This window comes from Saimiri boliviensis, chromosome 10 (genome assembly GCF_048565385.1).
Source record: "Saimiri boliviensis isolate mSaiBol1 chromosome 10, mSaiBol1.pri, whole genome shotgun sequence".
In the NCBI taxonomy this organism is placed as follows: Eukaryota; Metazoa; Chordata; class Mammalia; order Primates; family Cebidae; genus Saimiri; species Saimiri boliviensis.
The window spans coordinates 118,114,168-118,186,256 of record NC_133458.1 but is presented as its reverse complement, the minus strand read 5'-3'; the positions used below and the strand labels follow the sequence as shown (position 1 = coordinate 118,186,256).

Genomic DNA, 72,089 nt, shown 5'->3' with positions numbered 1-72,089 from the left:
TCTAGGAAAGCCCTAATGCAATAAGCTTTATTTATTTTCAAATTATTGATCTGATAGAGCAATGTTGGCCCACACCTAATGCTATTATGAAAATGGACTTTTGTCTTATTTGTTGTTCCCTTGGTAATCATCCTATCTGTGGATCTTAATAATCCTGCTTTAACTGTCAATAATGGTAGTGAGTCTTCTTCCCTCTTGTCATTCTAATAGTCCTAAATTCAGGATCTTTCCTTCAGATCTGATCTTCCTTTTGCATTTCTCATTCATGTTGTAAAAGAAAAATTATTCGTTAACACTTATTAAAGATGGTAAGGAAGGCTCTACTAAGAAAGGGTATTATCGTGATGAGCGTGGGAACCACATCAACAGGGGAAGAGAGATTGGGTCTGACTTCAGCTCCAAGGAAAAGTGGGTATGTATAGCCAAGGAGCAGAGTGGGAGTCAATGGATAGAAAATTACTAGGAAGAAATATCAAAGGTAAGGAGGATTCTTGCTAGATGGACTCAACAGAATTCTTGCTGAAGGCAACTCAAGGTGATACGAAATGGAGAGTGGCTGGATACTAAGGGTGGGATATTTTCACTGAACAGACTTAGCCAGATTCTTGCTCGAAGTGGATTTTCTAAGAACAGAGAGGGAAGCTCGAGGTTGGGCCCAGTTGAGCAGAGGGCTTAGAGGAGTCTGATTAAAATTTGGTCAAAGAAGAGAAAGTCTCTTTCAATATGAAAGGTATCATTCATTTACCCAGACCTGAAACTTAGGCGTTTTCTGTCATTCTCCCTTCCTTCACCCTCACACAGAGTAAGTCCTCAAGTCTCCTTGATGCTAAACCCCAAAAACCTCACGAGTCTGTCTCTTTTGCTCCTTACCCAAGGTCTCTGCCTTAGTTTAGGCCCTTGGCCTGGCTCCGCTGGATTGCTCCAACAGGACCCTCTCTCATTATCTCTTGTTTCACGTCTCAACCACATTTACTATAATGGTCACGGTGATGCCACAGTGGTTTTTCATTTATCTGTCAAGTCACTTATCTGTCATAAGTCTTCCCACCTTAAACTTTGAGAAGCTTCAAACTTTTTTTTATAAAGCCCAAATTTATTATCATGCTTCTGGGACTCCCTGTGCTGTAGCCAAGCTTGCCTTTCCAAGCTTGCTATGTCCTCACATGGTTCCTCACATCAGGTAGAGCATCACATCCACAGGTCCCTCCATACATCAGGCTCTCCCATCCCCATGACTACACATACTGCCTGCTGCACCTTGAATTCCCTTCCCCCAGACTCCCTTTATCTCCATCTGCCTCCCTCTGTGCTCCATGCTCAGCTCCACCTTATTGTGTTCTAGTCTTACCTCTGGTCCTTTATGGAAAATGGCGGGAGTAATTAATTACGCCTGCGCATCTGTTGCAAGAACTCATACGCCAGGATTTCAGGATGCTCCTTTTCTATCTCCAGACTGATTATGAGTCTCCTCTTTAACCAACTCCCCTGTCACCTTAGCTGTGCCTCTATTGCAGTGACTGTCATCTGGCAAGCTATGACATAGTGCCAGACAGGGAAATCATGAAAAGAGAAAACTAAATGATACTTCTCTTTGTATCCCCATTAGGTTGCAAACTAGAAAGTTTCACAAGGCAGTAGGTTAATCATAGTGCTCATCTCAGTTGTTACTTCTCAATCTCAGGCTATGTATGCTCTAGAATAATGCCTTTCCTGTTCAATAAATATTTGCCAGGGAATAAATGAATGAAAAAATAAGCTGAGCAATTTCTGAACATTTTTCCCTTTAGAAAACAGAAAAAAGGTTGAAACATGAACTCATCCCTGAACCAATCCCAGCTGACTGTTTTCTACTAGCGACATTAGTTTTGCCACTGAAATAGTGTAAATGTAAAATGAAAGTTTAATAAAGTCACCTCTGAAAAAATACATAATATATAACATATATAACATTACAGAGTATATTGTATACATGTGTATTATAAAAACCTTTTTATCTTATAAATGTGTATATACATATATTATATATACACGTATATTCATGTATATATGTGTGTGTGTATATCTAAACACACACACACACACACACACACACAAACACACACACGATAAAAAAGGAGTTTAACAGGCCAGTAATATGGAGATTTCTTTCCATTGAAGCCTGAAATTATTTTGTATCAACAACTACAAATGAGATGTGTTACTTTTATTGGGGATTGTTTACGTGAGAATACACTGGATGCTTTAATCTTTTGCTTTTCCTTACGTTTCATGGAAATTTTTAAATAGTTGTGATTACAGATTTAATGGATAAAGACATAGCCTCTGGATAAGGATTTTTAAAATGGTAGTATTTTTGGACCACAGGGATCCTCAAAGATGTTTATAATAGAAATTATTTGCATAAAGATGCTAGAAAAGTCATTGAAAATATAAGCTATTTAAATACATAAAATAGAGAAAAATAAGATACGGAAAAGCTGTATTTTTTCTTTCAGTCATGCTGGAGGAAGCACCTTCCTCTCATCTGAGATATCCTCTTCACCTGCACTTCCATCTTCTATTTCTTCAGCTTCTACTCTCCTGACTGTTAAAAATCAGCATTTAAATACAGTATTACAGTCAAACTTCTTCCACCTTGTTTAAAAAAGAAAACAAGCCCAGCACTCACATTTCTTGGGCAACTGTCTCTTCTCTGTTTCCATTTGTTCACCCTCATGCTTCTGGAAAGAGTTGCTGATTCTGTCTCCATCTCCTGTCTTTATAGCCTCTCAAGGGACTTTCCCAGACCACTCTGCAGAAGACACTCTCATGATCACTACGGGCATCTTTGTTGCTCAGTCCACGTGAGTGACATTTTATTTGGCCAGACCTCGTTTTATTTGGCCACTGCGTCACCTTTGGCAATATTGAGTATTGCTGCTTCAACAATGCCTCATTCTTTGATTTCTATGACATCATTTCTTGGTTCTTCTCCTGCCTTTTTGGCTATTCCTTCTCATTTTTCTTCATTAGCTTTACTTCCAAGACCTGTCTCTAAAAGTTGATGTTCCTAGCATATCCTCCTGGACCCTCACTTTCTCGAACTATACAATTTCCTTGGCTATCTCCTATGCTTCTATTCCTCTAATGTGCTGATTATCAGCAAATCTATATCTCCAGCCCATATATTTCCCGAGTACCTTTCACATCCAGTGGTCTCCAATGTATTATTTATACCTTCCCTGGGTGTGCAAAATAAATCTATAAGGTTATATAAAGAAAAAGATATTAATATTTTTGGTTTCTTATCTGAAATATGGAAGACTCTGATAAGTTATTAATGTTTATCATATGCATCATCAGTAATGTCTTCAATGGCCCATCCGTCCTCCTGTTTCTGGTTTGCACAGGGAACACTTTGTCTCTGGCTCTTCAACCACCACACATATGCAAAGGTATCGGGAAGCTCAAGGTTTATTGAGTGTCTCTTACAAGAAGCTGTTCACACAGGAACATCCCAGCTATTGGTCAGCCTTTACCATTAAACCCCCTCTCCCACCTCATCCCTCGGCTCCAGCAAAACCAGGTGGCACGAGTCTAAATCCAGTTATTCTTCTTGAACAATGCTGATAAACTGGTATGTGCATGCCAAAACAACTCACAAAACAATGGTTACAGAATATGACTGATTGGTTATCTCACGATGAAGTTTGTTTTTATTTTGTTAAAAAAATGTTTTAAAATTGCGGACATGTGGTTGTCTAAATTTTGCTATCTAAGAGGTATATTTGAAAACATAATCATCATTATTTATTCCCTGAAGACGAGAGTGATGATTTGAAACAGTGAGAAAATTACTGCCTTTTGAAATAAGTCATCATGAGGAGGTGGAACTACATGAAAACTAATATTTGAAGTGTTTCCATAATTAACATGGTTTACTAGTGAAAATGGACATTAATTATGAAACCCTCTCACAATTACACATTTAAAATACCTTAGCATCACAAATTCTCTGTTGTGTTTAAAAATTTTCCAAAGGATTACATTTTTAAGTCATTTGTCAAATGCAAACTCTTCTGATTTATGTGGTAAAAGCAGCAATTGAGACTTTACTAGGATGTTGAAAAGTTACAAAGTAATTGTAACAAAAGTCTTTTCATAATTTCTGCAAGATACTGAAAGATAAGTATCCATCTTTAGTTTTAAATGGCATTTCTTGTGAGAAAGTATTTTCAGCATTGAAATAGATTCAAAACTTAGAAGTAGGCATTTGAGTCACTCTATCACACAATATTAAATCAAGATTTCAAAAAACAATGAAAACATATTCAATTACATATCTCATTAAGTATTAATAACATTAATATTTGTTTAAGCATTTAACTATTAATAACATTAATATTTGGAAAAAGATTAACATTTCCAAATATTATTAAGTACTAGTTCAGAACTTCACTGCTTAATAAATAAGTACTTAACTAGTACTTAATAAATAAGATAAAACAAGTAAAGAATAGCATATATTTAATCAGGCCATAATCTGAGTTAATGTTATGGTTGCTTTTTAAGTTTTGTTTCTTTCTTTTCTTTTCTTTTCCTTTTTTTTTTTTTTAGAGACAGGGTCTCACTATGTTTACCAGGCTGGTCTCGAACTCCTGGCTCCTGGGCTTAAGTGATCCACCCACCTCGGGTTCCCCAAAATGCTGGGATTACAAGCATGAGCTACTGCTACTACACTCAATGCAGTTTGGTTTTGTTTAAGCATTATAACATGCAGAATTGATGAATAATAGGAAAAATATTTAATCTATTAAGACATAAAGATATCTAATTTGATGTGCAGGTTTAAATAATTTTACCGTTGCAAATGTGTTATCAAATACTTCCTAATTCTCTTGTGGATTCCTATACTTTCTTCTGCTTTTTCTTCAGTCTTCCAGCAGACCACCCATCTCACTTGGATTCCCCCGGTTTTTCTCTTTTTCCATCGTCTCCTGTCTCCTTCAACCCACTCTCCAGTTACAGCCAGAGCAGGGTTTCTAAAATGTAAAAATGAGCAGTGACTTTGCTCAGTAGAAGGCTGCAGTGGTTTCGCTTGCCCTCGGACTGCATGCCCAGTTCTTCATGCCCTTCCCAGGCTCCTCCCGATTTGCCTCCTGCTCACCTTGTACCCTGCTGCAGCGACATCGAGCTCCTTACAGCTTCCTAAAGTGGGCTGGTCCCTCTCACGACAGGGTCATTGCACAGGCTCCCTCTGTGGGGGGACACAACTGAAGTCATGTAAACACCACTTTCTTCAGGAAGCCTCTTCTGATTCTTGATTCTCCACGCAGTTGTCAGTGCCTACCCCAGGACTTACCCTGCCATGCTGATTTAATTTTCCTGGATATTTAATCACAGGTAAAGTCACTGAGGCCACACAGCCCTGGGGAGAAAATGCTGTTGAGCAGGCAGGATTGTGATGATATTTTCTGGATGACACACAATTCTCAAACTGCCTACATTCACACTTCTTTTCATCCTGAGAAAGTTAAACTACTATGCTTTTAAGCCTTTCTTATTTGGGTTTCATGTAATATGCAGCAAAATGGAATTACTACAGATACAATTGGTTCTGATTTGTAAGGACACACTTACAGAGAAACGTGTGTGAGGATATACTGAACAGCAAAATACTGATTTTTTTCTTATTTCTGTTTTTCTCTAATGAACACAAATTTCTCTCTATAATAAATTAGAAAGAATGAATGAGAATATGTTGAGGAACAAGTAAATTTCCAAATCCCAGTGGCATAGCACACTGAAGGTTGATTTGTCCCTCACACAAATCTAAATAAACTTGTTTTATTTAGAAACCCTTAGTTTCTAGCAGGGGCTATCTAGATATTGGTCTGCCACCACATCAACTAGGGATGACCTCCAGCCTATGACTTAAAGACCCAGGCTCCTTCTGTCCTGTGCTCATTAAGGGGAGAAAAGAAAAGAGAATGCAGAGGTGACAGACCAACATTTAGTAATCCCTGCTAGAAACTAAAGGCGCCATGTCTAGAGTCGCATACCATTGGCTAGAATATATCACACGATCTTGTCTGCCAGGAACTAGCATTGCAGACTTCCCAGCATGACCCAGAAGAAAATGAGAGCAGATGTGGGGAAGCACACATTGTCTCTACAAAAATGAAAATGGAAGTTGAAAAATGCAATTACACCTGGGAGAGATGGCACTTCTCAGTCACTGTCTTCCCTGAATGTAATGGCAAAGGATAGAAGGGAGGGAAGAGGTGTGCATAGATGGAGGCTCATGTGGACTCTTTTCAATTTGTGTCAGGTGAGGAAGGGTTAATGTGGGTGCTCATATGTGTCGGTGAGTAAAGAAGAGATTATAGTTTCAGGCTTCGCACGAAATGTGAAAGTCACTTGTTTCTTTTTTGCCTTTTAATGCTAAATCTGAGAAAAAACAATGTTCCTCTTTAATTTTCAAATGTCTTCAACGTTGAAGTCTGTTAATCAGGCTATTTTCTTATCAGCTCTGGATCTCAATTTCTACATCTGTAAGAAGAGAAGTCCCTTCCAGTTCTAAAAGTAGTGACTGTGCGTGGCTTCAGCAATGATAATTACACATTCCAAAATGCATCCTTGATTAATTTCTTAATTCATCTCTACCAGAGATATGAGTACCCGATGCTTAGATAAAGAACTTTGATTCCGTGACTAACAAGAAGGTATTCACCGAGCCCAAGGAGCAATCTAGTCTAATTGCCTCTAAGTGTTGTTCAGTAGGGGTAACTTTGGCTATTTTAATGAAATGTGCATTTTTAGAAATGATGAACAACAAAACGAATATGTGTTCAGCAATTCCTGCCTACAGGAGTTCACACTCTTATTTAAGGAAGGCAAGGCACATGCAGTTGAAACAACTAGAGAAAAAATAAAAAAACTAGTGTTGTATACCAATATAGAGAATAAATAAATAAATAAACTAGTGTTGTATACCAACACGATTAAGTGCTAAAGTGTGCAGTTCAATTAGATAATATAAGAATTAGAAAATAAGATGATAAAGTATTCCCCTAGACAAAATGGGCTCCCTGTGGCTAACTGAGGAACTCAAAACAGAACTAGGTGTTCATAGCTGAGTGACAGAATGATCACATGTTCTGCGCTCTCAGAAGGATGTTGTAAAAGTATGAAAGGACCTCCCTTTGTACAATCAAGCTAAACCAGCTCCTGTTCTGTTGTTGAGCTACAAGATAAACCGCTGATAAAAGCACAGCACCTCTTCACACCCCCCTAATGCCACAAGCCCCAGGCCTCACTGGCCATTTGAAAGAAACATCTGATAGGAACTTCTGCTCTGGGGCTTGGAAAGCAACCAGAGATCACCTGCCCTAGCCAATTAAGGCTCAGCTGTATAGACCAATCAGCTCTCAGCTCTGTCTGTTAGTCAAAACCAAACAAGATTCAACCCTTTGTTTGCATAAATGGACCTGTTTGGGAACCTGAGCAGGGAGTTTTTCTGTAAAACCCCAGGCATGCCATCCCTTCATTATCTGGAATGGACCTTCATTTTACACAGAAGCCTGCATGAATCCCTGATTTGCAAACAGTTCACTGGAATAAAGTCTCTTTCCTCCAGATTCTTTTTTAGAGAAGTTTTGTTCACAAAGGGGACAAAAAGATTAAGCTAAGATGAATCAGAAAAAAAAAAAAAAAAAAAGAATCACTATAATAATAAGGCTTACTATTTCCAAGATTCTTATGTGTCCTGATCTAAGTATGTCTGTTCTTAAAGCATAGACACTGAAAATAATGGGAGCTGGAATTATGGGGTTTGATCCTTTTTAAATACCAGTATTGCCGGGCACGGTGGCTCAAGCCTGTAATCCCAGCACTTTGGGAGGCCCAGGCGGGTGGATCACGAGGTCAAGAGATCGAGACCATCCTGGTCAACATGGTGAAACCCCGTCTCTACTAAAAATACAAAAAAATTAGCTGGACATGGTGGCACGTGCCTGTAATCCCAGCTACTCAGGAGGCTGAGGCAGGAGAATTGCCTGAACCCAGGAGGCGGAGGTTGTGGTGAGCCGAGATCGTGCCATTGCACTCCAGCCTGGGTAACAAGAGTGAAACTCTGTCTCAAAAAAAAAAAACAAAACAAAAAAAAAAAAACAACAAAACAAAACAAAACAGTATTACGAAGTTTTCTAGTGAAGTTAAATGGATGTCTGCATGTAATTCTTTTACAGAACCCCAGTTGAGAAGAGCTGCAATAATTAAGAGTATTTTGAAAATATAGCAGAGTAAGAAAAAAAAATTGCAACCCTTGGATAATTAAAAAAAAAAAAAAAACAAGCTCATTAGAATATCATATTAAAGATTTATATATTAAAGATTAAGAATTTAGAAATTATATCGGCGTATGGGACACTGCCTACTGCTTCTTATCATTTTTCCACTATAGAATTGTCACCATTACTCACTGTGAAGAACAGTATGTTTAATATTCACGGGAACATAGCATAGATATTCTTCTATGTAATATTAAATTCACAACAAATAGAATATTTCCTGAGTCACGTGGGAAAAAATGCACTAATTTTTTATAAAATTTCGGAGCCTCCCCAGATAGATTCTGTCACCAGGACAGCTTTTCAAGTTCCCAGATGTATGTGCCTCCCTTCCTTGGCAGAATGTCTGGTGGACTCAGCAGCTCCCTTCTCAGCCCTTATCACAGCTGAGGCTCCCTAGGGAGTCAAGGTCCGCCTCTTCCACCCACTGTGGGCCTGGCTGCCACATTCACCCTACGGCTTCTCCTGGTAGCTTTGATGCTGCCTCTGCAGTGATCCTGGCTTCCTCTGGCCCCTGGATGTACTTGCTGGCACTGCCATCATCATCACCTGCACCTCTGCCCCAAGACAAGGTTAAGGACCCGTTTCCCCAAGTTGTGGACGTGTATCCTAGGTCTAGATGCCATTCTAGAATCAGGAATATAATCAAATCAAAGATCTTTACTTGAAGAAAGCATAATGTTGATGGCCATGAACCAGCAGTTTTTATTCCTTTCCCTCATCTTCCTACTCCTTTTAGGTCTATACTGCCAGCCACATTTCCCCGTTCTGGATGGCAGACCCTAGAAATAACTTTCAAGACGGAACTGTAATCCAGGTCTTTGGTTGCAATCCAGGTCTTCTGGGAGTTCCATTTTGGGATCCAGGCTTATGTCAAATCCTACATTCGCTTCTGAGGAAAGTTAAAATTTTGATATACAAGAGAATTTTTTTTAAATGCTATGCCATCAGAGATAAAAATGCTAGTGGAAAGTCATTCAGGAGAGAAGAAAAATTGATTATGCTAATGAAAATAATATCAAATTTGGCTGAAAATGCAAAATACAGTTTGAATTATCAGGGGCCATGGTAGAGAGTGGGGCAGAATTAATGAGGGAAGGTGGGGGGATCCCTGCTTTGTGCAGAGTCTAGTCTTGAGGGGCTATTTTTGCTGTTCATGGTTGATATGCGATGACACCTCCATACTCGGGTTTGAATCCTAGGAGTTTCTGGGAATCTCTCCCCACTTCTAGAGACAGGGACTCTCTATGTAGGAGCTTTTGGGGTTCTGCTGAGTAGGGAGAGGCTGAGTAGCAAGAACTATCATGATTGATTACTAATGTCTGCTACAAAAGTGAGAGGGTGGGGGACAGCTCATATGGCCCTTGTTTATCACCTTGCCCCATAACATGCCTTCTGGCTGGATTGTCAGGCTGCTCGGAAGTCCTTTCCACTCGGAACTGCGACCTAAGCCTGGACGCCTAGGCTGCAGGACCACCTGGGTAGGTGTGAATTCCAGAGGTTCATGCGTTTCCAAACAGGGGTGTCATTTTAGAACTGGGGCACAAGATGAAGGGCAACAGGAAAGAAAACGCCGAGCCCGGGGAGAACTCAGAGCTCTTTGCATCTTTAGTGCTCTAAATGGTCTAGGGCAGGGGCGCTGCAGAGCTCTGGCAGCGGAACCTGACCTCGTAGACGTTTATGTGATTTTCTAGTGCGCTGCTCCTCCACCGCCACCGCAAAGTGCACACTGCCACCTTATGGACATCTTGAGAAGTTACACTTAAACTTTATTGGTTACATTACATAAAATTCAAATGCAGTAGACAAATAACGTTATGGTTAGTTTTTATAAATATTTGCAATGAAAACTCACATGAGGACTTCAGACAGAATATATTCAAATGAAGAGTTGATTTCGATTTCACTGAAGAAATTAAATAACAGGAGCAAGATAAAATTTTCAGCTATGTTAGCATTTTAGGATTTTTCCGCTACTGAGTTTGTAGGCATTCCTTATATGTTTTGACTTATCATAAATATGGTTGACAAATATTTTATCTGATTTTATAGGTTATTTTCACTCTGCTGATTATTTCCTTTGTTGTACAGAAACTTTTTAATTTTATGTAGTCTCATAAAATTGTCTATTTTTACTTTTGCTGCCTGTGCTTTTGGTGTAGTGTTCAAGAAGTCACTGCCAAGATCATTGTCATGAAGCTTCTTCTTTATTATTTCTTCTAGAGGTTTTACAGTTGGGATATCACATTTATTTATTTATTTATTTATTTAAAAACAAGTATTTTTCTGTCACTCAGCTGTACTGCAGTGGCATGATCAAGGCTCACTGCAGCCTCAATTTCCTGGGTTCAAGTGATCCTCCCATCTCAGCCTCCCAAGTAACTGCAGGTAGCTACAAGTGTGCACTACCACACCAAGATTTTTTTTTTTTTTTTTGAGACAGGATTTCCTGCACATAGTTGTTGATTGAATGCACTTTGAAAACTAGATCTAATGAAATGGCAGACATCTGGTGCTGCTCTTGTCAGAAGTCAGATCATCTCCTCTTCCCACTGTTTGCTTCTCTAATATTCTGAATTCACTCATCCTACATCTCTACTCTTGCTTTTCCTATCTCTGTCCCTATGTGAGATATCATCTAAAATTATTATTGCCGGGTACAGCGGCTCATGCCTGTAATCCCAGCACTTTGGGAGGCCAAGGCAAGTGGATCATAAGGTCAGGAAAGCGAGACCATCCTGGCCAACACGATCAAACCCTGTCTCTACTAAGAATATCTACTTTAGTAGTAGTATGCAGGCGACTTTTAAAATTGGAATTCAGAATCTGCCATTTTGATCTAGTGGAGATAGGACAATTTTTTTTTAATGTTATATAAAATTATCCAGGATAGATGACTAGCTTACTTCTATCTTTAGCTGAAGTGATAAAGTAAGTCCCTCATATATTTATTTTCTTTAGAGTCTATTTAATTACTGGACCATATTTTTTTAAAGCATTCTGTCTTTATTTTATTAAAATTTTTAAAAAATACATTTATTTTAGAAATGAGGGGTACGTGTGCAGATTTATTGCATGGGAATATTGCATGATGCTGAGTTTTGGGGCATAAATCCCATCACTCAGGTAATGAGCATAGAACCTGATCAGTAGTTTTTCAACCTTGTCTCCTTCCTTGCTCTCACTTATAGTAATCTGCAGTGTCTATTGTTCCAATATTGATATCCATGTGTGCTCAGTGTTTAGCTTCCACTTACAAGTGAGAACACGCAGTATGTGTTTTTTGTTCCCACATTAATCCATTTAGGATTATAACCTCCAATTGCATCCCTGTTGCTGCAAAGAACATGATTTCATTGTTTTTCATGGCTGTGTAGTATTCCACTGTGTATATGTTTACATACACATTTTCTTTATCCAGTCTATCATTGATAAGCACCTGGATTGAGTCCATGTCTTTGCTATTGCGAATAGCTCAGTGATGAACATATGAATGCGTTGTCTTTTTGGTAGAATAATTTATTTTCCTTTGGGTATATACCCAATAAGGTTGCTGGCTCAAATTGTAGCTCTGTTTTAAGTCCTTTGAAACATCATCAGACAGATTTCCTGAATTCAAAAATTAAGAATTTTGTTTATGCTCATTAAAGAGTTTATAAATCTATCAAGAATATCTCCTATTTCCAAATGCAGTAGCTTACTACCTAATTTTAAAGTGTTTATGTACAAATGGTGATGCTAGGTGCCAGAGAGGATTTCAAGAGGAAGAGAGCAAAGTGAAAACAATTCTGCAATCCAATTCTTCTCTTCTGGGTCTTTATATATATTTAAAAGTCATGAGTTTTAAATATATATAAAACACAAACAAAATAATTAGGCACTAATAAACTTGTGCCTCAAGGAAAGCAAACTGAGCACTATACATAGTGCTGTGTGAGGGTAAGAAAAGGCAGGACGATGCAGGAGAGTACACTTAATGAATATTGAAAGCTAAATATACGCAAGGAGCAAAACAAACATTAGGTCTCTTCAGGAGTAACATATTTTATAGGCTTTTTGGCATTTATAGCTTATACTGTCCTATAATAAAATATAAATACATTCTCTTGTAACCAACATGTTAAGGGCATTTGCCCTCAAAGTCAATTCTGCCCAATTTGACTTGGGCAGACACAAGTCAAAGGCTCTTCAGGTTTATGCTTCAAAGCCTCAACATTCAAAGTTCTTGCAATTAGTAGTAATGATGTTAAAACAAACAAACAAACAAAAAACATAATTACACCTTCTTTTCATGTACTGGCCACTGGGAAATGTTTGTTCTAATTTTAGAATACATTGAAACTTCTTGTATCAAAGTGTTATATGAAGAATTTGCCTGAAATATTTGCATGAATATGCCTTCATGTGAATTATTGTTCACAAAGAAGAATCAAAAGTCAGTTTACTAACAATCTGATTCTGGTGATATAGCAATTATAGGAAATGCATAACACTTCTTTGAAAATAGCAGATGGTTCTGATCCTTGAGAAATTGCCACACTGTCTTTCATAATGGTTGAATTAATTTACACTTCCACTGACCATGTAAAAGTGTTCCCATTTCTCCACATCCTCTCCATCATCTGTTGTCTCCTGATTTTTTAATGATCGCCATTCTAACTGGCATGAGATGGTATCTCAATGTGGTTTTGATTTGCATTTCTCTAATGACCAGTGGATGATGAGCTTTTTTTACTATTATACTTTAAGTTCTGGGGTACATGTGCAGAACGTGCAGGTTTGTTACATAGGTATACACGTGCCATGGTGGTTTGCTGCATCCATCACCGTCATTTACATTAGGATGAGCTTTTTTTCATGTTTGTGGTCCTCATAAATGTCTTCTTTGAGAAGTGTCTGTTCATACCCTTTGCCCACTTGCTGATGGGTTTTTTTTTTTCTTGTAAATTTGTTTAAATTCCTTGTAGATTCTGGATGTTAGCCCTTTGTCAGACAGATAGATTGCAAAAATGTTCTCCCATTCTCTAGGTTGCCTGTTCACTCTGATGATAGTTTCTTTTGCTGTGCAGAAGCTCTTTAGTTAAATTAGATCCCATTTGTCAATTTTGACTTCTGTTATCCTTTGACCCAGCAATCCCATTACTGGGTATATACCCAAAGGAATATAAATCATGCTACTATAAAGACACATGCACATGTATGTTTATTGCAGCACTATTTACAATAGCAAAGACTTGGAACCAACCCAAATACCCATAAATGATAGACTGGATAAAGAAAATGTGGCACATATACACCATGGACTACTATGCAGCCATAAAAAATGATGAGTTCATGTTCTTTGCAGGGATGAATGAAGCTGGAAACCATCATTCCCAGCAAACTAACACAGGAGCAGAAACTGAAACACTGCATGTTCTCACTCATAAGTGGGTATTGAACAATGAGAACACATGGACACAGGGAGGGGAACATCACACATTGGGGCCTGTTGAGGGGTGGGGGTTAAGGAAGGGACAGCATTAAGAGAAATACCTAATGTAGATGATGGGTTGATGAGTGCAGCTAACTACCATGGCGTGTGTATACCTATGTATCAATCCTGCATGTTCTGGACATGTATCTCAGAACTTAAAGTATAATAAAAAGAAGAAAATAGCAGATGGTGAAGTGACGGAGTACTACCTATCCTGTCCTGACAGGAAATGGTCCCAGCCAAAAATTCTTTTGTAGGTAATCCTGCTCATCAATTTGGTCTACTCCAGAGATGAGGATCCCTACAAAGGTTCATTGTGTCCCTTTACTCTACAGTTGCTTTCTGTATCTCAGCCTGTGGATTAATCAGAAACTATTGGGTTTTTGTTTTTTTTTTTTTTTTGAGACGGAGTTTCGCTCTTGTTACCCAGGCTGGAGTGCAATGGCGCAATCTCGGCTCACCGCAACCTCCGCCTCCTGGGTTCAGGCAATTCTCCTGCCTCAGCCTCCTGAGTAGCTGGGATTACAGGCACGAGCCACCATGCCCAGCTAATTTTTTGTATTTTTAGTAGAGACGGGGTTTCACCATGTTGACCAGGTTGGTCTCGATCTCTCGACCTCGTGATCCACCTGCCTCGGCCTCCCAAAGTGCTGGGATTACAGGCTTGAGCCACCGCGCCCGGCCAGAAACTATTGTTAAAAATCATTTTCAGATGCTACACGTGAGAGGGAGAAAGGAAAGTAAAAAAGAAAGAGATGGACAAAGAAAGAGAAAGAAAGAAAATGGCAGAAAGCCTTCTGCTCCGATTTGAGGAGTATGCATTATATGCTGTACAGCGTGGCCAATCACGGGAGGATTCAAAGCCAAGCAGAGACAGGATCAAATCTGCACTTGGGAAAGCCCACCCTGGTGGGCACCTGGGGGATAGGGCGATGGGGGGATGGGGGGTGGAGGGGTGGGGGGGTGGAAGACGGGAGTTTGGGGATGAGGCAGCTGAAAAAGAGGAAGAGTCTTGTGACGGTGGACCCAGGACTTCGTTGTTCCTTCGTTGTGGGGCAGAAGAGGTGGAGGGTTTTAGGCGCCGCGTTGTCTTGCCCGCGCTGCCCAGGTAGAGCTGCTGGCTGGGGCAGGGGCCTCGAGACGCCGCTCAGGCCTCGCGGGTGGATGAGTTGGACAAAACGTTGCTCCCTTCTCCCCAGACAGGCAGGTAATCCCTCTTCTTCCTTTGGCTGAATCAGCTGGCGAAGCAAGCCCAGCAGGGGCTGGCCAGCCTCAGCCGTGGGACCTACCAAGGCCCCGGGTACTGGAATGGAACTTGGCCGAGGTCGCCGCGCAAACGGCCGCAGCGAAGGAGCGGATTTACATCCTCCGGGCCTGCTCCTCACTTTTCTTTAAACGTCCCAGTCTAGCTTAGAAGAGGACCTGTTTTGTGCAAGGCTTGCCGGAGTAACCAGCACCTTTTCTGGGATACAGTCTTGCTAGTGGCCTTTCCTTTGTTGAACGCTCGTATCCACTATCACCCACACGCTGAAGGACCCCTGCTCTACACCGCCCCCGATTCCACTGAATAGGGAGTTTGGGAAGTTTCTATCGTGCCCCAGAAAACACCAGTGACCTTGTTCTCAAGATTAAATATGCTTAGAGCAGTCAGATCTGAAGAGGGACCTCAGAAAGATCCGTGGGCATGTTGATACACTATGCTTGCAATTGATAACATAGGAAATACTTTCTAATATTTCAGGAAAACAAAACTTAAAAAAAATAAAAAACAGACCACGTGTAACTCTTAACATTCTTGCCTTGCTTCAGGACTGTTGGGAGAGTAAGACAGCCTGGTAGCTATAAGAATTTAACATAGAGCATAGCGTACAATAGCCCTTCCAAGACGTTAGCCTCTCTCTCCCTAACAAAGGTGAGGCTGCATAATCCAATATTTAGTGGGGAAAATTTTCACTAGTACATTAAGATGTTGTTTGCAGTTAGAAAGAATGAATAAGACCTAATAGTTGCTAGCACAACAGGGTGATTCCAGTCAAAAAAAAAAAAACACCCCTAAATTGTACATTTTAAAATAACTAAAAGAGTATAATTGGACTGTTTGTAACACAAAGGATAAATGCTTGAGGTGATGGATACCTCATTTACCCTGATGTGATTACTATGCATTGCATGCCTGTGTCAAAATATCTCAGAGATTTAAATACACCAATATTTAAGTATATAAATACAGAGATACATAAGTATATACACCTACTGTGCACCCACAAAAATTTAAAATTGTTTTAAAATATTTTATTTGCATGCATAAAGAAGATAGTATTTAAATTTCCTACTTTAAAAGTTTTCTTTCTTTTTCCTATGACAGTAGATAAATGGCAAGCAAAAAACGAGAAGTCCAGCTGCAGGTGGGTCTGACATACCAACGATTCTTCATCTGGTGCACTGGTGCTTGATACCTTTCACAGTGCTTTCCTCTTTGCAGGCAGTCGTCAATAATCAAAGCCTGTGGGATGAGATGCTGAAGAACAAAGGCTTAACAGGTATAAGGGTTCCCGGTTGTCTGGCCTCCTGGGGTTTGGCCTAGGGTACCTCCTGGCACCCTGTCCCTCTAGAGTGCCACTCCCCACTTTGACCAAGAAATCTGCAGTACCTTTGCCCTGGCCCTGGCTCCAGATTGGGATAAATTGCAATCCTAGATTGGTAGACTCAGTTATTTCATAAATATCATCATTTTCTAGTGATTGATGTTTACCAAGCCTGGTGTGGACCTTGCAAAGCAATGCAACCCTTATTCAGAAAATTGAAAAATGAACTGAACGAAGATGAAATTCTGCATTTTGCTATCGTAAGGATTTTGTTTTCATTAAACTGTTGTTTTCATGTCATATTAAGCATTTAATTATCCTCTAATACTTTAAGTATGGTCTTAATTTGAACAACCTATCAGTTCTTCAAAATAGATAGTCTTTGCTTGGTGGTTTTACTATATATTTAATTCTACTAGATCTGAGAATGAACATGATTTTTATCCCATTCTTAAAATGTCAAGGCTGTTTACCATGACTGTGTTCTGTTTCCTTTCACCTGACCACTTGTTCAGTGTGTGTCCCTTAGAATAAGGGTTGCAAAAGCTGTTTATTGGGCACTGGTCAGTGCCCTGGCATTAACCCAGTTACCACATTTTCCAGTGGCAATGAATTTTTCCTCATTTATTTGCTACCTAGTTGTGACAAGGGATTAAAATGTTATAGCTAAACACATTTTTCTTAATTATACTATTTATTCAATCTAGTCACATGAAATTATCAACTAATTAGAATTTTGTTGTCCAACATGGAAGCTACTAGGCATAAGTGACTAAGGAGTTCTTGAAATGTAGCTGGTCCAACTCAGGAACTGAATTTTTCGTTTTAATGAATTTAAAACGGAATTTTAAAACTGATACTCAGTTGGGTTATTGTAAAACTTTTAAAATCTGTGACAACTTGAGTATGTAAATCTATGATTTAACTGTAAATTTTATTAAAGCTAATTGAGGATTAATTATTTCTGGTTAACATTTAGCATACAATTAAGACCTACTCTTAAGTGTAAGAGACACAACATGTTAAATTTTAAAGATTTGATATGGAAAAGGAAAGTGAAATATGCCATTAATGATTTTATACATTGATTACATGTTGAAATGAGAATATTTTGGCTATATCGTGTTAAGTAAAATTTATTATCACATTATTTTCACCTTTTCTTGTTTCTAAATGTGGTTACTGGAGAATTTATATGTGTGGCTTTCATAATATATTTATATTATACAGAAAAACACTCAAACCCACTAGACTTAAGATACAGGAGCAGATAACAGATGAACATCTCTTTACCCCTTATCTCTGAAACACATAGTCCCTAAGGCAGACCTGCAGCCACAAGCCACTCATGCTCTCCTAGTCACCGGGCTTTCATGGCTCCTTTCAACCCAAACATTCGAATGAGTTTGCCTACTGACCTTGAATTTCACTATCCATCCCCTTCTTTAGACACATTTTCTATAGGACTTATTTTCCTTAGTTCAAGAGGATGAATAAGTATTCTAAAGCCTACACACTCGCTTCTTATTATTTTTCTATTCAAGAGGGTAAGTGGCTGTTTGCAGCAGTTAAATCCGGTTGTCCGGAGTGAAGGAGGGATTGACTTTTATCTTCTGAAATAAGGACTTTGTAGGGTTTTCATTCCTTTAACTTTTTTAAAAAAGGTCTTTACATAGATGTTATTTTTAGAGCACTTTTAGGTTCATAGCAAAATTTAGAGGAAAGTACGAGTTCTCATATATCCCCTGTCCCCACACTCTCATAGCCTTTTCCACTACCAAAATCCCAAATCAGAGTGGTACATTGTTACAACGGATGAGCCTACACTGGCATATCATTATTTACCAAAATGCACAGTTTACATTAAGGTTCATTATTGGTGGTGTACATTTTAGAGACCTTAACAAATGTATAATGACATGTATTTATTGTAGTATGGCATCATATAGTATTGTTTCACTCCTTGCAAAATCCTCTGTAATCTGTTCATCTCTCCCTACCCCATAACCCCTGGCAACCACTGATCTTTTGACTATCTCCATAGTTTTGCCTTTTCCAGAATGTCATAAAGTTAGAATCACATATTGCAAAGCCTTTTTAGATTGGCTTCTTTTACTTAGTGATATGCTTTATGTCTTTTAATAACTTGATAGCTCATTCTGTTTTAGGGTCAAATAATACTCCATTATCTGGATGTACCACGGTTTATGTATGCATTCACTTAGTGCATGAAGAACATCTTGGTTGCTTCCAACTTTTAGCAGTTAGGAACAAGGCTGCTATAAACATCCATGCATAGGTTTTTGTATAAACGTAAGTTTTCAATTCATTTGGGTGAATACGAAGGAGCTTGATTGCTGGATCATGTGGTAAGGATATGTTTTATTTCGTAAGAAACCAAGTCATCTTATTCAGTGGCTGTACCATTTTGCATTCTCACCAACAATGAGAGTTTCTGTTGCTCCACATCCTCACCAGCATCAGTTATCTGGATTTTGGTCATCCTAATAGGTGTGCATCACATTGCAGTTTTATTTGTGTTTCCTGAGATTATGTGATGTGGAACACCTTTGTTATATTTATTTGCCATCTGTATCTTCTTTGAGGAGAACCTTCTGCTAAGTTTTTTGGCATTTTTTTTTTAAATTGGGTTGTTTGTTTTTCTTATTGTTGAGTTTTAAGCATTCTGTGTGTTTTGGATAGCAGTCCTTTATGAAGGATTGCTTTTGCAAATACTTTATCCCAGTCTGTGACTTGTTTTTTTCATTATCCTAACATTGTAGTTTTTTTTAAAAGACAAGATTCTGTAACAACCTGTTTCACTCTGAAGAGTCAGAACCACCAGAAAGGAACTAGGAGGTTATTCCAGACTTGATTCTTTGCAGGGAAGAAAAATCAAGTTTGAAGAGCAGAGAATAGGGCCTAAAGGAGATTGCTACATGCGGTTGAAAAGGGGTTGATAAAAGTTAAAAGACAGTATCGCAAGTGTCTAATGGCTGACAGATAGATCACAGGGAATTGAAGATCAGGAAATTCTTGTGAATCCTGACAGTTTGCGTTAGAAAAATTTGTTCAAAAGTGGAAGGAGTAGATGTTCACATAGACTAGGGGTTCTGGATTTTGGTGACCTGCCCATAAAGGTGAAAGAAAATTATTGTCTCCTAACCTCCATTGTGAACAGTAATGGAGGAATGCCCTCTTCTGGACACATTGTTTTCTGCTGTTAATCAAGGCAGAGAGACACTTGGAACTTGAACATGTAGGTCCAAAATTAAAAGATATGAGGTTGATTACCTGCTAAAATTACCCTGAGCTGATGGTCAGTATAAAACTTTTTTTCTGCTATGTGCCTTTTAAAAAGATGAACATTAAATCATTTATGTGTGTGTGTTTGTGTGTGTGTGTGTGTGTGTATATATATATATATATATATAGGCATGATATATATACATATAAACATTTAGTAAATGGTATTTATTATAGTTACTATAATACTATTTCTAAATACAGTTGACCCTTTAACAGTGCTGGAGGTAGGGACGCTAACCACCCTATGCAGTCAAAAAAATTATTTATGATTTTTGACTCCACCAAAACTTAATTACTAATAACCTACTATTGACTAGAAACCTTAAGGATAACATAGTCGATTAACATATTCTATATATTATGCATGTTATATACTGTATTCTTGCAATAAAGTAAGCTAGAGAAAATAAAATAGTGTTAAGAAAATCATAAGGAAAACAGAATATATTTGCTATGCATGAAGTGGAAGTGGATGACTATAAAAGACTTCATCCCCGTCATTTTAACATTGAGTAGGTTGAGGAGGAGAAGAAGAGGGGTTAGTCTTGACGTCTCATGGGCAGTAGAAGCAGAAAAGGTGGATCAAGTGGAAGGGGATGCAGAAAAAGCAGGCATAGTGGATGTAATTTTATGAAAATACATGGTAATTTCTGTCTGAATTTTTTGCTTTTTTATTTTTCTAAAAATGTTTCTATATGGTGCCAATCCTTCTTCCACCATTTGCTTTAGTTCCAGTGCCCATATCATAGAAGGGTCCATGTCGTAAATGAAGTCAAAAGCAGTCTTGAATAACTGGAACCCTTCAGTCAGATGTTCTAATGTCAGTTTGTTTTCTGGCACTGCTCTTCTACATCTTCTCCCTCATAGGCTGGCACTGGTTCAGATGCACTCATCTCTATCAATTTGTCTTCTGTTAATTCCTCTGGTGTGCTGTCTGTCAGCTCTTGGATTTCTTCAACATCCTTATCTTGAAACCTTTCACACCCTACTTTTTTTCCATATACATAATCTCTTTTATGACTTCTTTAACTGGCTCTGTCATAAATCCCATGAAGCCATGCACAACATCTGGACACAGTTTTCTCCAGCAGGAATTTATTAATTTGTGCTTGATAGATTTTGTACTTTTTCTATAAGAACGGTGGCATCTTCAATGGTGTAATTCCTCCAGACTTTAATGATGCTCTATCAGGATTCTCTTCTACAGCACTGGCATCCTTTCAATAGAGTACCATGTGTAATGAGCCTTCCAGGTCCTTATGATCCCCTGATCTAGAAGCTGAATTATAGATGTTTTGTCTGGGGACAAGTAGATCATTTTGACACCACTGGTGTTGACCTCGTAGGATTCTCAGCGACTAGGGGCATTGTCCAATATCAAATAATTTTAAGAACAGTCTCTTACTGGCAAGGTGCTTCTGACACCAGGGACCAAGCATTGATGGAACGAATCCAGAAAAAAAAGGTTCTCATTGTCCAGGATTTCTACACACACGTGCCTGTAGTAGAATATTGAAAGGAACATAGGTGTCCTGGGAGATGGATAGTAACGTGTTGTACAGAACAAGAGGTGATTTACAGCAAAAAGAAGTGAGACAGAGTTGGAGGAAGGATAGTTGAACCGGGACAATAAAGGAAGGGCAGGACCAGGCACTGAGGGAGGAAAAGATGAGCAAATAAATTTGGCTAAAGGTTGGGTAATGTAAAGGGAAACAGTGGGGAAAGCTTGAGGCCAAATGATGTAGGACTCCAATCTCCAGTATGTGCAGTTTGATCCCGAAACCCACTATGGCATACCCAGACAATGTTGCAGTAAACATAAAAATTATACGTTATCTCTGCATCGTTGCAACATGTGTATCAAATGACTTGAATATCGTTTTATTTATCATTATATGAAATATTTACTTTTTCCAGGCAGAAGCTGACAACATTGTGACTTTGCAGCCACTTAGAGATAAATGTGAACCCGTTTTTCTCTTTAGTGTTGTAAGTATAATGTTTACTTTCTCAATTGTATTATCATATTCCAATTTGCAGTTAAGAACAAGTAACATTGTAAAATTACCATGGAATTGTTTGCCGATGACAGTAATTATACGATGTTTGCCATATCTTTTCTTGGCTATTTATAAATTTTGTAATTTGACCTCCAGGAGCTTATAATGGATTGAAGGGATTAGATTATCACACACTGGGTTGGTCGTGGACAGAAAAAGTAAGATGGTGTTTACCTTTACTAAGGAAATGACACAGATTTATACAATGAATTATTCACAGGAGTAAAAACTTGGAAATTTCTTAGATACCTAGCAAGAGAGAATTGGTTATAAACGTTCATGCTTACCCATATCAGGAAGCATCTGTATGATCAGTCTTTTGTAATACATATTACTCTTATCTCTGTATTTCCAAATGCACAGAAAGAAGACAGGAAGTGGATTCACCAAAGTGTTACAGTAGTTTTCTATGTGTGAGGAACAGATGACTAATTTAAGTTTTATTATTCATACTATTCTGTATTTTCCACAGGTTCTGTGTTGAACACACAACTTTATTAATCAGACAGAGGCCAGGGATGGTGGCTTATGCCTGTAATCCCAGCACTTTGGGAGGCTGAGGTGGGAGGATTGCTTGAGGCCAGAAATTCAAGAAAAACTTGGCCAACGTAGTGAGAGACCACATCTCTATTTTCAAAAATAACTAGTAATAAAATAAGTAGAAAACATAAATGAATAATTAGAAAGACATAAAAAGTGCTATTTTCCAAAAGCAGAGTGCACAGTTAGTGCTAAATGAGGAGGCTGTAGCTGCAGGTGGCAGGTAAGAGCGTGGGACTGAGGAGAAAAGACTGAGCGAGTGGGTCACACTGTAGAATCTGGAGCTCTGGGATAGTTGATGATAGAGTTTGAATATTTGTTTCCTCCAACTCTCATGCACACGTGTGACCTCCAGTGTTGGAGGTGGGGCCTAGCGGGAGGTGTTTGGATCATTGGGGCTGATCCCACATGAATGGCCTGGTGCCCTCCCTACAGTAATGAGCGAGTTCTCCCTCTATTAGTTCATGCAAGCTGGTTATTTAAAGAGCTTGGCATCGCCGCGCCTTTCTCTCGCTCCCTCTCTCCACGTAACATGCCATCTCCCTTTCCCTTCCTCCATGAGAACAAGCTTCCTGAGGACTTGCCAGAAGCAGATGCTGGTGCCATGTTTGTATAGTCTGCAAAATGTTGAGCCAAAGAAATTTCTTTTCTTTATAAAGTTCCCAGCCTCATGTACTCCTTGATAACAATACAAAACAGACTAATAGAGCCATCGCTGTGACGGCTAGTCCAGTCGACCAGTAGACCCAGGCCCACTCTCCTTAAGGGGACCATACAGTCCATGTTCTCTAACCCCTGGAATCAGTGCTCAGAGTTTAAGTCCACCCTTCCTCGTAGCCATGATTCATCCATCCTTCTAATGCTTATTCCTGGTGAGACCCAGCCCTCCAATTCTTCTCCTGTCTCCTAAACCTTTCCACTCTATGACATCTGGAATTAAAATGATCCCCCAAGATTTTTGACCACGGCTCTGAACTTTTGCCTCACTTCCTTGGCTTACCTTAATTTTAGCTTCTTCCTTTGCGCACTCTCTCCACAGCCCCGAGGTGATAACTGTTTATTTCAGAATGTGGAATAGTGTTGGTGTTTCTTTTACTTCTTAGTTCTTCAATAACTTTCTTTTCTCTGTTGTAGAGGTCTGTTTCACATGGCTAAATTTCCTGTTCCTCCATTTCACTTCTGTCATTTACTGACCTTCAAATCAGGACTATTGATAACTGAAAGCTTTGGCATGTGGTTCAAAGTCTTACTCTCAAATCTGAATCCTGCCATCACCTTGAGGACTTTAGTACCTACGTTAGCAACGCACCCAATATCCTGGCCTTTCAATTATTGACCTTGCTGCTAATAAACTTTTCTTGCAATAAATTTCATCCAGTCACCCCTGTAATCATGCCTCAGACTTTACTGCCCATGGCTCCATATCCATAATCATTAAGAACAGAATTCTGTGATCACAAAACACCATCAAGCCCATTGCTTGTTTATTCAGATATTCCCTCAATGTCTCTTTGTTCGGGTCAGCATTTTTAGCTGACAACAGATTCATTTGAGATAGTCTCAGCAGGGAGCCTTCATCAAGGGATATTAGATAGCTCACGGAATTGTTGAAAGATACTTTTTTTGTGTGGGAAATCGTGATTAGAGTTTCAGGTTTCATTTAAACCTTACTCAACTGCATCCTTCTCATTGGCTTTTGAATACGATTGAGTCTTTTCAAATTAAAAAATATATAATACTTTTTCTGATACCATATCTCTCTCTAGCTACCCATTTATCATCTTCACCCCATAGCTAAATTGGTCGAAAGAGTTTCCATATTTAATTTTACTTCTTTTCTTTCCATCCCATTAACTCCTCAATCCATTCAGTCTGTCTTCTGTCTGATTATTCCACCACAATTGCTGTTGCTAATGTATCCAAGTATCAGCCTGTGTTGAGTATAACAGACATTTTTAAGGTATTCATCATTGGTACCTCTTAAATGGATTGAATATGGTGACCATGCCCTCCTTTTTAAGACATTTGCTTCTTTTGGCTTATGTGACTTGGTTTTCCTTTCACCTTCCTGGATGCCACTTCTCTTTGTCCTTTTTGCAAATTCACTCTTCTTTATTCAATGATTAAATATTGACTTTACCAGGCTCTATACTCTCCTTAGAAAATTTTCTCTACACACAGTTCTAGTCCTCACCACCTGCATATCAATAAATCACGTTTACATCTTCAACTGAATTCTACGCTTTCTGCTCGCATTTCCAGCTGGTGTCTTGGCACCTCCTCTTGGCTTTCTCAAAAGCATCTCACAGCAAACTCATTCAACATCAGTTCTTCCTCCCCACAAAACACAGTCCTCTTCTATTGTCTCTGAATTTGGCATATAACACAATAATTTACCCAGTTTTCAAGTGAGAAACAGAGCGTCCCCTCGGTGACATCTCTTTACGTCACACTCTATCCAAATCATACCTTGGACATGTCAGTTTTTCTGACCAAATCTCTGTCACACTCATGTACCTCTTTCCACCCTCCACCCTTTCCAGCTCCACCAGCACTGCCACAGACTGAGTGTCCGTCATCTCTCCACCTCCACCTCTAGCATAGCTCCTAACTTGTCTGGAAATATTTTATTGTGCTTCCCTCAGCCTTTTTTCCACAAGGTAAGTGAAATAATTTTGACAATTTTAACCATGGTCGTAGCCTCTGTCTAAACACTCTGACTGCACTTAGGATGAAGGCTGCATCCTTGGCCCACCAGGCTGTGCACAGTGTGGCTTTCCCTGGGTGTTGGGCTTCAACTCACACCAGGCTCCCCCTCACTTTGTCACCTGGCCTCCTCACTTGCCATCTTCTCTTCCAGCTTTAGAACTCTTCTGTTACTCCTTTTGCCTAGAAGGCTCTTCCTTCTCCTTTTTGCCCAATTAGCTCTTACCAATCCTTCATATTTTACACCAAGAGTGACTTCCTGACATTGAGAAGTACCTTCCCTGATCTCTTTGACCAAAACTCATTCTTGTAGGTGTTCCAAGGGCGTTGCTCTGCTTTTGGTGGAACCCATTATGGTTGCTGTTTCACATGTTTGTGTTTTTGTAGGTCTTTTTTAAAAAAATGTAAATAGATCAGGTACCAGATCTGTTATTTTATACCATCGTGACTGGTATGGCACCAGTAAACAGATGTTTAGTAAACAGTCATTGAAAGATGAGCGAAAGGGACATGGTGTTAGAAATAGCTAGGGAGGCCGGGCGCGGTGGTTCAAGCCTGTAATCCCAGCACTTTGGGAGGCCAAGGCAGGTGGATCACGAGGTCAAGAGATCAAGACCATCCTGGTCAACATGGTGAAACCCTGTCCCTACCAAAAATACAAAAAATTAGCTGGGCATGGTGGCACGTGCCTGTAATCCCAGCTACTCAGGAGGCTGAGGCAGGAGAATTGCCTGAACCCAGGAGGCGGAGGTTGCAATGAGCCGAGATTGCGCCATTGCACTCCAGCCTGGGTAACAAGAGCGAAACTCTGTCTCAAAAAAAAAAAAAAAAGAAAAGAAAAAAGAAAAAAAAGAAATAGCTAGGGAGGATGTTGTTGAGAGGTCTATCCGGAATTGTTCGACTTTAAAACTGGGATGCCTCGGGAGAGATTGCATCAGGTGACAGCTTCTGCAGGAAGATGACTTTGCTGAAAGGTGCTCAAGGATATGCAAATTGGAGGTAGAACTCAAAGAGATGAGCTCACCAAGTCAAGAAGAACTTTCATATTATTAATACTTTACTGTAAAATCGTTAATTACCATCACTAAAAGGGGATTGCTGAGCATGAGGGTAGGGCGGAAGGGAGGGATGACTTACCCCAGTTTAAGTGTTAATTCTTGACGTATTCTGCAAATGAAAGTTCCCCTCCTATTTTTTCATTTCCCTTATAGAATGGCAAAATTATTGCAAAGATTCGGGGTGCAAATGCACCGCTTGTTAGTAAACAAGTTGTTAACTTGATCGATGAGGAGAGAAAAATTGCAGCAGGTGAAATGGATCGACCTCAGGTAATACTTTGGATTAACAACTATTTTAATTTTTAAAAAGTATGTTACCTTTTATTTAATATTTTTCTAAGTTATTTAACCCAATTCTATAACTATCTAGGTGTATAAATGGTGCAACCTTTCTGGAAAGCATTTTGGCAACGCGTGTGCATATATATTTATATACATAAAATTGAGACCTTTCGGATAGTTCCCAGAATCGCAGAAGCATGTTCATGGCTTCTCTGAAAGTTAGGAACCTTTGTCTTTCTGGTATTTTGCTCTTTAATGGGCTATTGATTATTGAAAGAGAAAGATTTCTTTTAAGTTAAGAAAACATCCTTTTGTTCCAAATTTACTGAGATTAATGGTCAACAATAGACCTTCACACTTATTAAATGCCCTTTTGATCATTAACATGATAATTATGTGTTTATGGCTTTCTTATTTATAAATTTCTGCTTTGTTCATATTTTATCTCTCATGCTCTTATTAAATTTTAAGGTTTGGCTGGGCATAGTAGCTGTGATCCCAGCACTTTGGGAGGCCGAGTTGGGACAACATGTTGAAATGCTGTCTCTACTAAAAATACAAAAATTAGCTGGACATGGTGGTGAACACCTGTAATCCCAACTACTCAGGAGGCTGAGGCAGAAAAATCACTTGAACCTAGGAAGTGGAGATTGTAGTGAGCCAAGATAGCACCACTGCATCCTAGCTGGGCAACAGAGCAAGACAACTATGCAATAAAATAAAATAAATAAATAAAGTTTGTTACCCTTTTTATACTGCACATATGCATTATTCCTGCCCCCTCCATTTTAAAACATTCCTTATTTTATTTTAGTGGAAAGCTGGAGATAGTCCTGTCATGTTATAAGTTCAGGCTCTCTTCCACTTTATTTTCTGTTTCTTAGGTTATTTACTAGACATAAAATTTCTAAAACCCCACTCACTATCATATTAAAACATAATTCTGTTTGCCTTGCATTGCATTTCTTTTTTATAGTATCCTGAAATTCCATTAGTAGACTCAGATTCAGAAGTTGATGAGGAAGCACTATATGAAAGTAATCGTAAGTAAATTTACTTCAAAGTAATCCCAGGGTTTTCTGTACATAGGTGGTCATTACAACATCACTTGTTACAGCAAAACACTGGTAACAAAATCCCTGTTTATTAGCAAGGAATTGTTCAGATAACTGATGATTTGTGCTTTGCAAGACTCAGCTATTAAAAAGCACACTCTTGTCCTCACTTGTCTTACCTTTGGTTCTGGGTCTGGAGCCTTTCCGAGGTTACCCAGGACAATGGACTCCCGTCTCCTGTGACTAATCAGGACAGCAGCTTCCTATTTCACCCTTTATCATCTTCCAAAAATTTGTGAAGATAATTTCTTCCTTGCTGACCCATACTCTTTGTTTACGTTGCCGTTGGCAATTTCATGCCTTCACTAGATTATCTGCGTTGGGGTAGTGGGGTGTATGTGTTCATATTCTGGAGGGAGCAGAGGCAAACGGCCACACCCAAATGAGTCATCTTACACTAAATGTTCATTACAAGAATGCCAATACATTCATAGATGGTGAATCTGTTGGTAATGTTTACTTGCATGATTCACTGCAAGTAAACATTAAAATTGTACTCACTAGTGATACTGTGCTGGATGGATCCTGTGTGTGATTCTTATGCATGGGAATTGCATTCAAACCATCATGGCCTACCTACTCAATTTTTGTTGCCTCTTGATTAAAAACTCTTGTGAATGTTTCCCCTCCATGCAAATATCGGAACTGCCATTTGATTCTAAGTAGAAACTCTTTGGTAGTTGAAATGCCGTAATAAGATATACAGCTACCAATAGGCAACAATGCACTGATTGTTAGGAATTTACATTGTTAATTGCCAGATCCTTCATTATCCAGATTTTGTGTGAAGAAAATGAAATTCTGTCTTTTTCTAATTTTTTTCTAGAAGAATTATATAGTATTGCTATAATCAAACCTGATGCTGTGATTACTAGAAAAGGTATAGAAATTAAAAGAAAAGTAAGTAATATTTTCCAACTACGGTTAAATTAATTGCAAAATAACAACCTCTTAATCATCAGTTTGAAGACAAGCTTATCATTTAGAGTGAAATAGAACAAAACATGCTGCTGGTGCTAGGTAGCTCTAAAGGCTTTGAGTACCTTTAAAGGCTAGGTACCTCTAAAGGCTTTTACGTCTTCGCCAAGGCTCAATCTATTCATGCATCCTTATGTAAATAGTCCTACTCTACCAGCATCTACGTAAATTTTAAAAATTATAGTTCTTATACTACATTGTATATTAGTCTGTTTTCATGCTGCTGATAAAGACATACCTGACATTAGGCAATTTACAAAAGAAAGAGGTTTATTGGACTTACAGTTCCATGTGGCTGAGGAGGCATCACAATCACGGTGGAAAGCAGGGAGGAGCAAGTCACATCTTAAGTGGATGGTAGTGGCAAAGAGAACTTGTGCAAGAAATCCGTTTTTAAAACCATCAGATCTCATGAGACTCATTCACTGTCACAAAAACAGTGCAGGAAAGACCTGCCCCCATCATTCAATCACCCCCCACCAGGTTCCTCCCACAACACATGGAAATTGTGGGAGTTAAGATTCAAGATGAGATTTGGGTGGAGACACAGCCAAACCTTATCATTCTGCTCCTGGCCCCTCTCAAATGTTGTGTCCTCACATTTTGAAACAAATCATGCCTTCCTAATGGTCCCCCAAAATTTTAACCCATTTCAGCATAAACTCAAAAGTTCATAGTTCCAGGTCTCATCTGAGATAAGGCAAATCCCCTCTGTCTGTAAGTCAGTCAAATCAAAAGCAAGTTAATTACTTCCTAGAAACAATAAGGATAAAGGTATTGGGTAAATACAGCCATTCCAAATGGGAGAAATTGACCAAAATGAAGGAGTTACAAGCCCTATGCAAGTCTGAAATCCAGCAGAGAAGTCAAATTTTAAAGTCTGTATATTTGTGAGCCACTTCAAACCTAGTGCCCCATAGATTTTGCTGAGGTTCTTGTAGAAAATGTATTGAAAGCTGGTGGCTTGTTAAGCCCAGAAAACAAATTTTATTTATTTTACATGTGATCCCATGACACTTGGATTTGACCTTACTCTCTAACTGAAGATTACCAAAGCAGGATTTATCATAGAAGCAGAAGATAAGACAGTGCTCACTGAAGAACAAGTTGTCAACTTCTATAGTAGAATAGTGGACCAGGTATGAAAGTTAAAAGTAAAAAAGCCACTGTGTTTTTAAAAACAGTGGCCTTCTATAGTCCTTATATCTTTGTTACAGAAAAGCAAATGAGTAAGTCTGAGAAACTAAACAAGCTCCTGCTGTCCCTGTTGGTGTCCATATCATGGAGATGCCAATGATAGTGGCTCTTGAAGAAATCTTTGGTAGAAATAGTGGCTGCCAAGTAAAACTGGATGGTCTGATTGTGTTATGTCAACATGAAGACCCCTTTATGCATGTCCTACAAGAGGCCCTGCCTCAGTCCTCTGGAAGTGAATATCCAGTTCCTTCCTATAGATTTCTACTCTGGGTTGAAGGCTCTGTCATCAGCTTCACAAGAATGCTTTAATACTTTCTTTATCTAAGGGCCTTTCTTTCAGGCTGCCCCCACCCTAACTGCCCCAGTCCTGCCACCTCCCTGCCCCACCAACTCTCTTTTGTCTGGGGGAATGTAATAAAGGCAGTGTTGTGTATTAGAAAGTGTACTGGCTTGGGAGTCAGGAGATTTCACTTCTAGAAATGCACTGCCCAATATGGTAGCTACTAGATACATGTGACCATTTGAATTGAAATTCATTAAGATTCAATTACATTGAAAATGTGAATTCTCAGTTGCATTAGCCACATTTTAAGTGTTCAATACCCACCTGTGGCTACCATGTTGGGAGGGGTAGAAGAGCATGTACCTCATCACAGACTGTTCTACTGGACCTCACTTTGTGGGACTGGCTGCACCACTCACACCATCTCTGTTGGCCCCAGCTTCCATGTGTGTAGAAGGAAATGATTACAGCAACTACATCCCCATTAACTGTAAGCTTTTGAAAAGATCCAATTCATGAGCCCCATCCCAGACTTAACTAAATCAGAAACTCTAGGATTGGGCTCCAGAAATATGTGTTTTAATAAGCCTTTTAGGAAACTTGGAAACATCCTAAAATTTGAGAATGTTGTTAGGTTATCATTAAGATCAATTCCTGCTAGCTTTGAAATTCTACCACTCAAAAATGCAAGAGACTAGAAACTATAAAAGGATAGGGAGAGATTTGTTAAAGGTGTGAACTAAAAGTATCTGATGCAGGTTGTAATCAATTTAGAAAGTTTATTTTGCCAAGGTTAAGGACACACCCACGACACAGCCTCAAGAGGTCCTGATGGCATGTGCCCAATGTGGTTGGGGCACAGCTTGGTTTTATACATTTTAGAGATACATGAGACATCAATCAATGTGTGTAATGTACAGTGGTTTTTCCTGGAGAGGTGGGACAATTTGGAGCAGGGTTGAGGGGTGTGGTGCTTCCAGGTCATAGGTAAAAAAGAGACAAACAGTTGCATTCTTCTGAGTCTCTGATTAGCCTTTCACTGAAAACACAATTTACATGTGAGATGCCATAGAGGAATAGTCCCTTATGCCTTAATCTGGTTGGTGAATCTGTATCTTTACATAAACACTTGGGCAGAAGAAACCATCAGATATGCATTTGTCTCAGGTGAGCAGAGGGATGACTTTCCCTTCTGTCTGTCCTCTGTCCCCCACCTGTGAAGATAAGCTATCAATGATCAATTTTACATTGCCAAGGTGACATCCAACCAAACTGTTTTAGGGTAAAGATCAGGAAGCCCACAAGGAATTTCCTTGTGGACAAGTTACAAGGGATGTTTGTAGCTTTTAAATCTTTGTAGCAATCCTATTTAGGAATAAAATAAGAGGCAGGTTTGCCCCAGTGGAGTTCCCAGCTCGACTTTTCCCTTTGTCTTAGTGATTTTGCTGTCCAAGAGATTTATTTTTCTAAGGATACAAAATTACCCTGTTCTGGTTATTATACATTTTCTTTATTGAGACATCACTATGCCCCCCATGAATATATACAATTACTTTTCAATAAAAAAACAAAAACAAAACACCCCCCAAAATAAACATATTGTTAACAGGAGATTTTTTAAAGTGACATTCCCTTGCCCAGGGATCATGGAGGGGAAGATTTTATTTTACTTGGGTAGTGACCACCATTTTAGTCCATCCGTTTCATAAGCCTGAAGGAAACAGTTTATCATTTTATGTTGTAGCCTGACTTTGAAGAGTTTGTCTCTTTTATGACAAGTGGCCTAAGCTATGTTCTAGTTCTATCTCAGAGAAGTAAATACCATCCTCCCTCTGAAGAAACTGACCCACAGCCTGACACTGAACCTCGCAAACCATCTGAGGATCAGCTTGAGGTCAAAGACAAGGTCACAGCTGGAGTGACGAAGAAGAAACGAGACAGGTATAGCTCAAGACCAGGAATTTTGTCACTTGTAATGTGTTATTGGATAATGAAGTGTCATATAGGTACCTCAATACCTCAGCCCAAATGTTTTTATGTTAAAGGTATAAATATTTCTTCCAGTCAACCTAACATACTGTAGATTCATAAGAGCTGTGTGCTGGGTGAAGTGTCAGATACCTGGCATTGGAAACGGTAGTTAGCTCGTGGGCTGTAGGATAGTAAGAATTTATAGATGACAGTGTAGGTTTGAAAGGAAAGTTTTATTGGATAGAAAGAACACTGCGAAAGAATACAGTGGGGCTCCTCAGTAAGAGAGGACTGAGCTTGCCATGGTGGATTTTTCCTTAAGGATATTTATGGACCTTAAAGCTGGTGCTTAATGATAATTTGGACCTTCTTAACCACATAGGTCATGATAAATAATTGCATTTGTAGACAGTTTGGTGCCTTGATGTCAGCAAGGATTGCGCAGTGAGTTTGGACATGCATGCATTCCAGAGATGTAGAGAAATTCTAGTTACTTATAATTTTTTTTTAAACCTGGTACCAGATGTCAACTTTAAATAATAGGGAAGTCTAGTTACTTCTATATTTCTCAGATGAGGAGTTTTACCTCTGGATGATGGGCTTGATGGTCTTCAGGTGATCTTTGCTCCTCTCACTGTGACTGCCCTGAAAGTTTATGTCAAGGGCACTAGAAAGGGAAGCCTTTTCCCCGTTTGTCTTCCTAAATCTGGGGACCCCAGTGTGGCCACATGGGCTGGGGCTTGAAGGGTGTATTGGAACCATGCACAATCCCTCCCAATCCAGTCTCCTCTCCTATCTCTCCACCTTCTCCTTTTACCTTCTCAGTGCCTTAAAAACAGGAAACACCTACTTATTCCTTAGACAGTTTGTAGTTATAAATCACTGAGAACAAAATGGTTATATGTGTTTATTGATTTTAAGATATTCAAAAATGAATATAAATAAGTTATAGAATATTGGTTTCATGTGCTGCTGTTTGTGCCTGTTACCCCTCTGAAGACTCAGAGAATGGAGGCTATAACACAACAGTTGTCAGGCTGCACCAGAAAGAATTAGATGAGCAGGAACATACTTAGAGTATCTGAGCCTTGAGGCTTCCTGGGTTGTGTTTCTCCTGTGCTTGGCAGCCCATCTTTATTGCATTTTCTGGCTGAGAATATCCAGAACATTCCTTGTTGTTCCTTCTTGTCTTATTAATGAATTGTGGTGGCTTTTCTTGGGTGCCTACCTCTGCTGGCTCCTAGCGATGCCATATTTTTAGGAAGTGGGAGATCCTAATATCATTAGTTCCAAGTTGTACGCAGGATAAAGGAACTCATAAGGTAAATCCTGCTGACAAGGAGCTTTGTAAACAGTAGCAGTTACTTTCAGGGTTTTAAGGGAAAATAATAATGAGTGGGCTAAGTGAAGGTTTATTGGGTAAGATGTGTTAAGTTTCAAAAGACACCAGATTTTATCCTAGAATTTTTGTCATTAAAAAAAAAAAAGTGTTCTATGAAGCACTCATTAATGTAATGAGTAAAGTCATCATTCCATGGGGCTATTGTTTAGGTAATAAGCCTCCATTACATCCAACTTTGAGAAGCTCCTGTTGTTCAATACTCACATGACACCATGAACAATTTAGGTATATTAATTGGCATGTCAGATGGAAGTGCCAACAGCTCTCCCTCCAGAACGGGAGCAAGCATTGTAGGTGCCAAGGTCAGAGTGAAATGAAATGTGTACACCTTGCTCTGACACAGTCTGTAGTACTTTTTTTTCTAAATGTAGAGTCCCGATTTACCTTTGTTTATCCCAAACTGGCCAGAGCAGACAGCATGGGACAGGGTGGAGCATGCTTATTTGGTGTGTTGGGGCTCAAAAACTGATATCCAAAATATGGCGCTTTGACATGCTGAACTGAAAGAGTCTCAAGATCTCTCTGACTTGCCCCAGCACTCTGGGCCCGCTGTCTCTCTCAAAGCACACCATAAAGCTGAAGTTCTTTTATCTGCCTAATATCCACAGGTCCGCCAAGGAGAACAATTGTTTTTCTTCCCCTCCCTGTAAGGCCAAGAATGTAACCACACCTGAAAAGAGATAGTTAACAAGGCCATTTCTGCGCCCTGGTCCATTCATTCTCCCTCGTCATCCTTTATTACCCCTCAACAAAACTCTTCTCCTCGCTCTGTTACTTGTTTCGCCAGACGGTCTGTAATAGGGATGTCCAACCTTTTGGCTTCCCTGGGCCACACTGGAAGAAGAAGAATTGTCTCGGGCCACACATAAAATACTGTAACACTAACGATAGCTGATGAACTTAAAAAAAAAAATCTCATAATGTTTTTAAAAGTTTACCAATTTGTGTTGGGCCACATTCAAAGCCTTCCTGGGCCTCATGCAGCCAGCAGGCTGCAGTTTGGGCAAGCTTGGTCTATAAGCTTCTGAACCTCCTTGAGGGGCGGGTACTCACTCTGTGGTTCTCCCTGTGTACATGTTAATCAAATTTGTCTGCTTTTTCTCCAACGAATCTACTTTTTGTCTAGTGACGTCTGTTGATTTTTCAGTGAAACTTGAGGGGGTAGAGGGGAAGCTTTCCCCTAGCCTCTATAGTGCTTGTTCTTGTTTTCACAGATCTTGTTCTGGAGGGAGGGCCTGAAAGGCACTGTCAGTTCCATCTGACATCTTTCAAGTAGGTCCAGACTCTAAAGAAATAAGGACAAAAAACTCACATGAGTAATTATTCAGTTGTTCGCTTTCACTCTTTATTGCCCCCTCTCCCCTATCACCCAGCCTGCTCACCCACTTCGAGTGGTGGGGATGAAGAGGGTGAGACAGGAGAGACGTTAAAAGCAGAGCATTTGAACTAGGAGTGATGGGTGATCCCTCCCATGATCATGACCTCTCTGTGTACAGAGCAGCGGAGCCCCAAGGCTGTGTTGGGCTGGTTATTCCTACAGAGACAAACACTCCCAGCTTATGAAGTCATACAGTGTGGGGAAGCTTTCTCCATGCCACCCATAACCTCCCTGCTCCAGTGGCTGCAGAAGGAAGGGGAAAGAGTCAGGGAAACAGGGCAGAGGTACTCATGTTTGTCATTCCCATTCCAGTTTCCTTCATGATAGCTTTTTATCACTTGATTTACATGTCTGTCATTTGATCAGCCTGTTTTAGGAAATCAAAGGATAGTGTCATTTAGCTTTGCTTTCCACTCTTTCTACAGATCAGGAACGTTTGGTTCTGTTAACTACAATGCCCAGAGTCACACAAATAGTAACTAGCAGTCTTCTCATTCTTTCACTTATTCTATTGTGTGTTCATTCATTCATCTGATATTTGTTAAAGTCCTACTATATGCCAAATCCTGGAGATACAAAGATGGGGAAGAATCAGATGGCAACCTCTGAGGTCACTTTCAGTTTTAAGTCTTTATGACAGAGTGACGGTGACATTTCCAACCTCCTCTACTATATTGTATTCCTCTGTCCATAGAAAGTATTTATTCTTTTTTTCAGTTACCTCTCTATGTGTCTTTATAAATGTCATAGCCACAGGGAGCTTAATTTTTTCTTTTATGATATTCTCATTTAAATTAAACATAATAGATACATTTCCTAAAATAATCCTTAAAGGTATTTCTGAGATCAGAGTAGTCTGAATTCTATACCCTGACTCTATTTCCATCTGCAAAGCTTTCTTTCCTCTCTGGAGTCAAAGAGAAGCTGTACTGATAAGCAGCTGGCTGTCGGTGAGGTCTGGAGCTCTGTTCAGGTCTACATGCAGGAGAAGGTGAGGGTGGTGTGGTGTTTTCTCCACTGAGTTTGGGGAGCTCCTGAGCTCCCTGGAAGGCAAGGACCTGGAGCCATTACAAACCTTGAGAATAACAGACTTCTGGACTTCACTGAGTTTTTCTGATTCCTAAAGGACCAAGATGAAACTGAGTAGAATTATTGAATTCCTTGCCCTAGCTAGCTCTCTAGGGGCTTTTCCTGATTGCCCCTGCAGAGGAATAATGACCCAGTATCTTCAACACTGCAAGCTTTTAACCTAGAGTTCATCTTGCCTCCAAACTACAGGGTTTCCAACACTTATATCAAAAACAAGACCTAAGCCCCAGTGAGCCAACAAGGAAAAATGACTACCTGTCTAAGGGAGACTGATAGACAGAGAAAGGAAGACCTATACAAAAATCACAACACAAGTCTGGTGAAAAAGAATTGCATAGAGACAGAAAAATCCTTAAATAAAATACAATAAAAATAAGACTTGAGATTCGAGTGCTACGTATACATTTAAAAAGCCTTTCAAATTTGAATTATACAAATTTTGATTTGAATTATAAGTTCAGGGGAGAATTAGTGAGTATTATCATCCTTTGAGACTCAAATGAATGACATGGTAAGTCAGGTGCAAGAAATAGCTGAAAGTACACACACACACACACACACACACACACACACACACACACACACACAAATTAGACGGACATTATGAGAGCCAAAGTCAGCAATCTGGATAATATACTAATGGGACCAATGTGCTTGCTAAAGAGAAACTCCACACAGAGAAGAAAGAACAGATGGACAAGCTATAATTCAACAAATAATGGGGAAATTTTTTTCCCAGAATAAACACATTTGTCTGCTAACTGCAAGGGCTTACAATGGTCCACCCTCAACTGATGCCACTCCACCCAACTCCACACACAAATACCGGAGCATCCCGGGAAGAAACACTGCACACTGTTTCCAGACAGACAGAATAAGCAGTTGTATACCTAATATGTTTGAAACCAGAGCAGATCATCTTCTTAACATCCTCTTCCTCTGTATAACAAAATTATATTTAAGTACTAATTACTGAATGAGGCAAACAACTATGCTAGAATAAACATATAGATAGTGAAAGCAGTCTTTTATGATCCAGATACTATGGCTCAAGCCTGTAATCCCAGCACTTTGGGAGGGTGGGCAGGGTGGATCACTTGAAGTTCGAGACCAGCCTGGTCAACATGGTGAAACACTGTCCCTACTAAAAATATAAAAATTAGCCATCTGTGGGAGCCCATGCCTGTAGTCTCAGCTACTTGGGAGACTGAGGCAGGAGAATCACTTGAATCTAGGAGGCAGAGGTTGCAGTGAGTCAAGACTGTGCCACTGCACTCCAGCCTGGATGACTAAGTGAGACTCTTGTCAAAAGAAAGAGAGAAAGAGAGAGAGAGAAAGAAAGAAAGCAAGAAAGATAAAGAAATAAAAACAAGAGTCTTTTATGGACTTTTGAATATATAAATATATGAGTATAAAATAAAAATAAATGTTGCAGTGCCCCAAGTGAAAAAAGTGAATTGTTTAATTAGTATTTTATCAGTAAAACATATGTATGCCTGTACATATTAATATATGAGTATAAAATATATGAGTATAAAATAAAAATAAATGTTACAGTGCCCCAAGTGAAAAAAGTGAATTGTTTAATTAGTATTTTATCAGTAAAACATATGTATGCCTGTACATATTAATATATGAGTATAAAATATATGAGTATAAAATAAAAATAAATGTTACAGTGCCCCAAGTGAAAAAAGTGAATTGTTTAATTAGTATTTTATCAGTAAAACATATGTATGCCTGTACATATTAATATATGAGTATAAAATATATGAGTATAAAATAAAAATAAATGTTACAGTGCCCCAAGTGAAAAAAGTGAATTGTTTAATTAGTATTTTATCAGTAAAACATATGTATGCCTGTAATATTAATCTATCACAGAAATGAAGTACAGTTTTTGCTTTTTGAAAGCCTTAATGTTTGAAGATTTGTCTATGATGTTCTCAAAATTGATCTCCACTCTGTGTTTAATAGAAAAATATAAGTGAAATTCCCATTTTACAGTACATTGTGTAAATCTCAATACTGCCAATAGCTTTGTTGTTTGGGGATTGATTCTATGTAGAGCAGCATGAGCAGTACACTGCTTATTAAAGGATAAATAATGAGTGTGCAAACTCCAAGTGTACATAGGAGCATTATCACTAATGTTTAGGAGTGCTGCCACATGGTGCTGATAAAAAACCACCAACCTTTTACTTGGTTTTATTACTGGTTTAAAATTGTCCTTGCACTTCAGATGGATCCCTTCCACCAACTGCATACTTGGTAGCAATTGAAAATAAGTTACTTACAAGGGAAAGATACTTGACTGCCATTGGGCTCATTTTAGAACTACTGGAAGAAGAAAAAGACTGCAATCCCTGAATTCTAACAAAGCCAAGAATTTACCTGATAAGGCAAATGAGTATCTTCAAGGACATATTTAGCAAATATATCACCTTTATACTCCTTTTGTGGAAAACATGTGAGAATATACTCAATCAAATAAAAAATATGGGAGGGAAAAAGAAAAACAGTTCTTATCAGTGAACATTTGTATCTCTGACTGCACACATCGACACATATGGTCCATATTTCTGGGTTTTATAATATAATAGCTGATGAACTCTAGAAACAGAAGAAAATTCTTCTAGATTCTAAATTATCTCAAGAAAGCCTAGACGTTTCTGGGTGTATGTGGCAAAATGGTTCAAAGATCACGAAGGCAGTATTTGGACAGTTGGATTCTGAGGTTCTTATTTGAGTATGTAGAAAGGGGGTAAATGGAGTATGAAAGTAGGGAAACAGTGTGTCAGAATGCAAGAAGTACTGGGGACATATGCATCTGAAAACAGGAGCAGGAAAAAGCCAGTCGACATTAGTGCAGTGGATAAGTATAGCAGAAATTCCACATTAACAAGGGAAAACATGGAATGAATAGCAGCTTGCTCAGGTCAGCAAAATAAGGGGGAAAAAGAAAAAACCTCAATTTAAAATAAGTAGTCTAGATAAAGTAAGATAAGAAAATAAAGTCAAGACTATGGTTACTAGGCTAACTATGAAAAGGTCAGTTTTCCTATCACATATAAAGATTACTCAGCAAAGGTTAAAAAAATAGACTAAATTAAAAACCATCACAGTAATGATGCACACAAGAATCCTCAATGGGTTTAAAACTATTGTGTGAAAAATATACACACAGTTTCATATAATGTCCTCAGAGATGACTTGTTAATTATAAAGGAAAAATTGTAGCTTTTCAGTAGAGAAAACTGGGGGATATCACCTTAACTACATTAATATCACCAATAATTGGAAAAAATTGACATCATATACCTCCTATGTGATGGAGCAACTGATGGACCAAGAAGAACACAGGCTCATGAAGGTAGTTTTCTTGCCAAAGATTCATAACCAGAATGCATTAGGAAACTGCTGAGCCATCCAATAGTTTGAAACCATTCAAAATGAAGGTAAGTCTACAAACAAATGGCCTGGACTCTTCAACAAATCAGTATCATGAAAGACAAAAGAGGCTGAGTCACTGTTGGAGATGAAAGCAAACTAAGGAGACAGGACAACTCCATAATCCTGGATTAGGAAAGAATTACTACAGAAAAGATAGTAATAGAAAATTGGTAAAAATTGAATACGGACTGTTTATGAGACAATAGTTTTGTATCAATGTAATATTCCCTGAAGTATTTAGAGGTGAATGGCTGAAATATCTGAAGCTTACTCTCAAATGGATGTGCCAAGACACACATACACAAACCCACACAGAGCCCCCAAGTCCCCCCACACACATTGGGGGATGAAAGCAGCAGATGGAGAGAACAAATATGGCACAATGTTAACAGCTGGTGAACCTAGATGAAGGATATAAATGGTAGTTCATTGCTGTAGTCTTGCAACTTTTCTATTAATTTAATTTTTTTCAAAATAAAAATTGTAAACAACTTTACTATATTCTGTTAAAAAAAAAAAAAGACAAAATAAATGAAAATAAAGGGATGGCCAAAAAATAGCCAGGAAAAATAAAGTATTAACACTGATCATTAAAATTGCTAAACTTGATAAAGAAAAACATAAGGTAGAAGGAAACATGCAATGTAGCAACCAAAACAAGAAAAAAATTGTGCCTCTACCAACATAATGTCTAATTACATAAGGAAAAAAACGTTGGAAAAATAAGGAGAACTGAAAAAAATATCTGCTAGCAGACAAGAACAAGCAAGGATGTAGAAGAATGGAAAATAATATTCCATAAATAATATATAATTAATCATCTATAATATATGAAACAAATATATATACAACCTTACATATTACAAATAATTTTTTCTTTTTCACAAAAAATCCTTCAGCAAATTTTTAATAAAAATTTTACCACACATTTTCTGGTTATAATCCAATAAAATTGCAAATAAACAATAAAAAGGTAATCAAAAATGTTTATTTGAAAATATGAAATGCATGTTTAGATAACCTTAAAGACAAGATTCAAAGGAAAATTTAAAACTATCTGGAAAGTTCTGCATAGAGAAAATAAAATTTTTTTCTTAAAAACACAAAATTTTATTTTAGCCTTTGTTTATTCTCTCCTAAAGTCAAACATAGATGATATCATGTAAGTGATTTTTGGAGTGGGCTCAATAAAAAGTTAAATTAGGTATCATATTCTTGGAATAGGGAGATATAACTTACCTTTACATGAGATTTAATTTTTATTAAACTAGTAATTTCTCAACATATTATCAGTTTTAATTTGTTGGCATGGTTATAAACTTCAGTTTATAATAATCTTAAATTATGTTTTGGATTTTGACAGTTTACAAGAATATCTGGAAAGACAACACGTATCTCAGTTTTGTGACATTGAAGAGGATGCAACTAACGTGGCTAAGTTCCTTGATATCTTCTTTCCTGATTTTAAAAAAATTAAAAGAATGAAATTAGAAAAGATACTGGCATTACTTCGACCAAATCTCTTTCATGAAAGGAAAGGTAGAGAATCAAGCATAAATTATTTAAGTATTTTATAGAGGAGATTTGAATAAACCCTAGTATAATTATATGTAAAAGCATTGTTTTAAATTTTAACATTGAAGAAAAAGCACCTAGAGTAAGAACTTTAGTGTATTAAATTAATAATTTCTGAATAATAATGAATAAAACATTTTTGTAGCTGAAGAGTTTACAAGGCGTTTTCCAACCTGTGAATTTGTTAGAGTGGATTTAAACATTGCAGGAATTATTACATAATCTAGAATAAAAGCTTTTATGTCTGAAATACCTCAATTCAAACATAACTGATACTGTGGGTCTACCATAATTGATAGTGTGACTTGAACAAGATATTTTTCTGAGTTTATTTATTCACATGTAAAATTCAGAACATTAAAATGAGAAAACATTAATATTTATATATTGACATAATTAAAGTGCTTGGCCCATGAAGAGTTCTTTTTAATCTCACCCCATATTCTCCTAGCAGAGTGAATATGGCAGAGCAAGAACACAAGTCATAAATTAACACTTCATTCTTTTTTATACCTAATGTATGAAACATAGTTCTGAAGCCAATTATTGCTTAAACTGTATTCACTCGTATAATACTTTGTTTTACTCTTTCCTTACAATTATAAAGATAGCTTAGTTCTAGTTTTTTCACTTTATTTCCTATGCAGCAGAGGAGAAGTAATGTATCAGTCAAGATGCTGGGGTTTTTTTTTGCGGGGGGAAGGGCCTTGATAAGGAGCTTAAGGCTGTTCAGGATCTGAGTCAATATTTGTGCTTTTAACTTATCCCTCTTTGTCACAAGATGACGTGCATAGCTCCAAACATCATGCCCCTCAAACATTCAAAAGCAGGAAGCAGAAGGTGATGTAGGACAGAGGTTTTCCCTGGGTGCCTGTCTCAGATGAGTCCCAGTGTGTTTCCTGTAAATATCATTGACCATAGCTGGATCACATTGCCACACTATCTGTAAGGAAGGATGGAGCGGTGACTATTGGATTTTCTAGGCTTCTGTAGTGGGAAGCAGGCAAGAGAGAAGATTGAGAAATACTTTCAGATATCAATCAACTTGTTTCTCCCCAAATAGGACAAATAAAATCGTGGTTATTAAACATAAAAATTATTTATGATGACTTTCATAATTGTATTGGTTGATTATTTAGGTTACTATCTAAACACACACACATACACACATACACACATACACACATGCATACGTTCAAGAAAAAGATTTAATGAGATACCTCTGTGTGTGTGTGTGTGTGTGTGTGTGTTGTATATGTGTATGTATGCATGATGATTCCTACGTGACAAAAAATTGGAAATAGCATTATAATGAGATGTTAAGAGATATTGTTCACCTTAAATTAAAATCTAAGAAGCTATTTTTGCAAACTTTTAAAATTTCATGAGAATAAACTACATTGTATGCCCTCAGGATACTGTATAATGTATTGCGTACATAACCAGTAACCTACCAGTTTAAAACTGATTATGTGACTGTTTTTATTTAGATGATATTTTGCATATTATTAAAGATGAAGACTTCGAAATACTGGAGCAAAGACAGCTAGTATTATCAGAAGAAGAAGCACAAGCACTGTGCAAGGAATATGAAAATGAAGATTATTTTAAGAAACTTATAGAAAACATGACCAGGTAGAAGTCGGATTTAGAAAACTCAGTCTGATTTATTTCTGAATCATGTAAACTTTCTCTTGTCAGCTTTCTACTAAGTTGCCAAATTCCTCAAGTCTGTAAACATGTTATGAGTCTACTTCTCTACCAGTCCTGCTCCCATCTCAATTCTCTGCTCACCTGCCTGTCTTCTCTAGTCTTCCTGGAATGTTATTTGAACATTGGGAAGGTCTCAGAGGAAGTTACTGGAGTCCCATTCAGCTGAACACTAGAACTCCAGGGTGTACAATACTATCAAGTTTAAGCAGAGAACTGCCTGACTCTCAAGAGCTTTTGGAATCTCATAGTTAACTCATTCTAGGAAAGAATGAGTTGCTAGAAATCTGATGGGTTTCTTTCTAGAAGAATAACTGAAATAGAAATTGAGGCAGAAATCCTACAAGGACATATAAACCAGCAGGAGCACAGGAACAATGAAAGAAACATCTGCAAGAATCATGGTCCTCCTCTTCCCCTCCTTTCTCTGCTTCTGTTCTTTTATAGATATACTCCTGAAAAGATATAAATGGAAACTAACTTTAGACCTTTGTTAAAAAGGTTATTTTATATGTTACATGTTTTTAATCTATTTAACAACATGAAACATTGCCTATATGTAATTAGCTACTGAGCCATATTTTTTATTCTCTCTTTGTTTCCTTTGCTAATAATAGTGGTCCGTCTCTAGCCCTTGTTTTACTGAGAGACAATGGCTTAGAATACTGGAAACAGTTACTGGGACCAAGAACAGTTGAAGAAGCCGTTGAATATTTTCCAGAGAGGTAGGATTCATATCATGGGCCCCTATCTGTTTTCATGGGCCTCATTTAAAATATCTTTTTAGATGTAGGGTATTGGAACCACAGCTCTAGGCCCAGGGAGCTTCTTAGGAAAGCTTTCTAATGACCATTACCTCCTCGAAAAGAAGCAGCACGCCCTAAACCACTATGTACTTACTTACTTTTGCACAGTGTCAAGATCTGCAATGATTTGCTGTTGTTCATAACTTTGGAACAACTTATATAAATTGTGTTATATTATTCCGTTCTGTTCTAATAGCTTTTAAACTTGACTTCTTTTTCAAAGTTTATGCGCACGATTTGCGATGAACAGTTTGCCAGTCAACCAGTTATATGGCAGCGATTCGTTAGAAACTGCTGAAAGGGAAATAAATCATTTCTTTCCTCTTCAAAGCACCTTAGCCTTGATTAAACCTCATGCAACACGTGAACAAAGAGGTAAATATTTAAGAATAAAAGCCAATATATACATGTTCTCCAAATTTTGTGAACATTCAAAAAATTTACAAGCAGAAAATCAAAACAGGAAAGAAACAGAAAATTCAAAAAACAAAAGTTGCAATGAGTATGCATATACTTCATTTAGATTCAACAATTAACGTTGTCATATTTTCTCTCACTGTCTCTCTCACCACTCCCTCCCTCACCCTTCTCTTTGTCTTTCACTTAATCAGAAATGGTATTGAATTTTGCTGAAGTCCTTTATGGAATTTATAAAAATGATGAGTTATTTTTTCATGGATATATTAGTATGAAATATTATGTTAATGATATTTCAAATATTGAACTACCCTTCCATTTCTATATAAATGTTGCTTCGTTATGATGCATTTTAAGGTATGCTTTTGGATCCTATTTGTTTTTATTTTACTTGTTGTTGGTTTTTTTGTTGTTGTTGTTTTTTGTTTTTTTTGTATTGAGAGTTAAAAGTGAGATTGATCTCTACTTTCCATTTATTGGTTTGATATCTATCAGGTTTAGAAATCAATGGAATGCTTCATAAGGAATGTGAACATCTTTTTCAGTGCTCCAAAAGTGTATAAGCAGCACTGAGATTGGTGTTGGAGATTTGGTAAAAATTTTCCTGTGAAAACATCTGGGCCTACTGCTTTTCTATGGGATACTTTTTTGATTGCTTTCTCTGTTTCTTTTATGAAGATTGCTTTATTTAAACTTTCTATCACCCTTTGAGCAAATATCATTAAATTATGTTTTCCTAGGAAGTTATCTATTCATCTATGTGATTTGTAATTTCTTATCATTATTAAATTTCCTCTGCTTCAGTGATTATTTCTAACTTATCCTTTATTGTTTTATTCCCTTTCAAACAATAAAAATTTAATTCATTCATGAGTTCTGTGTTTTTCTCTTTTCTATTATTTTTGGTTTTATCTTTATGATTTTCTTCCTTTTGTTGTCTAGTAGTTTTCTTTTTATGCTCTTCTAGCTTTTTGAGTTGGATATTTATTTACTTTCGACTTTCAATTTTTTTGATATGAATTTTAAGGTTATATATTTTCCTTTGATTACTGCTTTAATTATAGCCCACAGGTTCTAATGTGTAGTGTTTTCATTATTATTATTGGTAATTAATTTTTAAAATTCTGTAATTTTGGTTTGTGTTTTCCCTTGGGCCTTACAGTTGTTCAACAAATAAATTACTTTTTAAAGAGAATTTTTAAAATTCTGGTAGAAGAAAAAGCTTGCATTTTTTGAAATTATTATGGTTTTGTTGAAGTACCATATGGTGAACTTTTGTGAAGACTCTGTGTGTATGAGGAGAAAAGATATTATCATTAGTATCATGGTGAAACTTTTGAATATAAGAAAAAAACAGACTTACAGTTTGATTCATCTTGCTTTATGTTTTTCCCAACTTGATCTGTCTTGCATTTGGGGGATCTGTCAGAAACTAGAGATGTGAGTTACCTGTTTTCAGTATATTTCTGGCTGTATTTCCTGTATTTTCTGGTTTATAAAGGTGGTGGCTGTGTTATTTGATACATAGATATTTAAAACTATTCATGGTGAATTTAGTTTCTAGCTTTACACAGGTTCTTATTTGTCTCATTTAAGGCTTTAGGATCCGAATTCTCTATGTTTGCTATCAAGATCACACACCCTGCTTTCTTATTATTTGCATTTGCCTTGTACATTTTTGCCTATTTATTTTCAGCCTTTTTGAATCACCTTTTTTTTAGGCTTGTCTCACCCATAAAACCCATAAAGGCAGATTTGTATTTGTGACTTTCTCTCAAAATGTTTGTTAAACAGCCAAATTCGCTATAATAAAACAGTACACAACTCATCTATTTTTAATTTTTAAAATTGAAACAATTGTACATATTTATGGGATACAATATGATGTTTTGATACATGTACACATTATCTAATAATCAAATCAGGGTATACAGCATATCCATTACCCCATAACTTTATCATTTATTTGTGGTGAGAACATTCAGAATCTCCTCTTCTACCTGTTTTGAAATATACAATGCAATATTATTAGCTATAGTTACCCTGCTATGCAGTAGAACACCAGAACTTGTACCCATTGACTTTCTCTCTCCCTATTTCTCCCTCCTCCATACCCTCCCCACCTCTTGTAACCAGCATTCTGCTCTCTGCTTCTAGGAGATCAACTTCTTTAGGTTCCACATATAAGTGAGATGATGCAGCGTTTGTCTTTTCTGTGCCTGGCATATTTCACTTAAGATAATTTCTTCTAGGTTCCTTTATGTTGCCAAAAATGACAGGATTTAATTACTTTTTGTAGCTCAATAATATTCTATTTTATATATATATATATATATATATATATATATATATATATATATATCACACTTTGATTATCCATTTATCCATCAGTGAACAATTAGGTTGATTCCATATCTTGGCTATTGTGGATAATGCTGCAATAAACATGTGAATACAGGTATTTCTTCAATGTACTGATTTTGTTTCCTTTGGATATATACTCATACTGAGATTGCTGGATCATATATGGTAGTGCATAAAGTTCTGAATGTCAATTTGGTGCTTTTGAAATTGAATTTAGTTTAGCAGAGTTTTGCCATGTTAAACCACAGCGTGCAAGTTAAACCATCATTTTCCTTAGTTATTTCGGTCCACTTGAATGTGAAGGAAAAGTGAAGTAATCTGCAATATTATCAAATATCTGTTTTTCCTAGAGAAGATCCTGAAGATTATTAAGGAGGCTGGATTTGATCTGACACAGGTGAAGCAAATGCTTCTAACTCCTGATCAAGTAGAGATAATATATTCAAAAATAACAGGAAAAGAGTTTTATAAAGATTTATTGGAAATGTTATCTGAGTAAGTCTTTGATACATAATTCTATGCATTATATAAGTGGCAAATGTTCATTATAGAAACTTTGAAAAATACGAAACCTAATTAAAACATTTTATCTAGTCTCATTCACGAAAAGACATTCTGTCAGCATTTGAGGTTCATCTTTTTTCACTGTCTTCCCTCCTTTCTCTTCCTTTCTCTCCTTCCTTCTGTCTCCCCTTGCTCCCCTTCATTTTTGCCTTCTTTCCTTCTTCCTTCCTTCCCACTTTCCTTCCTTCTTTCCTGTTTCTCTAGGTCATCACATTGTATATAGAGCCTGCCTCAGTTCAAACCCCTGCTTGGCCAACATACTTAATTATTGCCTGAGTTTCCTCATCTGTAGAATGGGGATAATAATTGTATCTACCTAATAGGCTTGTCGTGAGGACTATGTAATTGATGTGTTGGAAGTACTTGGAACAGTGCATGACAGATATCAAACATTTGATAAATGTTAGTTATGATTATTCACATAGTATTGTACATGTGTTGATACCTTGTCAAACTATGTATAAACAATAACATAAATATTATGATAAAAATACACTCTTTTAAAACTTCCTTCTGCATGATGGATCTGTTACTGACAACACATACCTTTGTAACCACTCCATAGGAATTAAAGGTGAACATTTATTGTTTCCTTAGTTCCTGGCCTTGTAAAGAACTGTATACACTTTATTTCATTTGACTTTTCTAATAACAACTCTATGAAGTAGTTTTACTATAACTTCCACTTTGATTTTGAGAGAACAAAGGCCCAGGGCTAGAAGTTATCTATAATCACAAAATTAATGTTTGATCGGGTCCTGAACCCAGTCAAACTGCCTTTAACTGCTGCTTTCCAAAACTCTCTTCTACACAGAGTTCATAATTATGTGAACATCCTTACAGATTTACTATGAGTTAAATATGTTTTTTCTGTTATCTATATTAAATATCAAAAAATTATATATACAGTCATGCTTTGCAGTACAATATTTCAGTCAATAATGAATTACATGTATAGCAGTGGTCCTATAAGATTATAATGGGGCTGAAAAATTCCTATTGCCTTAGTGACATCATGATCATTGTAACGTCATAACTCAATGCATTACCATTTCTGTTCATTTATGTTTAGATATACAAATACTTACCATTGTGTTACAGATGCCTACAGATGCCTATATGTTATTCCATATAATAACATTCTATACAGGTTTATAGCCCAGGAGCCATAGGCTATACCAGAGAGCCTACGTGTGTAAGAGGCTATTCTATCTAGGGGTCTGTAAGTATATTCTGTGATGTTTACACAACAATGAAATAACCTAATGTCACCTTTCTCAGAATGTATCTCCATTGTTAAAAGATACATGACTCTACACACACACACACACACACACACACACACACACACAAGTTATGTATAAGAAGCTTCTTTAAATGCACATCTTTTCTTTTTTCAATTCCTGACCGTTTGTCAATGAGTTTAGGATGGCAGAGTTTATAAAGTTAAGAAAATTTAATAGAATATAAGTGCTATTTAGATATAAATAATAAGCAGAAGACTAAGACCGCACCATGACAGCTTAGAAAACTAACTTTCATAACTGTTGCAAGTTGCATTTTCTAGGGAGTGGGAAGAGTTCCTTGTTCAGGCTACTGATTAAGGATGCCAGGAAGAAGAGAGGGCAAAGAAACAGGATGGGGATGAAGGAGAGTCAAGATGCAGTGCAGGCCAGAAAACAGCCTCTGTTGACCACAGCTAGATTGGTCTATCAGAGTTGTCCAGTATTGGCTGAGATGGCCAGGCTGTTATATCCTCACATCAGTCAGTCACCTGAAGGTAGGCCAACCTGGCAATGAGGGTGGCCTGAGCAAGGTGGCTCTCTGAACTGGAGGCAATCCCTGAAGGGGTAAGAGGATACAGAACAACCGTAAAGCAGCAAGTCTTGAGTGTATGGCAATGTCCCTATTTACAGACTTCAAAGTAGCAAAATAATCAGACTTCATGGACAAATATTCTCTAGAATTACATTAGAGCACTTACCTAGCATATAAACCTGTGAGAAGAGGGAGAAATGAAAAAAAGAAAGTACATTATTGTACTGATCAGGACAAAAAATAAAGGGGAGCTCCCTGGCCCAGGCCGCCGTGTTCTGTCCTTAGACTTGTTTGCGGTGTCAATCGGTTTCAGTAGGCTGGGTCTTCTGAAATAATCATTCTTTGCAGGGGTCCATCTGTGGTCATGATTCTGACTAAGTGGAATGCTGTTGCAAAATGGAGACTATTAATAGGCCCAACAGACCCAGAAGAAGCAAAAGTACTTTCCCCTGACTGCATCCGAGCCCAGTTTGGAATAAGTAAGTTGAAAAATATTGTCCACGGAGCATCTACTGTCTATGAAGCAAAAGAGGTTATTAATAGACTCTTTGAAGATTTTTCTTCTGAGGATCCTGAAGAAAATTAAAGTACCTACTATGAAGTACGTACCTGTTTAATTATTATTTTATTTTATTTGCTTGTTGCAGTGGCTGAGGCTAGGACAAGCCTGTCCTAAAAAAAAAAAAAGCAGAACTTTTCCTAAATTCCTGAATCAAACTTTATTTCCTGCTGGACACACCATGCTGTTGCATAGTAGCCCCGCAGCCTCAAAGCTGAGCCTTGTAGATGATGATGACCTTAGGGATTCAGGTGGCTTGTAACCGAGCTGCCGAGATGGAGGCAGCAGGGCAAGCAAGGCACCCATTGGTTTGCACGCCTTGGTTTTGAGCTGTGGTGTCATTTATGTGGTGACATAAAAAGCCTTATGTAGCCCTCTCCTCAACTCCTTTCCACTTCTCCAGTTTGAATGGTCAAATTTTCTTTTTTAAAAATTTATTCTTAAAAAAATGCATGGGGGATGCATGTGCAGAACATGCAGGCTCATCACATAGGTCTATGTGTACCATGGTGGTTTGCTGCACCTATTGACCTGTCCTCTAAGTTCCCTCCCCTCAGCCCCCATCTCCCAACAGGCCCTGGTATATGTCGTTCCCTTCTCTGTGTCCATGCGTTCTCAATGTTCAGCTCCCATTTATGAGTGAGAGTAATTATGTAGTGTTTGGTTTTCTGTTCTTACGTTACTTTGCTGAGGATGGTTACTTCCAGCTTCATCCATGTCCCTGCTAAGAACATGATCTCGTTTTTCGTTTTTTTGTTTTGTTTTGTTTTGTTTTGTTTTGTTTTGTTTTTTTAACTGCTGCATAGTATCCCATGGTGTATGTGTACCACATTTTCTTTATCCAGTCTATCATTGATGGGCATTTGGGTTGGTTCCATGTTTTTGCTATTGTAAATATTGCTGCAATAAACATACGTGTGCATGTGTTTTTATGGAAGAGTGATGTACATTCCTTTGGGTATATACACAGTAGTGAGATTGTTGGGTTATATGGTATCTCTGGTTGTAGATCCTTAAGGAATCGCCATACTGTCTTCCACAATGGTTGAACTAATTTATATTCCCACCAACAGTGTAAAAGCATTCCTATTTCTCCACAGCCTCACCAGCATCTCTTGTTTCCTGACTTTTTAACAATCACCTGAACGGCCAAAGTTTCTTCCAGCAACCTGTATTCTGTTCTATAATTACTTGGAAATTAGAACCAACTAACTATCTTTTCATGATATATGATAATGTAATAAAAGAATAGAAATCATAAAGCAAAAGGAAATTGTTTCTATGCCTTGGCAAATAAGTACTTATTGGATAGAGGCCTCCAGAATAAGTTCATTGAATCTCCTTGTTTACTAAACAGTATAGGAGATGAAGGGCAAGATGGGTCACTTTGCTCGTCAAACTTGCTTTCTTTACTTTCAAAGAGCAGGCTCACCAATGTCCACCACATGGCTCTGGCTGCTGACTTGAATATGACTGCACAACCTCTTTGTGTGTGGAGTGGTCTCTCCTCTTGGATGAGCAAAACTGAGAGTCGATTTCTAGAGCATAAAGAAAAAGCACTGTGAAACTGAGAAACCTCTGCATATTCAACAAGATTCTTCAGGGAGAGAAGAGTGAATTACTTTCTTAGTATTGTCATTTAGGATATAATTTTCCTAGCGTGTTGACACATTAGGTGTATAAAATAAAAATTGCTTCTAGCATAACACATTTTATTTCAAAAGTCTGACTCAATAGCAGACCAAGGAATGATTCCACAACCCATGAAAATTTATATTGGGAAAATATGTATTGTATGTCTACTTGAACTGTAGGTTCTTGATTAATACAAAACTAGTTGATGAAGGTTGCTACCTTCAGGGAAATGCAAATCTAATGGAGTGATGAAACTCACAGACACAGTATTTAATCATAACCACCATCAGGCAGCACATTATTAAGCATGTCAGTGATGAATGGCTGGCAGGGTGGGGCTGTCATTGAAGCTACACTCTGTTTACAGCTTCTGTTGCTTCTCCTGTCTCTCTCCTAACATCTACATATCCCTCCCTTTGGTGATGGGGGAAGCAACAGGACTGATATAGGGGATTTCCAATTAGTGGAATTCAGTGCTGAATTGGCAGGTATATATTCCATCGTTAGTAGCTGGAGAAAGTAAGAAATGAAATAGACCTTGAAGAATGGGTAGCATTTTCAAAATCAGAGATAAGGAAGCAAGAAAGAGAATTCACTTTTGAAAGTTTTTAAGCAACTGTAGATCTATCTATCTATCTATCTATCTATCTATACTGATATGCATAGACATTTTGCTGGTTTCTGTCTTACCGTGTATACTACACCGTGTCAAGTCACTCTGAGGGCTCGTATTATGGGTCTGTTTCAGACATTCAGGAATCATCTGTTCAGCTCATTTTATATGCTGGAAACTGTTGCAGGGATGAATATATGCAGTCCTTGTTCCTTGGCCTAAAGGAGCTAATGACTCTAGGAGCAAGGGATAGAAAATGAACATGTGTCTTAGGGTAACTAGAGGTAAGCATGAGTTCTTTGGGCAGATGCATACAGGAAGTGGAGAGAGGGGGAATGAAATGCAAAACTATCCAGGAAGGAGGCATTGCAATAATCAATATGAACTGTGATGAAGCCTGGGATAATGTAGAAAAAAATAAGCTTTGTCATAAGTGAAATGATCAGATAAGTCTTAGAAGTCTGCATTGCATCCACAGTTCTGATTTACTTACACTCTACCGAATAAGTGGAAAAGAGAAAAATTCTTGACTTGAGTAACTGCTAAAAGGATCTAACCATTCCTAGACAGAGGGCCCAGAAGGCAGAAACAAGCTAAAGGGAAATACTATGAGTTGGGTCTTGCTCATGTTAGGTAGAGAACATTTTAATGGAGTGTAAGTCAAACTCACAGAGCAGGGACATCAAGAATGATCCATCGAAGTGGTGTCAGCAAGATGGTGAGGAAGACAGCTCTAAGCTCCCATCCTTCTATAGGAATGTTGAATAAACAACCAGAGACTGTCAGAACCAAATTTGTCAGAACCTGGAATATAATCAAAGGTACACAGCAACCAAAAGAATGCTGGATCAACACAAAGGCAACTTAAGAATGTTATGAAAGCTGTGTGGCATTTTTGCTTGTCCCACAACTTCAGCTTGAAGATTGCAGCCTGTATTCCCAGGCTGGGACCCTATCTCTGGTTCCAGAGAGAAGAGAGCAGATCTGATTCACAAATGATAGTGTTTGTCTGTTTTAACCTTTCTGGAGCCTGCCTGAAACAAGGTATTCATCTCTGTTTTACCTGACTGGGAAACCATTCGGGGTGGAAAAAGAGTGAGCATTGCTTGAAAACAGTGTACAGTGATAGAAAAACCCGTCACTTGGGGCTGGTGGGAATGTAATGGTGCATCTTCTGGATGCTTGTGTGGCAGTTTCTTAAAAGGTTAAACATAGAATCATTATTTGACTCATCAGTTCTACTCTGAGGTGTATTCCCAAGGGAACTGAAAACAGGGACTCAAACATACACTTGTACGCTAATGTTTCTAGAAAAATTATTCACAATAGCCAAAAGGTGGAAAGCACCCAAGTGTCCATTAACAGAACAATGAACAAACAAAGTGTGGTGTAAACATACAACGGATATTATTTAACCATTAATAAATAAATAAATATTATTTTGCCAAGGAATAAAGTATTGATACACACTGCAAGATGGATGAATCTCAAAAACATTTTGCTAAATGAAACGTCAGACACAGAAGAATGCATATTGTATGTTTCCACTTACATGAGGTACCTAGAATAGGCAATTACAGAGATAAAAAGTAAATTATAGACTTGGGGCTGAAGAAAGGATGGAATTGTAAGTTATTGCTTAATGGATACACAGTTTTATTTTAAGTTAACAAAATATTTTGGAAATGGTTTGTGCTGACATTTGCGAACCATGTAAATGTCATTAATACCATTGATTTGTACACTTAAATGGTTGCAATGGCAATTTTATACACATACACCCTGACATATTGCCAGGATAAAAAAAAGTAACAAAAATAGTGAAATAAGGAAGAATTATTTTTCAGACAAGCACAAAAGCTCTTGCAAGATAACTCTTCAAAACCCCTTCCAAAATGATACAAAATTAGGCTAGTTTTACATTTTTAAAAGAAAATGCATGTAATCTTAACATCGAAACCCTTGAAAAGTAAGCCTTCATGGTGGGAGTGTATATTAGTTCAACCATTGTGACAGACAGTGTGCTGATTCCTCAGACATCTAAAACCAGAAATACCATTTGACCCAGCAATCCCATTACTGATATATACCCAAAGGAATATAAATCCTTCTATTACAAAGATACATGCACGTGTATGTATATTCATGGCAGAACTATTCACAATAGCAAACACATAGAATCAGCCTAAATACCCATCAGTGATAGACTGGATAAAGAAAATGTGGTACATATATAGCATGGAATACTATGCAGTTATAAAAGGGAATGAGATCATGTCCTTTGCAGTGACATGGATACAGCTGGAATCCATTATCCTCAGCAAACTAATGCAGAAACAGAAAACCAAACACTGCATGTTCTCACTTATAAGTGGGAGCTGAATGATTAGAACACATGGGCACATGGTGAGGAACAACCCGCACTGGAGCCTGTCAGTGGGAGCTGGGAAAGGGAGAGCATCAGGAAGAATAGCTAACGGATGCTGGGCTTAACACCTAGGTAATGGGATGATCTGTGCAGCAAGTCACCATGACATACCTTACCTATGTAACAAACCTGCACATCCTGTACATGTACCCATGAACTTCAAATAACGTTGAAGAAAAAGAAGTAAGCTTTTCATAAAGTTCTTAAAGAGATAGTCCATAAAGGAAATTTTGTTTCAAACAAGATATAGCAATAGCAATAACAACAATCTCCCTAAACTCTTTCTTCATTCATCTTATTAAGTGTATTCCTTCTTTTCCTAGGACTTTGAGAAGATAATACATACGTTCACATCAACATATAATCATTCGGCACAGCTTCCTGGGAGGAATAATAAGAAAAACATGCTTTGAAGGAAAACTCACCTCAAGATACAAAAATGCATGGCTATGCATGATAACAATAAAAAAGTTATCCCCAAACAATTCTTAATGTTTATTTTTGCCCGATCTTCCAGAAAAGATTTAAGGTATATAAATGCACACAATACACAACAAGATAATTGAGGGAAGAATATGGAATGCAGGGAAGAAGAGAGTAGGAGAGATCAAATAAACCCAAGAGTGGAGGTAAATACAAATGCATGCTGCCTAATGTATATTTAAAATTGGTCAAAATTTTGACTCTAAACTTTCTTGCAGAAAATGCAGAAAAGCTGACATAAAGACTTATATAATTTGCAAACTATAATACAGTGCAGGCAATATACCTAACTCTCTGATTGTAAGATAACGCAAGAAGGTAATAAGCCAATTTTCTTTTTGTTTTTGTTTATTTTCCACTCTCACGATGTACTCTGAATGATGTTTTCTGCAGTGGTCTGCTCTTATGCCCATAGACAAAGTAATATGTGGTTCCTGTCATGTTAGCTGTGACACCCTCCTTTTCATTCCACTCAGGAGAAATATTAGATTGCAAATGAGTGAGAATAATGTTGTGGAATGATTAAGTTTCCAATCTAATTTCTTAACTCTAATATTAATAAAATTAAGACGCTCACAAGCTTTGATCCTTCCACATGAGTAACAGATTACTCACTGTAGTATTTTTATATTCCAGCATAATGTTTGAGAAGCATGCCTGGGAACAGTGTTAAATTATACAAAATCTAGTTATGTATATGGGAGTTATCAGTAAGGATATTTCTCAATCTTTCTCCAGAATACATTACAAAAATAAGATAAATCAATTATTGGCTTCCTTTAGATTGTACAGAGAAATAAGTACAGTCAATATTTTTACTTTCCTCACTTCCTTCACCTTCCCTGTTCCCACATGTGAATATTATTGTCTCCTGCCTAATAGTATTTGGATTTTCATAATAGGATGTGCTAAGTGGCACACTGCTATTTCCTCAAGAATGGTCCAGACCACAGTGGTTGAACTAATTTACACTCCCGCCAACAGTGTAAAAGCATTCCTATTTCTCCACATCCTCTCCAGCATTTGTTGTCTCCTGATTTTTTAATGATCGCCATTCTGACTGACATGAGATGGTATCTCAGTGTGGTTTTCATTTGCATTTCTCTAATGACCACTGATGATGAGCTTTTATTCATATCTTTGTTGGTTGCATAAAATTCCTCTTTTGGAAAATGTCTGTTCATATCCTTCGCCCACTTAATGGATGCAGAAAACCACAATGGCACGTGTATACCTATGTAACAAATCTGCACGATCTGCACATGTAACCTGTAACTTAAAATATACATACATATATATATAAATGGTCCAGACCTTTGAATGCGTTGGGAAAAAAGACTCTCTTAAAAGTGATACCGTATTTCACCAGAAGATGGCAAGCTACACTCAGTTGTGTGTATATGTGACTAAAGCTGTCAAAGATTTCACACACAAGACAGAGAAAGGCCATTTCTTTCAAGTTGTAGCCAGAAATCTAATAATCAATGCGTAAAGAGATCTATCCAATTAAGCTTTAATTCGAGGTCATCTTGGTCTCGAGGTGATTGTATTTAGAGGGTGGAACACAGCAGCAAGGGGCAGGCATGTAAGGACTGAGGATAGCAGTACTTGTAAACATCTTCCTGCCCTGTGGGAGAAAGATTTTAAAAGGCTAGAAAATCACCAGGGATTTTGCTAAATGGTCTGGCCTTGAATTTCGGCTGGACTTTAGGTAGTAAAAGCATGGTCTGGGCCACTGTGGCTGAGGAAAGTAAGGCCTGAAAAATCAGTAGGAAAAATTGGAGCTCGGGGCTGAGAACTGTCAGCAGATGAGATACTTATGAAGGTGGGGATGTGTGTCCCATTCCTTTCTGCACAGTTGTCCCATTGCCTACTTACTGAGCCCATCCCTGAATTTGAGCCCAGATGGCTCAAATTTGAGCCCAGGGATGGGCTCAGTAAGTAGGCAATGGGACAACTGTGCAGAAAGCACCTCTATCCCAACAGCAAACACATGAGGATGACTTTGCTGGGATGAGGTCAGTGTCTGCATGAATTCCCCCAGACAGAACAGTCCCCATTCTTTAGTACTGACTCAGTCACGCACCTTGACCCTAAAGCCAGAGTCTCTTTGATGGCTGCACTCAGTCCATTCTGCCCAGTTCCATGACAGGACACTCAAAGCATTCTTGATTTGGGCCTAATGCTCTCCAGCACTTTCTTTGGATGACTTATAGAAAATGAACAGATTTTGTAAAATATGCCCTCCTCTATTTGTAGCCCTCCAGCTGGACAGTCTTGGTGCCCTTTCTGGATACTGAAAGGGATTCCTGACACTGATGCCTATCTGAACTCTGTCTGAACCTGCTCATCCATTGGAAGCTACTTTGGATGACCTCCAACGCCAGACATTTTATGCTTTCCACAAAGGGAGAAACATGACTCAGCAATTGTCTACTGATTTTCAGCTGCTGAAATACTTCAGTGAGATAATAAATATTTTGAATTATTAGAATTATCATTAAAATATTAATGAATTTTAAAAATTCATCAGTTTGAATCGACAGTGTGATTTTAGATTTATTTTGGTACCATGGTGAAATTTTATTCATGATACAATTTTTTGGCTTAACTTCAGTTCTTTGCACCTTGTTATATTATTCAAGTTCTTATAATTTTATGAGATTTAGGAATAGTCCTTGATTATAAGCTCTCCCTGTTAGCTGAATTTAATTGTTAATAAACAATTTGTTTTCCCTTTTCATAACATGTCATTAAAGTGAGCCATACTAGCCATTATAAAGTTGTTCTTATTTAGATACTGCAGCTGCATGTTTTAGTTCTAAAATTGTTCTCATACCAATATCATAACTAAATATATTAGAATTATGCTGTAAAGGCAGAATTACACACCACGGCTTTGTTCTTGCCATGAATTACCTCATTAAAAATATTTTCTTACATTCCAGTAGAAAGAGATTTCTCTCAGGTAGCAGAGCGAATAAATACCATAAGATCTGTAGTGGTGATCAACATATTCTTTGTTCAATAATTCTGAAAAGAAAAAGACATGAAAAAGCATGAAGATAAAAGTCCAAGTCTGAGGGATTAAATAGTGTATGGCTTCCAGTTACAGAAATTGACAGAGACATTCTGTTGCTTGACACTACCTTACAGATTGTGCTGGAAAAATGAGGTGGCCAAATTTTAATATTTTCATGATTGTCATAGTGTGATGACCGTAAGAATGTAAATCACAACCTCCAATTGTAGGGGCCATATTGACAAGTATTCTAATTCTGCACCCTGACATTTATTGCCACATTTGCAGCAAGACCACGCTACCTATGGATCGCTCCCACTCAGAAACAGCACAACAGGATGCTCCTTTGACAGATGACAGGCTCAAGACTCCCAGATAGCCTCGCCACACCTTCCTTAGACGTTGTAACAGTCTGGAATGCTTCTACCTAATCTTTCTTCTCTCTTTTCTCTCCCCTTCACTCAGGGTGGGCATCCATCGTGTTCTGACAGCTCTCCCAGCCCTATTCAGATCCCTCACCATTCTCTCTCACAGGCATTTTGAACATTTAATTCTGTTTTGGCAATTGCTTCTCTGAGGACCCAGAGGAAAACACATATAATCAAGGGAATAGTTTTCAAATTAGCATGTCTAAATGTCCTTAAACCAAACTACATTCTATATATATATCAATCTCTGATAATATTTCTGAAGTGTCTGATAATTATAAAAGTAACACATGATCATTAGACAAAATACAGAAAACATTTATGCCTTGCACTCTTTTATTACAACATTTTTAATGGTCTTGAGTATTCAATAATGAAGGAAAGTATTGTGTCACAAACACTTCTCCTACCCTGGCATGACAGGAGAACCACATTTAAAAGTCTATTTTCACTGTGCATAAGCTCTTTAGTTTAACTAGATCCCATTTGTCTATTTTGGCTTTTGTTGCCAGTGCTTTTGGTGTTTTAGTCATGAAGTCCTTGCCCATTCCTATGTCCTGAATGGTATTGCCTGGGTTTTCTTCTAGGGTTTTTACGGTGTTAGGTCTTATGTTTAAGTCTTTAATCCATCTGGAGTTAATTTTTGTATAAGGTGTAAGGAAGGGATCCAGTTTAAGCTTTCTGCATCTGGTTAGTCAGTTTTCCCAACACCATTTATTAAATAGGGAACCCTTTCCCCACTGCTTGTTTTTGTTAGGTTTGTCAAAGATCAGATGGTTGTAGATGTGTGGTGTTATTTCTGAGGCCTCTGTTCTGTTCCACTGGTCTATTTCTCTGTCTTGGTACTAGTACCATGCTGTTTTGGTTACTGTAGCCTTGTATGTAGTTTGAAGTCAGGTAGCATGATACCACTAGTTTTTTTTTTCTTTTTTTTTTTCAATCTACCCATCTGACAAAGTGCTAATATCCAGAATCAAAAAGAATTTAAACAAATTTACAAGAAAAAAAAAATTAATGACCCCATCAAAAAGTGGGCAAAGGATATGAACAGACGCTTTCTCAAAAGAAGACATTTATGCAGCCAACAAACATATGAAAAGAAGCTCATCATCACTGGTCATTAGAGAAATGCAAATCAAAACCACATTGAGATAACCGTGATCATTAAAAAATTGGGAGACAACAGATGCTGGAGAGAATGTGGAGAAATAGAAACACTTTTACACTGTTGGTGGGAGTGTAAATCAGTTCAACCATTGTGGAAGACAGTGTGGTGATTCCTCAAGGATCTAGAAACAGAAATACCATTTGACCCAGCAATCTGATTACTGGGTATACCCACAGGATTATTAATCATTCTATTATAAAGACACATGCACATATATGTTTATTGTTGCATGGTTCACAATAGCAAGGACTTGGAACCAACCCAAATGCCTATCAATGATAGACTGGAAAAAGAAAATGTGGCACATATATACTATGGAATACTATGCAGCCATAAAATAGGGTGAGTTCATGTCCTTTGCAGGGATATGGATGAAGCTGGAATGCATCATTCTCAGCAGACTGACATAAGAACAGAAAACCAAACACGGCATGTTTTCACTCATAAGTGGGTGTTGAGCAATGAGAACACGTGGACACAGAGAAGGGAACATTACATGCTGGGGCCTGTCAGAGGTTGAGTGGCTAGGGGAGGGATAGCATTAGGAGAAATACCTAATGTAGATGATGGGGTGATGGATGCAACAAACCACCATGGCACATGTATACCTATGTAACAAACTTGCATGTTCTGCACACGTACCCTAGAACTTAAAGTATAATTTAAAAAGTCAAAAGTGTGGTCAGACTGCATTGGTTTGGAAAGTAAGAACTAAGGCTATTTATGTAATTTCTCGTATATCTTAAAAGGAGGCTAGGCAGGGAGCATCTATTGGCAGCTCTGCTATACTCTAATTCTTCAGTTCCTGTAGTTAACCAGTTATGTTATTACATTTGATTCACGAAAAAATGGAGGTCACATAGGCTTTTCCAGCAGTTAAGAAATCTATCTATGTATCTATCTATCCATCCATCCATCCATTCATCCATCCATATATCTGTCATCTGTCTATCCATTCATCCATTTATCTATATACTTAGAAGTGCTCAAATCACTATTTCCCAGCTGCCGGGAGTGTAGGAAGTGCTAAGAATGTTGTCAGCTGATGACTCACAGATGAAGGGAGGAGGTTTGCCCAAAGTGGCCACCAGTTCCAACTTTAAATTTATAGCAAATATGGGGAAGGAGAAACAATCTTAGTGAGGGTTTGGAAAGTCAGCATTTCCATATACTGATGGTCAAAGCATTCTGGGGTATAATTGACAACATAATCAAGAATTTTCTTTGCTGAGCATACTCCTTGGCCCAGCAATGCTTTTTAAACAAACGTATCCCAAGGTACTAGTGAAGGATGTGCACAGATGTTTGGCTATTGAGATGTTTACTCAGTATGATCAGTTAGGAAACATCCTAAGTACCCAATAGCTCATGGGTTTGTTGAGTAATGCATACTATGGAATATAGCACAGCTCTTAGAAATTAGGTGGTATCCACTTCCTTGATATGAAAACTTATCTCAGTAAAGGGCCAAGCAAAGGAGGCAGGTTATAAAACACGTGTACAGTGGGTTCCTAGTTTTATTTGTTCAAATCATTTTGTAAGTACCTGAGAAACACTTGGAGAATAATATGCCAAAATACTAATAGTGATTACCTCTGTGTAGTAGAGAGTAGGATTAGATGGGATTTTATTTCCTTTTGACATTTTGCATTTATCGAATGCCTTATAAAGAATACATGCTTACTGTGTTACCAAAATGCCAATAAAATTGTTTTTTAAATAAATGCCTCCAATTATCCACAAACATGAAATTTGTTGATAAAATACTACCAGATAAGATCTTTTTTTCTGATTAAAATATTCCAACTGTCAAGTAATTCTCATTTCAGAGATGAAACCTCAACTGTCCTCTCTGTATATTTATATTTAACTCCTCTCACACATATTTAGGCAAAGAAAATGTTTAAGTGAAGAAAACAAGTTTTTGACTCTCACATGAAGGCCATTTTTATACTTGTCAAATTATTCTCAGTGTGGATGTCCTGGGAAGTGAAATGAGTGACATACCTCTCTTGTTGTGGGTATAAAATACCTGAGTGTTAGCCAACTAATTAGTACCTAACTCCTAATGGTACAGACAAACTGACTCTTTGTAGTGCTACTTAAGAGCATGTTTACAAGAAGCATCATCATCGTGAAATCAGGTAACCAGAAAACAGGAATCAGACATTGTCTGCCTCTTTTTTATTTATTTTTCTTTATTAGTATTTTAGTTTTTAGAGTTTCTAGCTAAAAAGAGAGCAGAAGTCATTGTAAAAAAGACACGTCATAATTTTCCATATGCTACTTCTCTAGATTTTTCCCAAAAATCCCCTTTCATCACAAAAGTCCTCTGCAGACCATAAACACATAAAGATCTTTTAGACATTCATTCTACTGCCTTTCCTTCTTAGAAGCACTATATTTTTGATTACATTTTAAAACATCACTAACATTGTAACAACGGAAGTCAAACAGAAATAAAACACAGTGTAAAAAAAATACATGTTTTGTTTGAAATATGGCATTTATTTTACAATGCACATATTAGGTCAAATTGTAAAAAGCGTTATTTTCCCCACACAGAGATCTAGAGTATGCACACAGGTTACTCTGAATTCAATAAGCCTTTTCCTCCAGCTTTAACTCACCTTCTATACCAAAGGACAAACCTACCACTATGGCCTGTGATGGCTTACAAAGAAAAACTGAAGCATAGCATTAAGAAAAATGCTGCAAGATGTGTCTATGAAGAGCACTGCACTGAGTTGTTAGGGCAAAGGGTGCCTTACATAGGCTGTCCCAAGCAATGCCCAGCCTCATCCTGTAAGGAAGTCGGAAGTCTCGTTTTGGAAATTAGTTAGCTCACACTCTTTTCGGGTTTGTTTTCTTCTGGGCATTCCTAGTTTTAATGTTCTTCTTGGGGCTGGCTGGTTTGGGAGCAGGAGGCTTTCCCTTTGGTTTTGGGGGATTACTACGACTGGTGCGCCCTGCTGTTTTCTTCTTGTCCTGAATTGCTCTCCGCTGTTCCCGCAGCCTCTCTTCCCACTGCTGGAAGGCAATTTGTAAACATGACTATCAAATCATCTCACCCCTTTATGCTGTTCAGCGAGTATTAGAATTAAGGCAAGTTTTTCACTGTAATATACTAATGACGGCAACTCTACATCAAGCACTTATCATACCAGGTGATTTAGAAAGTGCTCGGTGTATGATGAAGTTTTTACTTCATTGAAACAACAGTCCGTCTAAATAGGCATCATTGGCAAGGGCAGGAAACAAGCACAAAGAGGTTATTTGCAGGCCACAGAGCTGGTAAATATCAGAGCCAGGATTCGTATTCACCCACTCTGACTCCAGAGCCCAAGGCCCTCACCCATGCACTTTTGACCGCTAGCGCCATAACGCAGCATTCCTACAGTGCAAAGCCTTCAGAAGGGCTCTTATTTCATGGTTACTAGCATTAGTTTACCCCATGTCACTGGGAAGTCAGGGGTTTGTTCACTTCATTCTTCCACATCCAAAGGAAGACAGAGGCCCTTTCTACGCCTAGTCATCCACTAACATGCTAGCTATCCAGAATCACTGGAAATGAGTCATTCCGAAACATCAAGTTTCTCTGATAGCAAAAAAAATTTTTCATTAAATAGCTCAGGTAAGGAACAATAAAAAAGTGAGTCCACTTGAATTGATACTGCTTTATATTAACACGGATGTCCTTGTTTGGTTAGAGTATATTTCATTCATCTAAAAGATTGAGCACAGTCATTAGCCGGGTATTATTCTAGGCACTAGGAAGGCAACGAAAAGAAAAACATTGTCTCCACTGTGCTATGATGCAATTTTAGTCTATTCTAAAATAATAAACTCATTACTGTACGTTGCTATCAGGTGGTGATATTTTCAAATTCTTACTGAAGTATATTGGAAAATGTGCTACAAAAGTAAATGGTCCCCACAGCTATAATTATTGAAAGCTTTCCTCTTGGCAAGCCCACGTTCTCAAGGTCTGCTTGCCTTCTGTATTGATGCTTCCAATCTACTATAGTCCTGGAAACCAGATAACCAATCCTGCTAGAATTTTCTGTCTAATAGAACGAAGCATGCTCCTAAGAAGCTCATGAAATTTTAGCTCTGATTTAGCACAATGGTGTTTGGTTCTCTTATTCAGACATACACTGACTAGGGGAGGCTGTGTTCTAACTACATTCTCCATTACTCAGTTATTAATACGTACTCTTCTCTTGCCTGGAACTTTTTATTGGTGCAAACTAAGAGAGCTTAGGCAATAGCAATATGTTTTGTGAACCTGTAAACACAAATTCTTCTGAATATATATGAAAATATTTTGCAGAGAAGGGATGCTCTAAAAATTTCACACCAATTACCTGATGTCTTTAGATTGGTATTATTTCACATCTCTGGGCAAAAAAGTTATTCTAACTCCTCTAATTGAATTACCAATATTTCTATGATGTTACCACAAAAATCATAGATTTAACAGCAAAATGATTACTTTCTGCATATGATTTTTGACAAAAGTCTTAAATTATTATAAACACAGGAAAAGATTCTGCTATGTATAATGATAGGGTAAGTTTTAGAACTAGGCATTCCCACCCCTTCAAATATATGTCAGTTTTAATCTCAATGGATATTAAGTTTGCTTAAGTATTTCGTGGTTCACTAAAACAATTAAATGTAATTAAAAAACAAGCTCATTTAATTTGGAAATAACCAGCACATTAGTATTGAACACAACTAAATCACCTTTGAAGTAGAATGATAGTTTCCCAGTAAAAATTCTGAGTGAGAATAGCTACACTCTTAACTGTCTATTCAAAAGACAAATCCTGTTGCTATTGCTGGCTCTTATGAGAGCTTGGAGATGAGAGAATGGGAAGAATTCCCAAATTCTAAAAAAATCCTTTACATGCATCTACAACCTTCTTCACAGTGTTGCTCGTGATACTTACTATGGATCTTTTACTAAGCTGATCTCTCCATTTTTCAACTAAGCAATTTTCAAGAAGCATCATCCTGAAAAAAAATTATCTTAATAAGCAGCTTTTTATTACAAAAGTAAAAAGCTAAAAATACAAAAATTATTAAAAAATTATCCAATAATGCTTTATCTCATAATCCACATATCCTTTATATTTTATTGTTGTTTTCTTTCATTCCTCCTTGTAACAATATTTATTTGTAGATCACATTATGTATTTAGATCATCTGCAAATTTCCTTTTGTCATTATATTATATACATTTTCTGATATAATTAGAATAATTCAAAAATATAACAATAATATGAATATGGATAGCCACAATATATCTAGCCATGTCTTTATTGCTAAACTCCTTTTTTGCTTAGCTATGATTACCAGTGTTGCATTGAATAACCCTGTATATAGTAGTGTGCACTGGTTTATTATTTCCTTAATACAAATTTTTAAAATAGAATAACTGAGTCAAAGGGCCTCTATTTTTAAAAAAGATTTTAAATGAATAGTGCCAAGTTGTTTTCAAAATGGTTGCACTTTCATCCAGTTCACTAACATTAAGAATTAGATGAAAGTGAAATCTTGTTTTTATTTGGATTTTGAATTAAGGAGATCATTTTTAAATGTTTACCTACAATTTGTATTCTGGAACTTCTCTTTATAAATTTATCTACATATTTCTATATCATGCTCTCAATGTTTAAATATTAATTTTATGAACTCTATAGAGCATGATTATTATTTTTTCATATCTGTTGCAGTATTTTTCTCAATTTTTATTTGCCTTTCTATCATTATTTGTGATTTTTATGTGTACAATAGTATGTGGTCAAATATGTGTATTGATATGTTTCCTTGTAATTTCTTACATTACTTTTATGTTTACAAATTACTTTGCTTTTCAGATATAACTTGCTCACCTAATTTTATCCTTTTAAAAAGTTCTTAGAATATTGATCTATTTAATCCATTTGAAATTTATTTTATAGTACAGAATAAAGTTAAAAATTTATTTTTATAAATAAGAATATTTTCAACATTTATCAAATAATACATTCATTTTCTATTGATTTGCCATATTTCCTTCATAATGAAAAGCTATATTTTATGCATTAAAATCTGTTTCAAGAGTTTTTCCTGTTTCATTTATCTTTACATCTACTATTGCGTCACATAGTTTTAACAAGTGTAGCTTTATACCAGTTCTGCAGCTCTCATGAGGCAGATTTCCTCTCTTATTTTCACAATGATCTTTCTATATTCTTACCAATTTATTAGGATCATTTGTGAGGACATAAATACCAATCATCCAAAAATATTTTTACTGGGATGGGTTATAGCTCATGCATCTCTCCAGCTAGAATGTAATGACTAGCAACCTGATATCCCCAACTTCCATCTCTAGCACTGCAGCAGATGCAAACACCTTGGTAGAGATGAGTCCAGAACCACTGATTGCTTCTTTAGGGAGAAAAGACGTAAGCAGAGTCTGGCTTTAAAGCCGAGAACACAAGGTGATATGGTGTAAGGAGGGTACCCAAGTACTGGTAGAATACAGAAAAGTGAGGTTAGTTCCCAAAGAATGTTTGTGGTTTCCTTTTGGAGGAACAGAGTCTTGGGCTATATCTAGGAGAAACAGATGAGTATTAACAACAGAGAATGAGAGGGATGCCTTGTTATGTAAAAATGAGTGATTTTGCTGGAGAACTATACTGCATCCACTTATGGGACCCAACATGGAGGCTGGGCTCAAGAGTTTGACTTTATAGTACAAAGAATGTACCAATACCCAAAAAAATGAGAAGGAAAGAGAGGCCAGGGAGACAAACACACCCTGCTAGAATTTGTGTGTATGTATATGAGTGTGTGTGAAACATGTATTTATTTGTTTATACTTTGCCTTATGATTTGAATTAAAAATCACATATTCGATTCAGAAATCACCTTAATGTTTGTGTGTATGTGTGTGTGTGTGTGTTTGTGCAATACTTTATCAAACAAATATTATGACATGTTTATATGGAAAACATGGGAAACTATACTCTCAAATGCCTATTTACTTGATCTGTAGAAAATTCAGTATTTGCCACTCTAAAATTGTCTGAAAAATCTGAAAATAATTGTTCTTCCTTAAAATAATTGACTTGCCTATAAAATTTGAAATCACTAAAAGAATTTTAAAACTGATTTTTAAAGACTCTGTTCAAATATGCATAGTTGGATTTTTCCTTCATTCTGTGAGGAATTAATTGATATTTAGAATACATGCTATTCAAACAGAGGCATCTGGTAAACTATTTTGAAAAAGAGAGAGAGCCACTGGCATATTTTTGTTACATATTTAAACCATGACTGCTAAGTGAGATTGAGGTTTTTCTAAGCAGCATGCAGACCGTTCCTTCTGCCTCTTTGTGCCTACCTTGAGCGCCATTCATAACACATGATGAGCACATCTTGATGGGGCAGGATATGTGGACACTGACAAGAAGAATTCGTAATGAGTGGGACTTGGGTTCGAGGGATGGGTGATGAGGACTTGAAGATCTCTTTTACATCCACCACCGTTGTGACTTCATTGCAGCCACTCCTCTGCACAGCTTTTATTTTGGCATGAATAACTGCAATTTAAAAATAGATAAAAGTGTTATTGAAGGTTTGGGGGAAAAACTAGGGATGGTGTATTCATGCCAACTTCTGAGCCTCTCTTAAAGAATCAATCCTGTAATTATGGTTATGTCCAAGTGGCCTGAGTGTAGGCAAAAAGCCCACAGTCATATGCTAGATGGATGGCGTCCTATATTGTCAACATTGTCTTAAATGTTCTGGAGTATACTGCAAGATGGGAAAGCAAACTGAAAAGTAGGTTTTAGTCTAGCTCTGCCTTTAGGTCAGTAAAAATTTCACAGAAACATTTATTTGTTTGTATTCTTCCTTGTGGTGATTTGAAATGAGGATTATATATTTTCAGATTCAGAAGTCATCTTACAGTTTGCATCTCTTCAATCATCCATCTGATGCTTGAGCTTCTTCTGTTTTATAGAGTTAGTTGTCAGTCATAACATTTTGGAACTGGAGGGAGTCTCTGGGGACTACCATTCTCAATCTTTTAATTTCACAGACTGACAAAGTAGACCCATTATGAGCAGAGACGGAACTGTTATAGATGCCTCTGTCTCTGACCAAGTTTTAAATGCTGGTTTCAGTGGTCTCTTGCAGTTACTGACTCCCATAGAGTTGTAATTAGCCTAACATGGGTCTGTCATGAATTCCATTTCAGGAAACCAGTTTATGAATACACCAAAGGACTTGCATGCAAAATGATTTCATCATCAAGGTTGTACCAAGACCATAACACTGCAGAGAGCAACGTGACATGAAACTCAGATTAGTACTTAAGCCTGGATCTTGGCAGATGAGGGACTAAGTAAATCAGATTAGGATGGTATCTACATAGATCAGGCTTTAAGAAAAAAAGCTACTGGAAAAGATAAACTATTTTTTGTAGTTGAACTACCCACATTGGCTACATATGATTCTTAAATCTGATAGTTCTGTAAGAGCTTATTTTTTTCAGATATTTATATTGCTGTGATCCTCCTACTTTCATGTCTGATATATATCCAAAGTTTCTTACTGATATAAAATTTCAAGGGAAAGCTAAATCAGCAAACAAAATAAGCATTTTCCCCAAAACCACTTTATGTTATTTCCCCAGAAATAATTTAAGAGATGCAATGAAATATAAAGTAGCCAGCCCAAACAGACATCTAAAAAAAAAAAAAACAAATTTAAAAAGAACATACTTTATTCAATTTACTTTCAGATGACAATAGTGAAATTAAAATTACTTAAAACATTTCAGGCCGCGCATGGTGGTTCATGCCTGCTGGTTCTCCCAGCACTTTGGGAGGCTGAAGCGGGAGGATCACCAGAGGTCAGGAGGTCAAGACCATTCTGGCCAACATGGTGAAACCCAATCTCTACCAAGAATACAAAAACTAGCTGGACATGGTGGCGATGCCTGTAATCCCAGCTACTCAGGAGGTTGGGGCAGGAGAATGGCTTGAGCCTAGGAGGCAGAGGTTGCAGTGAGCCGAGATCACACCACTGCATGCAGCAGAGCAAGACTCTCTCTCTCAAAAAAAAAAAAAAAAAAAAAAAAAAAAAATCATGATTGATGGACATATTCTTGGAAGACAAAGTTGAATGGTTCTTTCAAGTATGAGAGAGGAGGGCACTTAAACTATTTCAATAGTTTAGCCATAGGATTTTGTGATTAACATTTTTTCTCCAACTTCCTTTAAGATGTTAAATATTAAAGGATATGCAGGCAAATCTTAATACTCTGGGCCTATGGGCCTTAATTCCCTGACCCTCAGATAATCAGATCCATGGATCATTCTCCCATTCTTCCCGCAGGAAGAGGGCAGGTAGGGTGTGCCATCTGGGCTGAGCAGCACTTTTTACCAAGGCAAGGAGGATCAAGATGCCAAACTTTTAATCTGATGCATGTAATTATTATCACCTGGGTCATTTCCTTTGTTTTCACTTGATTTGTCCAGAAAAACAAGATATTTTGTAGTTGTTATTGTGCCATGTATTAATAGAATCCCCATAATTAACTAGAAAAATAATCGACTTTTTGTTTTCTTTACTCTATGAGTAGCTTTAGTGAGAACAACCTTATTGAGATTCCAGCTTTGTAATGAACTGAGTCTCAAAAGTAAATGGCTTTAACAGATGACTTACCATAGCTGTAGTTTTTACTGAGATATGTTGCCAAAGTTGGCTTCACCTTTTTACACTTGCACCGATCTAAAAAAGGCAAAAGAGAGGCAGAAAGTTGGAAAGAGCACAGAAATCACTCTAGGCAGAAGTAGAGGGAGCCTCCATGAAGAAAGAACTCACCGGGGCTTAGGCGTTTACAGTCAACATCAAGAGGCTTTTCCTGAACCATCATGTCTGGTGTGATGTCTATCCATTTAACATCTGAAACATAAACACGGTCACATGGGCGTGGCTGGTAATTTGGTCTGTTTACCCAGCTGGAATAAGGAGCGCTCTGAAGATATCGACTAACAGCATCACAAAAGAATAGTATTTAATAGTAAAAATGGCATGTGATTGTTGACTTCTGCTTTCATAATGAATCCAGGGCTTAGGAAAGAAGTCCTTTGGGCGAATATTTGCCTATCCAAGCACAACCTGATGTGAATGTACATCCACTTAACTTCACTGGTATATACAGCCAAACTGGATAAATCGCATCACTCTCTTCCAAAGTCATATCAAAATGTTGATTTTCAAAGTTGACAGTTTACATTAATCAAAATAACCAGTGTATTTCCAAATGCTCACCTCATATCCTGCAGTGCAGAAACAGTTCAGAGGTATACAACCAAAACCAAGCATAACCCTCTATTAGTTATAAAATTTAAACAAGAAATATATTCTTTTCTAAAACTCTGAATTATAGAGGAGTTTCAATTTACCAAATTCACTTAACCACTCCTCCTTCATGTTTAGGGCCATGCTCTGAGGTATAACTTCAGAGATTCCAGCACAACAATATCATAGTCTCTTTAAATGTAGGGTAACCTGGGTCAGAGGATGCCTGGATAAAAGAATGCAAAAACATTCCTAGGTTTCATTTTAAGAAGTGAATTTAAACCTCTTCTTCCTAGAAAAGCAGTCAAATGACCAAAGAGAAAGGAAAGAAGTGGAGGCAGAGATCGGGTTAACTAAAATGCCTCAGTAGTTGGCTCCAGGTCAATGACCATGAAACAGACCTCACAATTTTCCAGGGCAACTGCAATTACAAATCTCACTCCTGGTGGGACTCAATGACTATTGCTGCTTTTTCAGAAAAAAAAAAAAAAAAAAAAAAAAAAAACAAAAAAAAAAAACAGTAACAACAAAAACCTTTTAAGAAGTAGCACTAAATGGAACAAGTATTGGCACCTGCCTGGTGAGATTACTTTGGGCATTAAATGAGTGAATAACGTGTAATGTGTTTAACACTTTCTCAGACACATAGCAACACCTGTTCACTGCTATGATCATTTCTCTTATTGCTATAAATGCAAACATTGTCGACGGCTCCCTTTGTAAGCAAAATCTTTTTTTTTTTTCTTTATGGGGTGCAATGCTCTTCGCTAGCTCCTAAAAGTCCTAAGGGGAAACAAGACTTTTTCTGAAGGAAATGTTTCCCCCACTCCTTCCCACCTCCTACAAGCCTCAGAAGCCCCTGACAGCCTTAGGTGAGACCATCCAGTCCTCAAGTGGCAGCCCCGGCCCCGGGAGCCTCCTTGCCTCCCTCCATCCTTCCTCAGTCCTCACCCTCCGGGAGGTCAGTGACGATGGCTTCAGGCGAGATGCACACGCCACGGTCATAGACAGGCAGCTCATCGCAGGCCAGGTTCTCGGGCCAGCTGTGGTTGTACATCTTCATGAGGGGCTCGCAGTCGTCACGCGCGCGTTGGCACACCGACTTGCACGGCTTGATGGGGTCGTGGAGGAACTCCAGGGTGCAGATGGGCGCGTACATGGCACAGAGGAAGAAGCGCAGCACGGAGCTGCAGTTCACGTCCACCAGCTCTTCGTACTGCTCGATGGCCAGGATGGCGTTCTCCTGCGTGCTGTGGTGCAGGTGGTTGGGCATCCGCGTGATGTTCCAGGGCATGTGCCGGCACATGGGGATGCGCACCGCCTCGCACGGCGCGCCGCGCACGCCCAGCGCCAGGCGCAGCCACAGGCACAGCGCCACCAGGATGGAGAGGAACATGGCACTGCCTTCCCGCGCTACGACCCCGGCAGACAGAAAACGCCCTTCTCTTCCTGCCACCCGCGTCTCTCTCTGTCCCTTCCCCGAGGAGGAAGTTCTCCGGGGCGCAAGAGAGTTTCTTTCCCCAAACTCTAGTGGGTAGCAAAGCGGGGCTGCGGGGTCCGGCTGCGGATCTCGGCCGTCCGGCACACACGGCACGAGCGGCGCCAGCTCTCAGCCTTTGGGGCGCTAACCCGCCCGGGCAGCTCCAGTCCCGGACTCCGCAGCTCGGAGCGCAGCCAGCCACGGCCATTGCGGGACCCTATTTATCCCGACACCTCCCCTGACGTGGGCTCAGAACGCTCCCTTGGCAGCTGCAGGCGCGGCGCGGGCTCCCCCTCGGCCGCCCCACCCCTAGGCCCCTCGATGCAGAAGCGGTGACATCATCCCCTCCGGGCTGCAGCCCAGGGCTGGAAGCCTGCTTTCCTCCGAAAGTCCCTCCTTTTTCGTCTGGCCGATCTTTTTTCTTCGGACCAAGAAAAAGAACCTCTGGCAGTTGTTTTCGACACCGGATACGAGAGGGTGCGGGAGAGAATTTCAAGAAAGAGAAAGACAGTCTTTGGAATAAAACTGAACTTTGCTCCCTCTGCCTTAGACTTTTCCCAAGTATAGAGTTGGGGGGAAATGGGAACTTCTGCTGCCCTCTAATTCTAAAACATAGTTGCTTTCTCCAGTAGGTGGCACGAGGAGCGCTGAGGACAATTGGGACACTGTCCTGCGGGGCAGGGAGAGTGCAGTGAATGACGGAACAGCAGGGACACGTTGTATAAGTCACCCCACTCCGCCCTTCGTTGTGTGGAGTGTGGTTTGTTGTTGCTAGTAGACACTTTGGGCTGACATTTTTCCAGTATGGCATTTGGTTTGTCTCTGCTCCAGAAACTTAACAGAGCTGGGGTAAGGTGTGCTAGCATCTTCCAGCTTGAGAAATGTCTTCCGACATTCTCTCTTCCTTCTAACTCCCTGTTCCCTTTTCCGGCATTAGTGGAACCCAGGAGAAAACACCTGGCACTACAGTCTGAAAGGTCTTCCCTGCTCTAATCCTTCATACCAAAGGATTTCCACCTCAGCAGCCTAAAATCTTGGTTTTTGATGTGCTCAGAGACTGTTGCTTGAGTTGAATAAGAAGCTGTGTACTATGGAATGCGAGTATGCATGGTTTGCTTTCTCTTTTATCTTATTTCCAGCACTTTGGGAGGCCGAGGCGGGTGGATCACAAGGTCAAAAGATCGAGACCATCCTGGTCAACATGGTGAAACCCCGTCTCTACTAAAAATACAAAAAAAATTAGCTGGGCATGGTGGCGCATGCCTGTAATCCCAGCTACTCAGGAGGCTGAGGCAGGAGAATTGCCTGAACCCAGGAGGCGGAGGTTGCGGTGAGCCGAGATCGCGCCATTGCACTCCAGCCTGGGTAACAAGAGCGAAACTCCGTCTCAAAAAAAAAAAAAAAAAAAAAAAAGAAGAAGTAGTAATTCCAATTTCTGG

At 38.1% G+C, this 72,089-nt stretch overlaps 2 protein-coding genes across 2 annotated transcripts; one reads left to right on the top strand and one right to left on the bottom strand.

Annotated features, from left to right (window-relative positions):
• Positions 1-14,779: 14,779 nt before the first annotated feature.
• Positions 14,780-54,183, top strand: NME8 (NME/NM23 family member 8). The gene is made up of 18 exons (XM_003930748.2): positions 14,780-14,914; positions 15,006-15,237; positions 16,172-16,211; positions 16,289-16,346; positions 16,545-16,651; positions 21,618-21,689; positions 26,218-26,334; positions 27,323-27,389; positions 28,288-28,361; positions 29,486-29,578; positions 31,664-31,860; positions 40,576-40,751; positions 42,278-42,422; positions 43,115-43,222; positions 43,527-43,678; positions 46,435-46,579; positions 48,815-49,067; positions 54,025-54,183. Exons 3-17 carry the CDS (start codon positions 16,179-16,181, stop codon positions 49,050-49,052), a joined length of 1,782 nt encoding a protein of 593 aa, XP_003930797.1. The 5' UTR covers positions 14,780-14,914; positions 15,006-15,237; positions 16,172-16,178; the 3' UTR covers positions 49,053-49,067; positions 54,025-54,183.
• Positions 54,184-60,106: 5,923 nt separating this feature from the next.
• On the bottom strand, positions 60,107-70,858 carry SFRP4 (secreted frizzled related protein 4). The gene is made up of 6 exons (XM_003930749.4): positions 70,122-70,858; positions 68,691-68,771; positions 68,532-68,597; positions 66,202-66,400; positions 63,758-63,821; positions 60,107-61,832 (listed from the first exon to the last, which is right to left on the bottom strand). The coding sequence occupies exons 1-6, from the start codon at positions 70,564-70,566 to the stop codon at positions 61,647-61,649; spliced, it is 1,041 nt and encodes a 346-aa protein (XP_003930798.1). The 5' UTR covers positions 70,567-70,858; the 3' UTR covers positions 60,107-61,646.
• Positions 70,859-72,089: the final 1,231 nt, after the last annotated feature.

What these genes read in the sequence shown, in the direction of transcription:
- NME8 (XM_003930748.2), top strand. Translation starts at nt 16,179, where the DNA reads ATGGCAAGCAAAAAACGAGAAGTCCAGCTGCAG. An exon ending in AGCACTATATGAAAGTAATC is followed by an intron (nt 27,390 to 28,287) that starts GTAAGTAAATTT and finishes ATTTTTTTCTAG; the next exon opens with AAGAATTATATAGTATTGCT. An exon ending in TGCAACACGTGAACAAAGAG is followed by an intron (nt 43,679 to 46,434) that starts GTAAATATTTAA and finishes TGTTTTTCCTAG; the next exon opens with AGAAGATCCTGAAGATTATT.
- SFRP4 (XM_003930749.4), bottom strand. Translation starts at nt 70,566, where the DNA reads ATGTTCCTCTCCATCCTGGTGGCGCTGTGCCTGTGGCTGCGCCTGGCG. An exon ending in CTGTAAACGCCTAAGCCCCG is followed by an intron (nt 68,598 to 68,690) that starts GTGAGTTCTTTC and finishes TGCCTTTTTTAG; the next exon opens with ATCGGTGCAAGTGTAAAAAG. An exon ending in TGTTATGAATGGCGCTCAAG is followed by an intron (nt 63,822 to 66,201) that starts GTAGGCACAAAG and finishes ATTTTTTTTCAG; the next exon opens with GATGATGCTTCTTGAAAATT.